This window comes from Maylandia zebra, linkage group LG22 (genome assembly GCF_041146795.1).
Source record: "Maylandia zebra isolate NMK-2024a linkage group LG22, Mzebra_GT3a, whole genome shotgun sequence".
Lineage (NCBI taxonomy): Eukaryota > Metazoa > Chordata > Actinopteri > Cichliformes > Cichlidae > Maylandia > Maylandia zebra.
In genome coordinates, this window is record NC_135187.1 from 27,964,864 (window position 1) to 28,025,811 (window position 60,948).

Consider the following 60,948-nt stretch of genomic DNA (forward strand, 5'->3'; position numbering starts at 1 on the left):
GACTATACCTCATGCTCCATTTTGCAAGACACCTACTTAATGCACTCCTCACGCTCCCTAAAATCAGTAAATAGCAACATAGACGCCACTAATAAACCATCTTATGCGCCCTCTAGAACAGGAGCTAACGCCTGGTATGAAAATGCCAGAACAGCCGCTCGTGATTTAGGAAACAGTAACTGTTATGTCTGTTCAAAGGCTAATCCAGAACAGGTAATAGTAGGATACCCCATATCCGGTTTCCCCCTCACTGAGGGACTAGAGAAAATCGGCGGAGATAATGCTCTCCTTAAAGACGCTTTACAGTTGACTCTGAGCCCTCTCGACTGCTTACTTAGACACACACACACACCAACTAACCCTGAGACTCCATTAGGCGAATTATTGAAGTTATCTAATGACACCGAAGGGACCTGCGCCCCAATGAAACGCCCTAAGAATAGGTTAAAGCCCTCACTGCCCTTAGGACAGATCCCTCTCCATTTTAATACTAGTATGATATGTCTGCGCAGACTAAAGTTAACTGGCCCAGACACACACATAGATTATACAAAGGATAACTATACATTCTTCTCTGACTCCCCAGGTGCACGCTGTAATGAGACATGGCTAGCTGTCTCTGTGGCTGAAGTTGTATCATATCTGGAGGAACACACACACAGTTCAAGTTCGAGCAGAGACTCGATCATTGTTCCCCCAGAGGGTGTCTTAAATGATACTGACTGGGGGGAGTTAGTTAAATCACACATGGTCACGCGCCTAACTAGACCAATCCCACATGCTTATTGGTTGTGCAATAATACTCTTAGATTAGCTTTACCTGTTAATTGGACCGGTACCTGTGGTCTAGTAACCGTTGATGTATGCTGTACTTTCATTCCCAATAATACCGCCCCTAACGGTTCATTCACACAAGCTATGAATAAACTTGAAGCATTGCAGATAGAACTAATTGCCAATACAGGTCACGGTCAGTGGCTACATAAGTGGCTACAGGACACGTTTGGAAGATGGAAGAAACTAATTGTAGCCTTTGTAACCGTTGCAGCATGTTTTTGATGATTATTGTCTGTTGTGTGATACCATGTATACGCTCTCGGAATTTTTGATATTAAGCTTGCTCGAAGGACCAGTTACATTTATGATTTGTTTCACATTTATGATTTATCTTTATATTATGTTATTACATTCTGTCTTTATACTATGTTATCATTACATGATAAAAGGGGAGAACTGTTATGATATTTTGATACCACGGTGAGCATTTACAGGATATTGTTTTATACAGGAAAACTGTTACTCAATAAGGCCGATCTACTAGTTGTTTTTCTCTTTCTCTGTGACCCAAGAATTAATGTGAGACTCACAAGCTGGTACCTCAAGGTCGAAAACACCACAGAGATGAGACCACTTCTTTACTCCCATCCTCCCTTTTCTTTATCTCCTGGAAAAGGCTCGTTAAAGGCTAGGTGGTTTGTTTCAGAATTCACTGATGAAAGAACTCTGTATTCTATGTCTAGGAGTGTATTTTGCTGGGATGATCATAAATTGTAGCTGAACTGATAAACTACACAGGATACTTCTTTGCTCAGAAGGCAGGAAGACGTTTCCTTATTTGGTCTGTACCGGTTTGAACTGGGAAAGCTGACACACGAACCTTTTTTCATCTATATAAACTGCTGTGTATCAAATAAACCTTTGAGTCGATTGGGAAGGCAACCTAAAGCAGTCTCTGTTTTCTTGTTCTCCCAAGCTGCTCCCGAGCTCGTACTAACACGCTGAATGGCATACCTGAGTGTTACTTTAAATAATTAGGAATCTTAGAAGGAAAGGACAGAACTCTGCTTATCGCTCACGCCACGGAGGAAACCCGGGAAGGCAATTTCCTTCAGACTCACTGCATTTATTAACTGCTATCTCATTTGTCTTTGTCTTTATAAGGGATCCATTGAGTTGTCTTATTTGATGGTTTAATAGAATAATCAGGACAGCCAGTGCCGAGGTTGAATAGATGTATAAGACTTTTCAGGCAGAGACCTTTGAATAAACAATCTATTAAATGTATAATGCAGTGCATGTATTATATTACATGTATGAAAATAACATAAACAAGAAGCAAAAGTGACAGAGTCAGTGAGGTCTTTATTGATCAGCCACATGGACACCAACAATATTGCCCCACTCTTACCTCGCTGCCTCTTTGATTTGTATAGCCAGGATTTTTTCCTTTTGTTACACTTCCATTTATATTGAAAACATAATGTGGTTATTTTGTACTAGGTTTTATGTTTTTATGATGTTCTATGTGTCTTATTTTTAGGTCTTATATGTTCTGTCATGTTTGGTAAGTAGATTTACCCTTAAATACTGTAAATTACAGCTGCAATGGTCATTTTTGTAAATAGTTACAAGAAATACAGTGTTTTTTCTGTATTTTAATGTAATTTGTTGTACATAACTTTATTTGCACATAATTTTAAATTTGTACATTTTTTTTTGTTAGCTAAATTTTACATTCTAATTTTTTAATTTGTCAACTTATGAATTTGCACTTAAAATTCTAAAACAAAATTAAATTTGTTTGGTTTTACACTACTCCCATATCAGATTTTAGTTTTTCGGGTGATTTTAGGCCCATACAATGTGTCAAAATAAAATGCTGAAACAAATGACACTCCAGGGTGCTGGTGGAAACTATGCTACTGTTGGGCAAAGATGAAGAAAAAAGGGGGAAGGTGTGTTAGAAGGCAGAGAAAAAAAAAAGGAATCCAAGCAGCGTGGAGGTGAGAATAGGGCCTTTAAATGTAGGGACTATGGTAAAGGAAGAAAGTTAAAGTTAGATATAATGTGTGTGCAGTAGACCAGATAAAAGGGAAGTAAGGCCCGGCATTGGAGTTGGATTTAAGCTGCTTTACCAATACAAAGATAGGAAGTAAAACCAAGTACAGGGTGGGCCATTTATATGGATACATCATAATAAAATGGGAATGGTTGGTGATATTAATGTCCTGTTTGTGGCAAGAAGAGGAAAAACTATTGAAAAAACAAAAGTTGTATCCAAGATGGCCGACTTCTAAATGGCCACCATGGTCACCACCCATCTTGAGGAGTTTGCCCCCTCACATATACTAATGTGCCACAAACAGGACTTTAATATCACCAACCATTCCCATTTTATTACGGTGTATCCATATAAATGGCCCACCCTGTAGAGATAATCTTGAAGGAAGCATATATGAATAGTGTTATAGAAGTGAAGAGAGTATCAGGCAGAGTCGTGAATTTGAAGTAGGAAATCAAAGTGTTACGTTCTTGGCCTAGAAGTAAATTGAATGTAACAAATGTGACCCCCCGGCTCCAACACCATCCAAGAAAGAGCCAAAACTGAGCAATTTCTTAATGCTATGCAAGCATTTTTTCTTGACTCAGAGCGTAAGCAATGCCAAAATAACCAAGAAAAAATCTCTAAAGGTCCCCTATCAAACAAAGTAAACCAAAAAACAATTTGCTTACCTAAACTTCTATTTTGAAAAACAGGAGGAAACTGATTTCAACAGGACTTCTCACTATTACGAGGCTGCTGCAGTGGACAATATATACAGTGAAAAGGCTACAAGTTACCCAATTCACAAATAATAATAATAATATTTTTGTGCCAGACACACAAATCAACTTATACTTACTAACACATTATTCTGCAAAGATTTTCAGAGAATCACACTCAAAGCAATGATCAGAGGTACAGTCTGTTTGTTGGGTGGTGGAGGCCACAGGGGCAATGTGGCTGTTGTCTAGTGGTTACAAACTTGCTGGTTAACCAATTATCCAATCCTGGACCAGGAATGAAGTCAATCCAACCACTCAGCAGGCACTGGTCTCCATCAAGACACGCCCATGCCCACACCTATGAGAGAGAAAAGAGAGAAAAAACCTACAACCGTCATCTGGTGAGAGGAGTCACACACATAAACACACACACATATAACCCACATGACCTTGGGTTATAAGAAAAAGGCATGGTGCTAAATGTTGTCATTGCCTATGCCCTGACATGCCCTAGATTTTGATATCAGAAGTGAAAGAGGAATTGTGGAATAAGCTGGATAAAATAGTAGTGTCCCCAAGGGAGATTTTTCCACAAAAAGGATGGAAATGGCTGTGCTGAACACATAATTTAAGAGGGAGAAATGTATAGTTACATAAGAGTTTAGGAAGGTGCACTACATCTTATGCAGAAGGTGTAATCTCAAAGACAGGAGACTTAAGTAGGTGGCAGGGGGACATGTAGATAGGCAGCTTCAGACGGTAGTCTGATGGTTTTGGACATTAAGAAGATGAAGTGAGTTAAAGCAGAGACATGATCAAATGGTGGAAGTTGAAGAGGAAAAAATGATACATAGAGGAAGCAGGCTTTGGGTGGCAAGAAAGAGTTTCCAGATGGCCATAAAACAGAGAAAAGTGGCAAATGAAAAGGCTTATACTAGCTTTTATATTGATTGATTGATTGACTTGCTAGGCAGACAGATTGAGCTGAAAAGGATGTGCAAAGTGCGGTGGATCTTTTGACTAGACTTTAACACAATTTTGCAGAGTAAGGGGACACCTGAGGAATGAAGAAGACTAATGTTAATTTACAGAACTGTTGTAACTACAGTAGGATAAAGCTGATGAGCCATACTATGAAGTATATCACCCCAAAATCATTTACTGGATTTTAATAATATCTCAAGCCCAAAACTAAACTGTATCTTATCCATTGGATTCATAATTTTCTATTCAGTTTACAACCAAATAATTCATTTATAAAGTCTAACGAGATTCTAGCTTTAGCTTTTAAGGAAAATTCAGTCTAGCTGAATGATGACATGGGTCATGGGTGTTTTTTTGGTGCATGTTGAATTGCATTTATATTTCTTTCACTGCTGAATAGACATAGAGGCTTTGCTCGTTACCTGTTACCATGGTGAATCCTTGTGTCAAAGCTCCATTTTGATGACTTTCTTTCTTTCCTCCATTATCCACATTCACACATACAAATTTTTAGTGAACTAACTACAATTTTCTGGAACAGGAAACTTGGAGTTTATGTTTAAAATTTCTGTCAAACTTGTTGTAGGAGGGGGGAGGGACATTTGGAGCATTTTAAGGAATAATAATCAATAGAAAGAAATGAGAAACAGAAATTAAATTGTGTTTTACTGCAACAATTTGGGAACAAAATAATTTTAATCGGTTATGTATGATGGTACAGATTAGATCACTAAAACTCATCGTTTTACAGTCAGTGTGATAATGATAGAATGATAGTGATAAAAATAAGTGAATTTAAAATATTCACAAAATCTCATGCAGAGAAATGCGAAAGGGAAAAGTAGTCTCCCAGTGCACCTGGGTGTGTGCACCAATAACTAAGGACCATGCATCATCATAATTATGAGTTTTGGTAATATTATAGGCTTGGTTTCCAATGTAATATTTTTGTATGATTCAGTTAGCAGCTCGAGGCTGACACATATATGAGACAGAAAAGTGGGGGAAAATCAGTCTATGAGTCCATCGTGAAGAGACTGATCATTTTAATCTCAAACAAACAGTTTTAAGAGGAATCGGTCATCATGAACGATCTGCTGTTACTTGTTTTTTGTCATTTGGGCCTTGTAATATCTTGTATTATATTTTTGTTGTTGATTTAAACCTTTTTCATGTGTATATTTATTATATATGTTTTAATATTTTTTAAGTGGTGTATCTGATAAGTTTGATACATTTAATAAAATAAAATAAATGGTAGATGCATGTACTGTATTTTTGCACAATAAGGCGCACTTCTAATTCTTTAATTTTCTCAAAAATCGACAGCATGCCTTGAAATCCGGTGCACCTTATGTATGAATTCTGGTTGTGCTTACTGACCTCGAACCGATTTTATGTGGTACACGGCGCTCAAAAATCTGTCTAAAAATGTTTTAGTACAACTTTTCTAAGCTGCAAAGCCGATGGATTGTCGGAGCATTACGGCTGCCATAGTCAGGAGCCTCGCGGAGTGATCTGGGTCCAAAACTCCGTCTGCTTCAGGTCCGAAAGCCAAACAAACACTGTGGCATCACTGAGAGTTAAGAACTGTCTAAATTCTTTCATCTTTAATAAAATGATCAGCATTTATGCTTTACCAGGTTTAACAATTAAGTTTAACATCCAGGCATCCATGAAAATAGAAGTTGTTAAATTTAATAAATTTTAGAATTAATTAATTTAGGTTTTTAGTTAGCAGGAAGTTAGCTTGCTACATTCCACCTAAACATAATATACCATGTTCTGAGTGATTTCTGAAAAAATTGAAACGTACAGCTCTGCTATCCCTTCCAACATAAATGAAGACAGAAAACTAACAGCAGTGACTTTTGTGGGGTTACTGAAGTTCGGGTAGTTGGTATATAATGATGTGCTACGTGATCGCTAGCGACACAGCTATGTTAGCATAACATAAACAGTGAAGCTGGAGGATGAACGCTAACTTTTTTCCCCTTGATAAAAGTTAACGTGAGGGTTCCCGATGGTTAGGGACAAATGCAATCGCATGGCAGGATGTGGAAACTGACCAAACTTCAGTCAGGAGAACAACTGAGATAATCCATCCACAATACAAGGTTAGTTATTAATATACTGCAACAACATGGGAATAGAGCAGCTGCGAGAGAATTCGTCATCAATGGATCAATGGTAAGGAAGTGGAGGAAGTAAGAAGAATGAGTTGAGTAAACTTTGACTTATATGACCATTTTGTTTCTTAATGCGCCTTATAATGCAGTGCGCCTTATGGCCCGAAAAATATGGTATGCAAGTTTTTAATGTAAAACTTACTGCATATATTATTGTTAAACATTAACCAGTGTATTTTTTTTTATTCGGTTTTTGACCTTTGACATAAATATTTCTTGTTGTGCCATCCTCCATGTTTTACATGTTTTTTATTTGTTAGTAGTTTTAATGATTTCCTCTCTGTGCCTTCTGCCACATACATTTTTTATGTCTTTGGGGCAGCTGTGGCTCAGGAGAAAGTGTGAATCATGGGCTGAGGATTGATGGTTTGCTCACCCGGTCTCCATATGTTCTTGGGTAAGATACTGAACTCCAAAGACAGTGCTTCAAAGAGTATAGAACAAACCATTCTATGAAGCTACTATGAAGTACTTAGAGTAGTGAGTAGGATTAGAAAAGTGCCAGTCATACCAGTCTTTTTACAATCTTTCCATCTACTTTAATAAAATTAGAACTCATGGCATCCATTCTTTAAGATACTGTTGATAATTTGAGTGATTCTAAATTAGGAAAGCCTGAACCTAAAACAGAGATTACTCTGACACACCATAGACATTTTACTACAGGCATATCAATAATCTGATTTCATATGTATAGATTTGATGCACCCTGCGTCAGACACGCACAAAAAAGCAACACAGCTGAACTCACTTAAATGTCACAGTGGGGATTCTGTTCAATGACTCATGGAGTTTTAGCACTGGGCTGCAGAAGTGCAGAAACTTCTGAACACAACCATGTTCGAAAAAAATAAATGATAGGGTTAATGGCAATTTAAAGATGTTAGAAGTCTATCATTAAGTTGCAAGTCATCAAAAACAAATGGATTGGAACTATGTGCACTGAAAGATGAAAAAAATGATTAAACAGTCCCCTCTTATTTTACTCTGCAGGATAAACTATGTATGTATATATATATATATATATATATATATATGTGTGTGTGTGTGTGTGTGTGTGTGTGTGTGTGTGTGTGTGTGTGTGTGTGTGTGTGTGTAGATATATTCACCATTGCCATTCATCACCATGATTACTGAGGATTGTGAATTAATGAGGATGTCAGTGAAAGATTTTTTTAATGGACCAAGTGGGCATAATAGCGGTACAAGATATAAATGTCAGTGATGCAAACATCTATTTCTCCCATTTACCATCTTTCTTCAGCCTTGTTTAGGCACCCACCACCCTCATCCCTGGCTGAACCAGCACCTATAGAAAATGGCATTTGAAATGAAATGTTTATTTGCTAGTTGCAGCTTTCCTTATGGTCTCTTCATGGTGTCAATTTTCCTGTGAGATGCCAAGGTACTTGTATCTACTCTTAGTGTCTACAATCTTGGCTTCTGGGAGCACAATCTCCTCAGTTCTGACTACCTTCCCTCTCTTTGTTACCACTCGATACACTTCTCCTGTCTGAATGGCATTTTGCTTTAAGATGTCGTTGCTGTAGATCCTTGTAAATTCTTGCAATCCATGTAAAGGAAGTGAGAAACGATTGCTCCATTCCGTAGTCGGTATCTGTAGCCAGTCTTGTTAATGATCTTGCTGACGGGTTTCAGGCCTATGCAGAACAGCAGTTCGGTTCAAGTCAATTTTATTAAAATAGCACAAAATCACAACACTTGCCTTAAAGCACTTTACACTGTAAAGACCCTACAATGATTTAAAGAAAGCAGAGAAAACCCAACATTTAGATGACCCCATATGAGCAAGTGCTATGGTGACAGTGAGAAGGAAAAATTCCCTTCTGACAGGAAGAAACCTCCGGCAGAGCCAGGCTCAGGTAACGGTGGCCATCTTCCATGAGCAGTTGGGGGTGAGGGGAGGACCACAGAACAAAGACATGCTGTGGCAGAGACCCAAAGATTAATAACAACTAATGATTAAAGCAGAGTGGAGTACAAACAGATGCGCCCTGATTATTCAAGACCTTGCATGTTAAGAGAAGGATTTTCATTTCAATTCTGTATTTAACAGGGAGCCAAAGAAAAGAAGCCTGTATGTGCAAAATATGCTCGCTTTCTAGTCCCTGTTAGTCTTCTAACTGTAGCGTTTTGGATCAACTGAAGGCTTTTCGGGGAGTTTTTAGGACATGCTGATAATGAATTACTCTGGCCTAGAAGTAATAAATGCTGAACTATTTTTCCAGTGTCACTCTGAGACAGGATATTTCTAATTTTAGAGATATTTGAAGAAAAGGCTCCTACATATTTCTTTACTGTACAAACCAAAGGAAATATCCTGGTCAAAAACAAACCTTACAGTATTACTGGAGGCAAGGGTAATGCCATCCATTTATGTATAATGGAAACAGAAATGTTACCAGCACCGAATCTGGTAGAACTTCTGGTAGAAATTCAAGATTTACACAAACAAATTGCAGGCTATTAGATAGATAGATCAAACCACTCAACGCAGTAACTTTTAATACCTATAGCACAGGGGTGCCCAATCCCAGTCCTCGAGATCTACTATCCTGCAGCTTTTAGATGCATCCCTACTCCAACACAGCTGAATCAAATGGTGTGATTACCTCTTCAGCATGCCATCAAGTTTGGCAAAGGCCTGATAACAAGCCATTCAGTTGATTCAGGTGTGTCAGAAGAAGGATGCGTCTAAAAGCTGCAGGACGGTAGCTCTCGAGGACTGGGATTGGGCACCCCTGCTATAGCATAACTCTAATTACTGCAAAAAATATTATGGTCAACAGTACAGAGTGCTGCATTGAGGTCTAGCAGGACAAGCACAGAGATGAGTTCACTCTCAGAGGCCAGAAGTAAATCGTTTGTAAAGTTCACTAATGCCGTTTCTGTATCGAGCTCTGAAACGTTAAAGAAACTCTTCAAATAAACCTTTTCTCTGCAGATGATCAGTTAGCTGTTTTACAACTAAACAATGGCTTGGCCAAGTGTTACCCGTCACTGACAATCCCGTAAACCTAACCAAGTCCAAATCCTGATTTCAAGTGCCTTTCCTTACTTTAATATTGGAGCACATGATAGTATTTCAGTTTAGTCATTGGCTCAGCTTATATTGTCATGACTACAGAAAGCTTTCCTCATCTACAACCAAGGCAGGTCAGCATAACCTGCTGGATCGAAGATTACTTTAATCCATGGAGCTTTCCTGTATGAGGGACTGAAATCTGAAGATAGACCTAATCATTTACAACAGAGTGCATGTGAGCATAATGAAAGGCCTCAGACTGCAGCTTACATTTTTCTGAGCAGCTTATCAGACCAGTACAGTGTTTTACTCTCGCCTGTCTGTGGCTGTTGCTTGATGCTGACAGAGCAACTTGCAAAAACCACAGGGGTGGCTCTAAAGGTGTGGGGCAAAAAGAAGCTCACACTGGCCTGTTAAAAAACACCTGTCAACCTCTTCATTCATTCAAATTTAAGTTCATAATTAACTTTAAGCTTTATGAAAATTAAACCATAGGATGTTATAAAGGTTATCTTCATTATATTCGTGTCATTCTTATCATTTGTAAACAATGAAATTACACACATACAGTAAATGCCTTTGCTGCAGTCTGACACCTATGCATCTCACAATTCACTGTGATTGATGGTTCTATCACTAGTCACATCATCAATAAACACCTGTTTCATAAAAGCATATGTCAAAGAAGGGCTTCAAAGAAGAGTGCTTCAAGAAGCCTTGAGAACAATCACAGAAAACTAATTGAAGAACTTGCTGAGGAGAATTCAGACTGTGCTGCAGTCACACCAAATATTGATTTCTATAACTTGATTAACCTATTTATAATTTTCCAAGCAGAATATAATTAAATTAAGCTTATGGGTAAGTTCAGTATGGAAAATCTGTAATCATCCCTCTGCCTGCTTTCCCGGATGTTCAGCTGCTTTCCTGTTCTTTGCGTGACTGCCGTTTTCTCACACGCTCAGTGTCAATACTGACATCATTACTCTAGTCCAATCATCTTCTCGCCTGCCTTTTTTGAGCCAATCAGCCTCTGAATTATCTTCACCACCATCACGTCTGACACTGTGGTCAGCAGCACAGGAGCACCACAGGGAACTGTGCTGTCCCCTCTTCTCTTCACCCTGTACACCTCTGACTTCTGCTACAACTCTGAATTATGCCATATTCAGAAGTTTGCAGATGACACGGCCATCATGGGGTGTATCTGGGATGATCAGGAAGAGGAGTACAGAAGTCTGGTGAGGAACTTTGTCGCATGGAGTCACACAAACCACCTGCAACTCAACACCTCAAAGACTAAGGAACTGGTTGTGGACTTCGGGAGGTCCAGAGAAGGTCCACTGCCGGTTCAGATAGAGGGGGAGGAGGTGGAGGTGGTCAACAAGTACAAGTACCTCGGGCTGTGGGTGGACAATAAACTGGACTGGTCATGCAACACAGAGCACCTGTATAAAAAAGCCCAAAGCCGACTGTACTTCCTCAGGAGGCTGAGGTCTTTTAACATCTGCAGGAAGCTCCTGAGGATGTTTTACCAGTCGGTGGTTGCTGGAGTACTTTTCTATGCTGTGGTGTGCTGGGGGAGCAGCACAGCAAAGAAGGACTCATGCAGGCTGGAGAAACTGATCAGGAAGGCTGGCTCTGTGGTCGGCATGAAGCTGGACACTGTGGTGACAGTGGCAGAGAAAAGGACATTAAAGAAACTGATGGACATTATGAACAATGCTGGGCATCCTCTGCACACGGCCATAAACAATCAGAAGAGTCTGTTCGGTGACAGGTTGCTTCTCCCCAAGACAAGAACTAACAGACTTAAAAACTCCTTTGTCCCACACGCCATCAGACTGTTTAACTCCTCTCTGGAGGGGAGAGGGAGGGGAGACAGGAAACAGGAGGACAAAGGAGGGGGGAACAACTAAGCTGTAGTGCCTCTTCACCTCACTGTACAATACCTTGTGCAATACTTTTTGTAAATAGTCAACAGTGCAATAGACTCAATACTTGAAATGTGCAATTCACTTGTATTTTTATTTTTTATTCCTATTTATTCTATTTATCCCCTTTGTATATTTTATTTATATTTGTCTCTGTATTTATATATGTGTGTGTGTGTGTGTGTGTGTGTGTGTGTGTGTGTATATATATATATATATATATATATATATATATATAACAATTCTGTAACTGTAACTTCGGTCGTTGCTGTGCTTTTTTTTGGAAGTCGAATTTCCCAGAGGAACCCACCCGAGGGATTAATAAAGTTCTATCTTATCTTATCTTATCTTATCAAAATCTAGAATCCAGTGGTTCCTGTCCTAAATCCTATCACTGCTGAGATCACATTCTGTCTTGACAGGTAATCTTTGTCTAATTGCCATATACGTTAATTCTTCTTCATTTAGAACTAACAACCATTACAGATTTAGAAATAAATACGGTGAAATCATTAGATACTAAATCAAAAGGGAATGTCAAGAAATACCTGCAGAGAATAAGGCAAGTCTTGAGGAGTCAGCTGTACTGGAAGAACAAGACACAGGCAATCAGCACCTACTCCCTGCCAATCATCAGATACCTTGCTGCAATAATAAGCTGACAAAAGGAGGAAATAGAAGCCATTGACATCAAGACAAGAAAGCTCCTTAACATACATAAAGGGGTTTCTCCCCAAATACAGCACGCTGAGACTACATGCTAAGCATAAGGGAGGAGGCCAAGTACCAGTGAGTGTGAGTGTCAGAACAAATATCCATGGGTACATCAGGAAGATGGCCACAACTGGCTGTGTACTTAGTGAATACCCTCGGCAGCAGAAACCCAATAAAGAAGAGGAGCAAGAACAGGAACCATTGTGGACTGCCGGCAGGTACAACTGGGAGATAAAAGAAGTGGCTGATATTGAAAAATCCTCCAATGGCTGGACAAAGTTGGACTGAAAGCACAGAGGCAGTAATCATGGCAGCACAAGAACAAGCGCTAAGCACAAGATGGGGTTTACTAGACCAGATGAGACCCCAGATGCAGGTTGTACAAGATTCAAGTAGAGATGTGAAATTAGGGCTGTGCAGCTTTGACAGCTTGGGAGAAATACTGTTGCCAAGTTATTTTATATTGTCATTGTGAAAGTGATGGGATGTCACCATGGCTGCCACATTCCAATTTTTGTTTTAGAGAATCAAAATCAAAAGTGGTTTATTATTGGGAACATTTGCAGTTGATGTGTTCATCATAGAAGTAGCTTACAATGTCGCTGATGTTTCTTTTTCTAACAGATTGAGTGCACCCTTTGTGGGAATAAGTTCCACTGCACATGTGTTTACTATACCTTACCTTACCATACCATAATTTATTTATAAAGCACTTTCATATAACAAATGGCCGACCAAAGTGCTGTACAGCAGAAATATAAAAAGTACAATAAGAACAACAAATACAATAAATAGATAAATAAATAACAATAAAATAATAGTGTCAGTTACCCAGTGAGTCAAAAGCCAACAAATAAAACTGAGTTTTTACCAGGATTTAAACACCACCACTGAAGTAGGAAGAAGATGTGAAGAGGAAGGTCATTCCAAAGCTTAGAGTACACCTTGCATTCTTAATAGTGGCCTCGAAGTTTCCGCCAAGATTTAGGGACTGAGAGCAACAGCTGCAGCAGATCAGACAAATATACAGGCGCCAGACAATTTAAGGATCTAAAAGCCAGTAAAAGGTGGACAGAACTGGAGTAATATGCTCAAGTTTGAGCCATCCATGACTTAGCATCGCTAAGACAATCAAACAGGAGTCTAATCGAGGAGCTATCCGAGTGATTAAAATGTAGATCAAGCTGGCAATCGTCACCATATAGATGACATGAAATTCCAGAGACACAGCAGGAAATACAATGAAAACAGTTGTGGCCCATGCGATACACCCCATGGCAAAGGGGGACCAAGGATGAGACTGAACCCAACCTAACACAAAAGCTCCTGTTAGAGAGAGATGATTTTATCCACAAAAGGCCAAGCCAGAAATTCCCACACATAGCTGTAGTCAAGAGATCCATGATCCACCGTGTCAAATGCAGCAGTCAGATCCAACAAAACAAGCAATACATGTTTACCACAGTATGTCACTAAAAAAATGTTGTTCATAACCTTTACGAGAGCTGTCGCTGTGCTGTAAAACAGCTTAAGCTGGACGGAAGAGCTTCTGAAAATTGAAACTTAGTCCATCAGCTGAGTGTGAACTATTTTTTTCCTCAGAACGCAGAATTTATGGTGTTATACAAAACACAAGGATTATGTGAATTAACAGCAATGAGTCGACTGTTCTTGGCAGTCTTTTGTGGCAGTGTTTGTGAAACATCCATTGAGGATTTCTTTTGCTGTTCCTGTGTGTAAACCAATGCCAGCTGTATGCCACATAAAATCTTTTTCTATTTTATTGTATATTTTTTGTTGTTGTTTTTTCTTCTTCTACTGCATTCATTTTAATGTCTCTTATGGTAACATCTTGAATAAAAAAGTCCTTATCAAACAAATTTTTAAGGTATGCAAGATTCCATCGAGCTGATGGGTGGTGTCTTGGGAAAATCTCAGCTTGTGATTTATGTTACAGAAACAGAGATATGAGACTAAGCAGAAGGCTTAGATGTGATAATATAGATTTTTTCCCCCAAGGTCCTTAAACTTGTCAAACTAACATACTGGTAGATAAAGGCAACCATTATGTGAAAATGATAAATCTGGAGATGCAACATCTGGAAAACAGAAAGTTGAATATGTGAATAAAATTAACAAGGTAATGTAAAAAGACAGATAACTGATACACTGTCTATTTATTTAAGCTATTTCAACTAGAAATAGTTGCAATAAAGTGTCCTTTCACTTTACTGAGTGGCTTTGGTGTACTTGTTAGATGACAATTGATAAATATACACTAATTACAGTGGGGCAAAAAAGTATTTAGTCAGCCACCGATTGTGCAAGTTCCCCCACTTAAAATGATGACAGAGGTCAGTAATTTGCACCAGAGGTACACTTCAACTGTGAGAGACAGAATGTGAAAAAAAAAATCCATGAATCCACATGGTAGGATTTGTAAAGAATTTATTCGTAAATCAGGGTGGAAAATAAGTATTTGGTCAATAACAAAAATACAACTCAATACTTTGTAACATAACCTTTGTTGGCAATAACAGAGGTCAAACGTTTACTATAGGTCTTTACCAGGTTTGCACACACAGTAGCTGGTATTTTGGCCCATTCCTCCATGCAGATCTTCTCGAGAGCAGTGATGTTTTGGGGCTGTCGCCGAGCAACACGGACTTTCAACTCCCGCCACAGATTTTCTATGGGGTTGAGGTCTGGAGACTGGCGAGGCCACTCCAGGACTTTCAAATGCTTCTTACGGAGCCACTCCTTTGTTGCCCGGGCGGTGTGTTTTGGATCATTGTCATGTTGGAAGACCCAGCCTCGTTTCATCTTCAAAGTTCTCACTGATGGAAGGAGGTTTTGGCTCAAAATCTCACGATACATGGCCCCATTCATTCTGTCCTTAACACGGATCAGTCGTCCTGTCCCCTTGGCAGAAAAACAGCCCCATAGCATGATGTTTCCACCCCCATGCTTCACAGTAGGTATGGTGTTCTTGGGATGCAACTCAGTATTCTTCTTCCTCCAAACACGACGAGTTGAGTTTATACCAAAAAGCTCTACTTTGGTTTCATCTGACCACATGACATTCTCCCAATCCTCTGCTGTATCATCCATGTGCTCTCTGGCAAACTTCAGACGGGCCTGGACATGCACTGGCTTCAGCAGCGGAACACGTCTGGCACTGCGGGATTTGATTCCCTGCCGTTGTAGTGTGTTACTGATGGTGACCTTTGTTACTTTGGTCCCAGCTCTCTGCAGGTCATTCACCAGGTCCGCCCGTGTGGTTCTGGGATCTTTGCTCACCGTTCTCATGATCATTTTGACCCCACGGGATGAGATCTTGCGTGGAGCCCCAGATCGAGGGAGATTATCAGTGGTCTTGTATGTCTTCCATTTTCTGATGATTGCTCCCACAGTTGATTTTTTCACACCAAGCTGCTTGCCTATTGTAGATTCACTCTTCCCAGTCTGGTGCAGGTCTACAATACTTTTCCTGGTGTCCTTCGAAAGCTCTTTGGTCTTGGCCATGGCGGAGTTTGGAGTCTGACTGTTTGAGGCTGTGGACAGGTGTCTTTTATACAGATGATGAGTTCAAACAGGTGCCATTCATACAGGTAACGAGTGGGGGACAGAAAAGCTTCTTACAGAAGACGTTACAGGTCTGTGAGAGCCAGAGATTTTCCTTGTTTGAGGTGACCAAATACTTATTTTCCACCCTAATTTACGAATAAATTCTTTACAAATCCTACCATGTGAATTCATCGATTTTTTTTTCACATTCTGTCTCTCACAGTTGAAGTGTACCTCTGGTGCAAATTACTGACCTCTGTCATCATTTTAAGTGGGGGAACTTGCACAATCGGTGGCTGACTAAATACTTTTTTGCCCCACTGTATGTATAACTGTATAACCTGCAGTGGCCTTTTCTCTGAGAGTAAATAAACAGACTGGTTCCTATATAGCACTTATCTACTCTATCTCAGCACTCAAAGTGCTTTACACAACTTGCCTCATTCACACAAGCACTTTTTTTTGATACGCTTTTATATATGGACTGTATCTAACATTCATGCTCCGATCGATGCATCAGAGAGCAACTTGGGCTTAGTATCTTGCTACCACCAGCCTTCCAATCAGTAGGTGACCTGCTCTACCCCCTCAGCTACAGCCCCCCCAGAGCTTGGGCTGTAGCTGAGGGAAGTGGCCTTCACAGAGTGATTACGGAGTGTTGCGCTACAGCTATTGAAGGTAAAACTGGCGCTACACAGCTCAGGTGGCAGACTTATTGAGAATTTTTAATACTGTTTGGTGTACGTGTGTGTGGATTTAGCATTTTTGGTTTTGGAATAAATGTTAGTGTTTTTATTTAATATGACTGTTAGGCACTTGGTCTTGGGCTGGGTGTCCATAGTGCTGAAAGATTTTTGACAGAAACACCTGGTGGTGGGTCCCCTCTTCCACATTTCCTTTATAGTTCAGCACTCTGGGTTGTGAAGCTGATGTGTAATGTATTTTTTATTCCGCTTCGTTAGGGCCCTAAAATACTGTTAAGTCCATCCCAGCCTCTCTCACTTTTCATTTGTTGATATTGATTTCAAAACACCATTAGGTCACAGACATTGCATTACTGTATTTATTTCCATTAAAAGTATTTTTCATCACTGAAATGACCCTTCTTGGTGTATTGGCATATTTTCAAACTTATGTAGCCTTTAATTTACTTTGCAGGCTGCCTCAGCCTGTAGGTGGATCAAAGTGCGGGACTTGAGACAACACTTAAACTTAACAGAAATCTCTTTAAAACATTTTACTATGAAACCCAGGTAACTCTGGAGCCAGAAACTTACTAATGTACATGTCAAGGGCATGCCACAAAACTTACAGGGAACACAACTATGTGGGGATGTTTGACGACTACATGTCAAAGAACAAAGAAAATCAAGGATTTAAATACACACGAGTTAATAAGGATGAAGGGAGATACTTGGGAATACCGCTAAACTAATGACACAAGGCTAAACAACTGAACAGAATGCATATCAGACGATGACACAGCAGCAACAGATACAGAGACGGAGACTAGACAACACACAGGGAAGGCAGGGAAACACAAGGTTGGCTAAGAAAAATAACAAGAGAAAAAAACCCAAATACCCCAAGCAGAACATGAACTGGACATAGACATTTAATAAAACTCGAGGACTAGATTACCATTAAAAACCTACCAGCAGCACATAACCAAAACATAATTACAACAACACTGAAAAATCTGTTAAAAAATCTTTTAAGCAAGAACAAAGAACAAAAAAACTTCATACCCAGGAACCACGACAGTTTAAATATGCCTTAGTATTCAATCAATACATTTCCTGGGGATGAGATTCACTACAGCAAAAAAAAAAGACAAAAAAAAGACAAAAACAGAAAAGAAATAAGATACTCGGAGCGTCAGATTTGAAAGACAGACCAGGAATTTGTTGATTTTGTAGTGAATGAAGAAAAATAAATATAATAAAATATATAATGTGTTCTTCCAACATGAACCGGGGCGTGGCTCAGGGTCAGGTTAACGAGTCAGCACAGAGGGCTGACATCATGGGTGTCCCCTATCATCAAGTAGATAGCCATCAAGCTCTCCTGTATTTATAACTGGATACATTTTAAGATTGTTTTAAGAATGGAAAGAAAATATAATATATTGAATTTACATTTGCAAATCTGTTGCTCAAGCTACACTCCTGATACATTTGATCATCATGCACTAGGCCAGGCCAATTGGCTTCAACATTTGTGATTAAATCTGCTGCATAACAAACAATTTTAGCAGTACAGACAATAAGAGAAATTAGATGCATATTTAATGTCATGTATTTTTTAATATATTGTCTCTCACACTGTATGTTGCAAGTTAATTGTGCTTTTCACACCGACTGGCTTAAAAAGGATGGACACACCATGTCCAACCAGGCTCAACAGTCTGAGCACTCTGCCTTCTATTGTAGTTTTGGAAGCGCCATCAGGATAATAGGGTACTTTGAGGCAGCCTTTTTGAGATACAATAGGGATAGATCATTCAGGATTTTGGATGAGGGGAGAGGGCTTTGAAATTAAATTCTGGGGGGCAATATAGAGTAGCCAATATATTAAAGTTGTGATCTTTTTTTTCCCTCACTCTCATCTCGTTATACCACACCCATCAGTTTTACACTTTTTAGTGGAAAACTATGAATTCTTCACATATCTTTAGTCTTGTATAGCACCAATTTAAAACTCACTTTTACACTACATTGAGGGACAAGGTATGTGAGGTAGTGAATCTTCGATATCTCAAGTGAAAATTTCACAGTGTACACAGCCTTATATTAGCTTACAGAATTGCTACTACGCTGTTGACTTTGAGGTTTTATATTGATAAAATAAATATTACTGTTGGTAAAATGAGTCATTTATCACTCTTCCTAATTCAAAGGAAACTATTATACATCTCTAAACATAACCATTACAAATGTAAATGATGATCTAGTTGAGTTAGAGTGTATATTGTAGAGAAAAGATCCTTTATGTCCTCATGGACACACTTTTTAAAAAGGTCCCAGTTTATTATGTTATTATTTAAATAATAATTACTTATTTTAGCTGCCTAATATATTTCTCTCAAAACACAGTTACAGTGGTAATCTTAAATAAACAGGATTGTTCATCAAGTTCAGGAGTCTTTATTCTGACAGTAGAATGGCAGAAGGCTATCCTGCATGTCAGAATACTCTTTTGAATACTTAGGTCAGGGATTTGAGCCGTCCCCTTGCTTGTTAAAGCGGTCAGCCCTTGGCTAATCACCAGGGAGGTGTCTCTGTTGTTGTGGGTAATTGATGAGTGGCTGCTACAGAAGGAAAAAGTCATCATTAAATTGAAACTCTTCAGCTCTTTCACTAGAGTATTCTTTGGCTGGGGTGACTGTCAGTCTCCATGGCAACTGCAAGCTGCTGACATGTATTTGCAAAGTTGGGTGTTTAATTTCCTGCTGGCGGTGAGCAGCACACTCTGGGACTCAGAAGAGCCTTGGGTCACCTCTTGCGTGTTTATCCATGCACCCGTGGAAATGCACTTTGCCACGACTGACCAAAGAGAAGCACTCTTAGCTGTTAACCTCAATCATGTTCATGCAAGATGGATTGTTCCATTATGAAACAAATCAGTTTAAAGGAAATATTATGCCCTCTCTTTTCCTCATTACCAGGAAACCAAAACAAAAAACAAACAAACAAAAAAACCCCCAAAAGCTCACAAAGTTCACTGAAAGCTTTATTTTGTTTTCTTCACTTTTGCCTACAATTGAAGTTACGCTAGAAACACATTAGCTGCACGATAAATGTTTTAAACAACATTTGCACCAAAAAGCCAAGAAATATGTTAACACTGCAAAAGAAGCAGTATAGTGTTAAATATGATTAGCCTTGCATTTGATATTGCAGTCAGTGGTTATCAACAGATTAGCATATAACACATATCTACATCTATTAAATTCACAAAGGCTGCTTTAATATTCTGTTTACAGTGTTAAGCTGTAGTGTATCAATGTCAAAAGTGTCAAAGTAGCTAACAATACTGATACAATGTAAATGACAGGCGTGCAAAAAATTTATAGAACCTGACAGAAGAGTAAGAAATGAATCAGATGAACTGTTCTGAACAATAAATCAGTAATAGCATTTACTAATATTTCACATCTTACAAGGCTCCCTATTGATTATCTTCTGTATCAGGAGTGAACTGCTAATGCATTTAATTATGAGTTATTATTAATCTCTGGCTCTCTTCCACAGCGCATCTTTTATCCTGTCTTCCTCTCATCTCCCTCTCCCTCATCCTGCTTCTGCCAGAGGTTTCTTCCTGGTAAAAGGGAGTTTTTCTTTCCCACTGTTGCCAAATGCTTGCTCAAACGACGTTGTTTATTGTTTGTACAATATAAAGTGCCTTTAGGCTACTGTTGTTGTGATTTGGTGAATTGAACTGATCATTGCAATTTAACCAGTTAAGCTGGAATTATTAAATTGCCCATGATAAATTACTATGACAACATAGATCGTACTACCGAAAGTCACAGAAGTAACCGTGAAGCTTAAAAACTTTAGATTGCTGCATAGCCGTGATCATCATAGTGTATTTATGTATATATGTCTGTATCTCCTTAACACGGTGCCAATCTGAGCGAATCTTTGCATGGACTTTATCACACATATTGTGATCACTAACAGCAATATAATTTTACAAAAGATTGAAGATTAAATGGTGATTTAGATTGCATGTATTATGTTAATTTCATATTCCAACAGTGAAAGCACACTGCGTCACATTCTCAGTTTGCTTTAGTTTCATGTGTCACAACACTGTATGCAACTTAATGATTACTAAAATTTGTATTTGCAAGGGAATTTTGTTCGAGAATCAAACTTTAAAAAAAAAAATGTTGGAGATGTGGAAATATCCATATGTAATGGGCATTTCCACGCAGTTTCCGTATAATACCAAAGTAAACCAATGGATCAAAGACAGTGCACTGAACATAAAAGTCTGACAAGTCTGTTTTCTGTGGTTAAAGTTCTGAAAGTTGATTAATCAATGTAAAAATACTCTTAGTGTAGTCTTTTTTGCTGAATTTAATCAGTAGCCCAGCAGGTTATATGAGAATAACTTAGAGGCAGGGATCGCTTACCCTTTTGTCATCTTTGAAATTACATCTTTGGCCACACAGCTTTTCTGTATTAAAATTTACATTTGGGAATACCAAATTCCACATACCAAAGAAGCTGTGTACCCAACCCTATTTCATCTAACACAGGACACACTTCTGTGTAATTCCTCTCTGGAGAATTTAGGCTTCCTTTTGACTATTAACAGGATATTGTTTCAGTGCCTTCCATTACAAAAAAGACTCATAATTTTCTGGAATCATAGCCCGGCACGACCTATCATGTTCAAGTTTTGGAGTCCTGAAGCTCCAGGAGGCGTGGTTTAGGACAGAAATGTTTCTTTTTGTGCCAAAATAAGGATTTAATGTTTCTGACTTAATCTTCCAAAAATAAAAGTAGTATTTATTCTGAAAGGCAACAAATAATAAATATTGCTTTGCACCTAAAATAGACTAAGTTGATTGGTTTACAGGGCTAATGGCAAAGAGATTAATGGGTTAGCAAACCGTGTGGAGCTTGAGGTCAGTGTTTTCTGTGTTACAATGTTCCTATTATTCACAGCATATTGCTAGTGTTATATAGCTATACGATTCCAGCTGTAGCAATATGGTTTATATTTGTAACTTCTTGTATATATGCAGCTAAAACCCCTGAATGAAACCCTGCTGTTCCTCTTTTTTTGCACATATTCTTCTTGTTTGTTATTTATTCCTGTTGTGTCACTACTTATATGTCCTGCACAGTTGATGTGGAGCACCCACAGTGCCATTGTACATGTACAATGACAATTCTATTCTATTCAAGATACAAACTGTGTCGTATTGTCAGTTGGTGATGCAAAAACTCTACAAAGGTTTTTATCCTTGGCTCTAATCTGCTGCTGTTTTATTTGACTTTTACACTGCTGGAGTTGTAGCTACTAAAACACAGATTAGAACATTAAAAAGAGCTTTTGTTATAACTAAGATGACCTATTAAATCAACAAAAGTAAATACTGTGAACTAAACCAAAGTAATTTCCATGTCTACTTATAGTAGGCTATGGAACAGTAACATTTAATGTTCAGATGTATCGATTTTAAAGAGCTCTAATGTGCAGTTGTGACATTAGAAATTACCTGCAGTGTAAACATAATTAACAAATACGCTACTACTCTTGAGCTAAACCCCAATATTTTTAATAATTTTAATAATTTTCAGCTGCATTAGAACTTGAGTTATATTTGGACTTGGGTTGCATTGTGCTGTTATATTTTGTATACTAATTAAGGAGTTTTATCACCATTTTATCATCATTATTTAATAATGTCTCTTACTGGAGTAAGTTGGGACTTTGTGCAGAAAAACAGTCACATGTTCTGTGATGGCCCTTTCACATAGAAAGCGCCATGCACTGCAGTGACTGTTGGTTGAGCGAATGACCCCAAATTTGCTCAGTAGACACAGGTCTCTGCGAATACCACGTCATTTTTTGCGACTACTATATGCTCCCAGTCTCTGTCATTCCACAATTCTACTGGTATGCCCTTGACACGCCCCTTTTTATGAGAGTGTGCACAGACCCTGAAGGTTGGCTTATCAAAGAAAGTTGATAGCCGCTTTTGTGATAGCCGGTATTTTAAGCTTTTAAAGGTATTTTTTCAGGCCAGCTAAGACAAAAAAAGCCTGGCTCTATGCCTTCATGGTTTATCAAAGTGGTCAGATGTTCAGCTCAACTGCCTGAGCACCATCTCCCTGGTAAAGCTTTAAGCCTCCACATCAATTGAAGCAATATTAGATGACTAGAATGGACAAATAAAGATGGTGGTAGTATATTACTTATTTTTCAGGTTTGGACTCACACAGAGAAAATACAATTCCTTTTGTAGCTCTCTGTATCGAGCTATGGAAAGTATCTGAGTGTAAAAGAATGACAAAGCCTCATAAGCAGGGCTAATCCTGGTTGTACAGTGTAAATCATGCACATACATTTTACTTATTCATACCCTGAATTCACATGATTCATGCTTTGCTTTTTGTAGTAATTGCTAATTTAGTCAAAAAAGAAATTTACACACTCTTGTCATCCTTTGGGATAGCTACGTCTGTACATTCCAGCCAGATATCGTTTGATTTTGCAAAGATAACAGCAGCTCAGATGTATTCTGCACACCTGACAGATTTGGCACTTAGAGCTAAGCAGAGCAGGTATATACACCACATTACACTTTATATCACACATTATCACTGTAAGAAAACATACACTACAAAAAGTATCAATATCCTGCTGCAAACAGATTTTTTGTTTGTATGTTTGTTTTTCTCTTCTGACCATATCTCTGTGGGGAAGTCCACAGCCAGTCCAAAGGGAAATTGCTGAATCTGTAAACGGAACACAAACTCATATCCAAACAAACTGTAAACACTTATTTTGCTTCTCTTTCTTTTTTGCTTTTTTTTCTTAAATATTTTAGAGCCACATAGATCAAAAGCAAGGTGATGAAATATCAAGAATTATCAAATGTCAATATAAGCAAAGCGTAAAGGAAAAATACAGAACCACAGACGTACCTTGTGGTCATTTTATCTGTGACTGAAGCCAAATGTGTTGTAATGTAAAAGCTAAACATTATGTACAAATTTACATTTTTGATTCATTTTCTACCATCTTTTCATTCACAGTCTGCTCCGATGTGTTTTTACTGCTACATTAACCTCATTTAGTCAACTATGCATTTCAGCACTCACCAGTGTGACCGTGACTGTCTCGGAAATATTTCCACATGAGAGCAAATTCATATAAACTCAGATTATTATCTCTAACACAACTCTTTGTGTATGCAAAGCTGAAATGATCATTACCTTCACACTGACAGAGTTTGATTCATGTCGAGTCCCGTCATAGCACATAAATCACCACGAATGATTTAGCTCTGGCTAATGCCATCTTACTTGTCTTAAATGTGCTACAGATATTCAGTGTAACAGTTTTCTAATTTAAAAATGATCAATAATCTTAATAACCCTTGGAGCAGTTAGTTTGACATCAGGATGGAAGTCTAGAAAATGAGATAAAGCCAGTCTCAGTCAGAACAATAGACCAATACAATGAGTGAAGTGTTGTGGCTGCCGACAGTGTTCTTCCACTGGCAGGTTTATCCTCCTTTAGTGATTCTGCTCAGAGGCTTTCTGTGCGCTTGACACCACTACAGAAAGTCAAGTAGGTAAGCAGAGAAGAAGCCCATGGAAATCCAAACACAAGTGGTTTGATGCTATTCTGTCTTTTTCTAAGCACAAACCCCATAGAGTGGGCTCCATTCTGATTCTACATCTGTTATGACAGACCTTTTTCAAATCCACTGAGTCCAAAATTGTCTTTCAGCACACACCACGTGTCTCTTTTTAAAACAAAGAAAAATACAAAAAAATACCCAAAGGGTGGTTGAATCACACGGAATACCAAACAAGAATTCCCTGCTTCTCCATGTAGAGAGTTGCTGCCATTGTGCAACAAACTACACTGTAATTCATCATCCAGCTGTCGGTGGGCAAGAGTTGTGTGATTCTCCTCTGTAAGGCTCACTTATTATGAGATGATGTTAAATGTACAAATGGAAAGAATTAATCTCCAAAATTCTTACTTTTCAGTTTTTTAATCCACATCAGATGTCTCTGATGAAATGGCAAAGTCGGATTTGAAAAGGCCATTGTTTTAAACTTTTGGCTTTTTGTACATCAGTCATTCTCTGCTCGATTATAGTACCAAGATAAATGCCATATGAATGACATTTTTTGAGACAGACTCCTTCAGGGATTTCTTTGCCCTTTTTGCGTCATCAGAAAGTTCAGCTTTCGATCCCTAAATTATGAACTGTTTCATTATCTTGATAAAACATTTTAGGCCATCAATATCATTCTACTCTCAGTGCCTCTGTAAGGCATCACTTTGAGGGGGGACAGTAAGAACTTTAATAGAAAGTGGAACTTGTTTTCCATTACCTTTAATTATTCATTTGAATGTCTCGTTTGACAGCCAAATTAGAGAGAATAAAACAAGATTTGCCTATGTCAACTCTTCCTTTGAAAATATCTCTTAAAACTCTGTTGTGGAGATCTGGGTGACTTCTGATTGGAGATCTTGCTGGATCCTCCTTGAACGAGAGCAATGGGGGACCCGGTCCATGCCTAGTCATGCCGGCTTCTTTCCTGCTTCTGTTGGAGCACAGATGGACACTGGCTCCCTGGTGGTGTTGTGGCCTCTGGTCAGACTGTTTTGCTCCACACGGGTCCGACAGGGGAGGCAGAAATCCCTGAAGCATCGCTTGAAATTTTCATCCAAAAATGCATAGAGGACAGGATTGAGGCTACTGTTGGTATACCCCAAAGCGATGCACAGATGCCAGCTAGCTATCACAAAGGGATTCCTGCTGTCAATTTCTATCATGGTCTTCACAATGATGAATATGTGAATGGGGGTCCAGCAGATGATAAAGGCCGCCACCACCACCAGGACCATGCGGGTAATGCGGCGCATGTTGCGGTCTTTCTCCTTGGAGCCTGAGAGCAGACGAACACTCCTCAGACGCAGGATCATCAGACCATAGCATATGGTGATGACCATCACAGGCCCCACAAAAGCAAAGATGAAGACGCAGATCTTTGTCACCGTGTCCCAATACCAGTCAGGCTCAGGAAACTTTAACATGCAAGTGGTTTTACCTGAAAAAAAAAAGAACAGTTACATTTTGATGGCGTTAGACAAAATAGGGCTGATGTTAATTAACATCTGTGAAAGATCAGAGCAAAAACCACAGGATTCAAATCCAAAAAACTGCAGTGAAGGCTGTGGTACAAGATCAAGAACCTTTCGTGTGTAGTGCAGACTTTTAAATTCAGACAGTCTGTCATGGAAGGTTTCATAATGTTGCACTCAACTGTTCACACAATAAGAGATAAAAAGTCCCCTAAAGTGCTGAAGAAGAGAGAATAAAGCAAAAGCTAATAACTTTTCAAAAGTTATAGAAGCAATTACACATGTAGTGACATGTAATTTACGTGTAACTTTAGGCACACACTTATAGAAAATAAGGTTAGGTAAACTTACAGCTGGATTTTACTTGTGTGGGCAACTCAAACTTTAATATCATCCCAGTACAGACCTGCATCACTGAATTTATACACACATTTTATGCATGTGCACCCAGTTATTTTTATAGTTTGTCTTTTCAACCATCACAATGAATACACTACTGTACAATCCCTTCACTCTTTATATTTTAATTTTTTGAAAGATTAGTCACTACTTGCACATTTCACGTTTCCTTGCTGTTAGGCTGATCACTGCACTTTTGCATCCCCGGAGAGGGAACAGGACTGAACATATCGATCGACTGACTGATTGAGTTGAACTCTCTGTTCTCTCAGCCTCATGTTCACATTCTGCAGCATCTTCCTCTTTTTGTTCTTTTAACCCGTTTTTGTCTGAACAGAATAGAACATTGCACACACGAGGGAGACTGTGGCCAAAAACTCCTTATGTTTCTGCTCCACTGTTCAACAGTTTTTCAGTTTCTCCCTGGAGCAGGATGGAAAATAATCTGAAAGGGAGTTTAGTTGTAGTCTTGCAATCAGCGACCCTGCAAAGAGCCCCCATCTTTGAGAAATCTAATAGGTTATATCTGAAAACATTGACTGATAATAACATATTGTTTTTAGCTGTAAGAGGGTGGCAGACTTTCGCAATCTTTTCAAAGTTTTCTGGCATGGTAGTCTTCAGTTGATCTTTGTCAAGAGCAGTGTATAGAATAGGTTTTAAGTCAGGATCAACCAAATTTAAGCCTAGACTCAACTATTTCCAGTTTTATTCATTGGCATGCATGTCTGATTTGCAGCAACACTGAATCAAAATAAAAACAAAGGGGAATTTAAATTATATTAAATTATGAAAATCAATAAAGCTGTACCGTCAACACCTTCACGGTCAAGCAGTCTAATTATGTATTAACAAAGTGAAAAGAGGTCTTCAAAAAAGCAAAGAAAGGTATTTCTTTGAAAATGAGAGCAATGCTCACGTTGCTAGGTTTTTTGTGAAGATTCAACTACTTTTAAATGATCTCGCCACTCGCGACGCTGACCATGGTAAACACAAACTGTACATCCAATGGCAGCGGTAGACATTTCCTCCTAATCAGACAAAATCTCCCAATCAACTCCTCACTGCTGTGTACGCTCAGCTGCTTGCAAAGCGTCTGCTCAATTTAAACCCTTTAAATGACACGAGACGCCGTCTTCAGCGTTAGAAGCTGTACAGGAATGTCCAAGTGAAACGAAGGCTTAAGCTGAAATGGCACAACTTTGTTACAGCTGGTGCATTTGTTACAATGTTTGTCTTTGTGCAGCACTAATAGCTATGTGTTGACTGTCTGCTGCGTGGTTTGAAGGATCAGCAGTGACTTTATATGACTTTAACACACAACAAGGTGAGCCTTGAGCTGCTAACTCTGTAGCTACAGACTGCGAGAAACCCAATAACACATACAGGAGCCTAAATAAAATAAGATGTGAACCCAAGGATAAAGTCTGGATTTGCTGTAACTCTGTTTCACCCCTCTGAGTCTTTCACAGAAACATCAGCTAGGGTGCAGAGATACAGCAGTTTCTCCAAACTGTCTGATAAAAAGATCACCTCATTATCACTCTATTGCACATCATAGTGGGACATACCTCATAATGGCCAACAGCTATACTCTAACAATACAACTGATTAAGCTGTAATTTTATGTACTGATTTTCAGGCAGCTCGTTGCAAGACTGAGTGTTAGATGAGAGAGGAAGCGTCTCCTCCACCCACATTTTGTATTGACTTTATAGGGCTATAAAATGTATTATGCTTCATCCCTAATTGTCCTTACTTTTTGGCACTGAGGACAATCTTTGGCAAAGCAGAGACTGATCTTCAGAGAATTCACAGACATTATCATATTGTCTATAAGCCATCAAGAGCGAACTGAACAAATACCAAATTAGCTTCAGACAGAAAAGAAAAATTCCAATTAATACTAGTATAATCAATTTAGCTGATTCTGTGGGAGAATAAACTGTTTTGGTGGTAATTATTAGATATTACAAAATCACAAGTTAGAATCATTAATGATATTTTCTATGCTTTTCTTGCTTTAGTTTGGGTTAGCAAGGTGCATATTTGGAGTAGCTCATTCACTCTATGTAAATGTAACTTCCTCATATGGAAAGTGGAAGTGTTTTATTTTTCAGTGCCAATTCTTAATGCTTGGTCAGGACCAGTGCTCTTCACTTTATATAAAATGGGCTCTGAACACCTCAGGAACACACTATTCGGTCTATAATTGATGAATCCTGCTTCAGGGCCCAAACTACTCTGCATTTAATAAGGCTGTTGTGTTTTTAACATGTTTTAATGATTTGTATCTTGTTCTATTTAATCTCAACAAGCCCCTAAAAACAGGCAGTGATCACTGTCGGCCTCTCTCGGTGTTTATTGTCACTGTTCATTTTAACGCTCAGTTTTTAAAATCTTACGATGTAACTACGGCCCAGCCCATGCAGCAGTATATTAATGACTAACCTCGTATTGTGGATGGATTATCTCAGTTGTTCTCCCACCCTCACGTTAACATTTATTGAGTGGAAAAAAGTTAGCATTCATCCTCCACCTTCACTGTTTATATTAAGCTAACATAGCTGTGTCGCTAGCGATCACGTAGCACATCGTTATATATCAGCTAGCCAAACTAAAGTAACCCTACAAACGCCACTGCTGTTTACTTTCCTGTCTTCATTTATGTCGGAAGTGATAGCAGAGCTGTACGTCTTAATTTGTTTTAGAAATTTCTCAGTCAGGACGGGCTATATTATATTTAGATGGAAATTAGTGACCTAACTCCTTGCTAACTTCTAACTCCGTTAAGTTTAATAAATTCCGTTTTCATGGATGTCTGGATGCTAAACTTAATTGTTACATCTGGTAGAGCAGCCACAATGATTATTTTATTACAGATGAAAGAATTTAAACAGTTTTTAACTCTCAGTGATGCCGCAGTGATCGTTTGGCTTATGGACCTGCAGCGGAGTTTGGGCCCAGACACGGCTAATGACGTCACACTTAAAACACCTTAAACTACCTTAAACTTATCACTTCAATGCATCCTGTCAGACACAACTTCTCAGCTGTCACTGCTAAATGTCTGTTAGATTACTTTTTAAAATTTTAATTGCCTTGGGCAGCAGATATGTGATTTTTGGAACACACTGTGAAGTCTCTAGTAGGATTACACAACTGAGGATTACACACTTTGCTAAATAAAGGGCACACTACCTCCTATACCGGCAACTATATTTCGGCAATAGTATTTCAGCGATACATAGTTGTTTTTTTTCTACATTATGTTCCTTCAAAGATGTGCTAAAGGTTATCAGAGAAGGCTGTGACTTCATTACCAAATACATTTATTTGGAAAAATGAGTAATCCTCATGCAATCTTGTACTTACTTTGTGGCACCAAACAAAAGAAGACATCTGGAAAAGCAGTTCAAAAGGACCTACCCTCAACTACAGAATCTGTCTCCTGGAACATATTACCTTAGGTTTCATTAGACAGTTTTTGTATCAAGTAGTGTAGATGCTTCAGAGGCTCTTCTCCTTGCTCTTAGAATACACAATGGACAGTTCAGAGTATTGATTCAGAATCAGTTGCCGCTATTGTTGCATTTCCTTGTGTACAGTTTCATTTCCAACTAAAGGACCACAAGGTTTGCCTGATAGATGCAAATTATTCAAATGAATGCAGAATTACCTTTGTTCTCCACTACGACAACCAGCACTCAGTAACCATACATATTCAGCCTTATTTTTGAAACAATATAAATTAATTCAGAAATCATCTTAAAATATTACCAAGAGGTAAAGAACATGGACTTGCAGTCTTACCATTGTCTGCCACTTTGGTCACAGCCATGATCATGACAGGCACACCAATTGCCGAGGACAGGACCCAGATGAGTATGTTGATCAACTTGGCCTTGACAGGCGTCCGAAACTCCAGCGCCCTGACTGGGTGGCACACGGCGATGTAGCGATCTACACTCATCATTGTGAGGGTGAAGATACTTGTGAACATGTTGTAGTAGTCGATGGCAATAATGAGCTTGCAGAGGACATCCCCAAATGGCCAGGTGTTCATGAGGTATTTGGCGCTCTGGAAGGGCAGCGTGCTGGTGGCCAAGGCATCGGCAAGAGCTAGATTGAAGATGTAGATATTTGTGGCAGTGTTCATCTTGGTGTATCTGGTTGTGGTCACAAAGTAGACAGAAGGTGTAGTAAAAGTTAAAAAGAAACTGATATTTTTTAACGATTTTTTTCCCCAGTCAAAAACAGGTTATTTCAGATCATCTCACAGTTGCCTCCCTGGTCCAGTCTACTTGCAGCTGCTGTTGAACTGAAAATCATATAGTTATTTGGGTATAATTTATTAGCTTGTTGGAGAGAGAAATAGTGTATGTAGAGAATAGATGACATAAAGGCCCATGAATTGAGATTTGAATAGAAAAAAAATTGTCATTTGTGTTACTGGTGCATTTTTGTCCTTTCTTAATAATAATAATAATAATAATAATAATAATAATAATAATAATAATAATAATAATAATAATAATTATAATGTATACTTTATTCATCCTCGTGGGGAAATTACTTTCTCTGCATTTGACCCATTCACTCAGTGAAGCAGTGGGCAGCCACTAAGCAGGCGCCCAGGGAGCAGTGTGTAGGGACGGTACCTTGCTCAGGGGTACCTCAGGGTAGCCGTTCAGTGGATTTGAACATCCAAACTTCCGATCATGGGGCGACCATTCTACCAACTGAGCTTCATCAGGGAAAACGGATATTTCAATTATTCTGTTACCTACTTTAGATCCATTTTACCTCTAGTCATTTTCATAAAGTTATTATAGAAATAATTAGATATAATTCCATGTTGGAATTGATTACAAACAAAGGCTTAGTTTAATTTATGACTGCACTGCCTTGCTAATTTCCAGATTACCAAATCCCAAAAATAAACTACAAGTTAATTGCTTTTCTCCTCAGATCCAAAGTTAAAATACAGTGGGGCAAAAAAGTATTTAGTCAGCCACCGATTGTGCAAGTTCCCCCACCTAAAATGATGACAGAGGTCAGTAATTTGCACCAGAGGTACACTTCAACTGTGAGAGACAGAATATGAAAGAAAAATCCATGAATTCACATGGTAGGATTTGTAAAGAATTTATTCGTAAATTAGGGTGGAAAATAAGTATTTGGTCACCTCAAACAAGGAAAATCTCTGGCCCTCACAGACCTGTAACGTCTCCTGTAAGAAGCTTTTCTGTCCCCCACTCGTTACCTGTATGAATGGCACCTGTTTGAACTCATCATCTGTATAAAAGACACCTGTCCACAGCCTCAAACAGTCAGACTCCAAACTCCGCCATGGCCAAGACCAAAGAGCTTTTGAAGGACACCAGGAAAAGTATTGTAGACCTGCACCAGACTGGGAAGAGTGAATCTACAATAGGCAAGCAGCTTGGTGTGAAAAAATCAACTGTGGGAGCAATCATCAGAAAATGGAAGACATACAAGACCACTGATAATCTCCCTCGATCTGGGGCTCCACGCAAGATCTCATCCCGTGGGGTCAAAATGATCATGAGAACGGTGAGCAAAGATCCCAGAACCACACGGGGGGACCTGGTGAATGACCTGCAGAGAGCTGGGACCAAAGTAACAAAGGTCACCATCAGTAACACACTACAACGGCAGGGAATCAAATCCCGCAGTGCCAGACGTGTTCCGCTGCTGAAGCCAGTGCATGTCCAGGCCCGTCTGAAGTTTGCCAGAGAGCACATGGATGATACAGCAGAGGATTGGGAGAATGTCATGTGGTCAGATGAAACCAAAGTATAACTTTTTGGTATAAACTCAACTCGTCGTGTTTGGAGGAAGAAGAATACTGAGTTGCATCCCAAGAACACCATACCTACTGTGAAGCATGGGGGTGGAAACATCATGCTATGGGGCTGTTTTTCTGCCAAGGGGACAGGACGACTGATCCGTGTTAAGGACAGAATGAATGGGGCCATGTATCGTGAGATTTTGAGCCAAAACCTCCTTCCATCAGTGAGAACTTTGAAGATGAAACGAGGCTGGGTCTTCCAACATGACAATGATCCAAAACACACCGCCCGGGCAACAAAGGAGTGGCTCCGTAAGAAGCATTTGAAAGTCCTGGAGTGGCCTAGCCAGTCTCCAGACCTCAACCCCATAGAAAATCTGTGGCGGGAGTTGAAAGTCCGTGTTGCTCGGCGACAGCCCCAAAACATCACTGCTCTCGAGAAGATCTGCATGGAGGAATGGGCCAAAATACCAGCTACTGTGTGTGCAAACCTGGTAAAGACCTATAGTAAACGTTTGACCTCTGTTATTGCCAACAAAGGTTATGTTACAAAGTATTGAGTTGTATTTTTGTTATTGACCAAATACTTATTTTCCACCCTGATTTACGAATAAATTCTTTACAAATCCTACCATGTGGATTCATGGATTTTTCTTTCACATTCTGTCTCTCACAGTTGAAGTGTACCTCTGGTGCAAATTACTGACCTCTGTCATCATTTTAGGTGGGGGAACTTGCACAATCGGTGGCTGACTAAATACTTTTTTGCCCCACTGTAAGAACTGAAACCAAGGATTCAAAGCCAACACTAGAACAGCAACTCATTCAAACTCCATAAACCCAAAACAGTCACTGCAACTCAAACACAACAAGTAACAAGTGTCTGGAATATTAATGACATTTAATTAGGGGTCAAAACCTCATCATTAACAATAATTAAAGGCTAGGAGCGTAATTAATAATAATAATAATTAATAAGTTATTATTTCAGATCTCATAGAAACTCAAAGGTTTTGGGATTAAAATCCAGGACGGTGACAGTTTTATTAACCCAAATTCACACTGGCGTGCTCATAGTACAAAAGAGATTCAAGTCACATGCTTCATTTGTAGCTCATTTCCAGCATATTTTCTTTGTAGTCTATAATTTTAACAAGAAAAAAATGTTGCTTCCCCCCCCCATTTCTATCTTTAACTTTTTAACATTGGAGATATTGACATTTCATTATAGCAGAAAAAGATAACAATATTATTGTAAAGCCTAAACCATGCTCAAGCAGAACATCAGCTAGTGGAAGCCAACCTCATTTGTACCTGTCCATGATTCTATAGTGGAATCACTGTGGCTTTTTATTTGTGTTGATATGTAAAAAATGTAAAAATAAATGTATGAGAGGCTAAGCCATAAAAGGTTAACTAGAGACAATGCATCTCAGGACATGTTAAAGTCGTTTAAGTACTTTCTGCAGGGAGTAATTATTGTATTACTTTTTCAAAAGCTTATAGGTAATATGTAACAGATTACTTAATACAGATTACTTAATACACTGTTATTTCTGCATGAGGGTTCCCCTCATGCAGAAATAATTGTGTAGGAAATGCAGATCAATAGTGCAACATATACTGTGGATACATTTAATGTGGGTTTCACTATTTGCACTATTTACAAGCTCCTACAGCTTGTAAATAGACTGCAAACTGCTGTTGTGACCCATTGTAGAGCCAAAGCAGTAGATAGGTCATCATACTCTCAAATGTTTTAGTGAGTCTTTTTTCAAGCCACAACATGTAGTGAGAGCTCAATAAATTAGAGGGGTTTGTATCCAATAACTCAATCACAGTCGTTTATATTTTAAAATCTAATTCTATTGAATCAATAGATCTTTTTTCTGTGTCCTTTTAGATACACTAACAACCATGACTGAATCACTTTGATACAAAAAAAAATCTACTTTAATGCCGGCATTTCATTTTTTTTTCATTAACTGGATCTAGATTATTATGAGATAAATCATAATTAGGCCATGTCATTTTTTTAAGTTGTAGAACAGTTGCAGCGTGTCATATTAGGTCAGGCCTTAAGAGTTAAATCATCTTTGGGAGTTTTTCCACTACAAGTATATTAATGAAAGAACTCTGTAGTCTGATAGAAAAGATTTCTTAAAGTAATAAATTAGTCTAAAGCGAATGTCGGCTTAATCAGGAATTTATAATTACAAATGCTGTCAAAACGTCTCAACAGCTGCTCTATTATTCACTCTCAGCATCAGCTTTAGTCTCTAAATGACATCAATGTTTCATTTCAATCTGTTTCTTTTTTTCAGCTGAAGGTAAAACTGACACAGACCATTAACAAATTAGTAATTATTTATAAGAGCAATGGGCTTTATCATAATTCATAAAAGGAAAACTACTGGTGTAATTAATTAGAGGCTGCATTTAAATCTTGTGTTCCATGTCAAAGAAGCTGCTAGTTTTTTTGTTCCATGCAAGTGGCTATCTTATCTTTTACACCTCTTACTAATTATGGAGGGAAAATTGCCATCAAATATGAAATGTTAATCATTCAGGAGGCTATGCAGAGACTGAATAACTAGCAGTAGCACACAGAAGATTTTGCAGAAATTACCTACAGTAATTCAGTGCAGCAACACAGAAAAGTCAAACTTATGATAGAGTTAGTTTTGAATTTCAAAAGGACAATGGTGGAATGGAAAGGCCAGAAATATAATGCATCCAAATGACTTTGCACACATCAGAGACATATTGAACACTGTGGGAGTGCCTGAAAAAACAGTTAGCTGTGAGGTACCACCAGTTAGAGCTACAGCATTCTTCTTCCCTGAATGTCTAATCATTCTGCAAACTTTCTAAAATGATATAACTGCACCTTGTCATCTATTTTTTTTTCCTGCTGCACCAATTTAATTCTCCTTCCTCATTCCTGCCTTTATCATCCCTCTTTCTGTTTCTTTTTCTTTTTCTTTGGCCATGAAGAGTCAACCAAACACTTATCCGTAGACTTTGCCAATTGCTCTCAGAAGAACTGAAGAAGCTTCTCGGATGAGAAGTGATACATCTTCAAGGAACCTTAAAGAAGTACAGACGCTTGTACTTGCAACTTGTAGGGGATTCTCAGTGATATAACACCCACTCTGATATGACATAATAGTGGAAATAGTGGAAATGACACGGTAGTAGGATTGTTCAAATTTGAGTATATAAATCAGCTTTTGGCTGTAGACTATTTCGCTGACATTTTAGTCCCTCAAACCATGTAATACAACAAGCCTCATTCACTCGTTCATACAAGCAGCTCATCTATACTTAAGTGCTTTTTATCTAGCATTCACACACACATTCCTACTCCGATGGATGCGGTCAGAGAACAACTTGGGGTTAGTTGACCCAAGGATATTTGGCATGCAGACTAGAGCAACCAGGGATTGAAACACCTGGTCAGAACAACCTTCTGATTAAGAGATGCCCTGCTGTAGCTCCTGAGGTATAGCCACTGCCAAGCTGTGTCAGATCCATGCTAGTATGCACTAGCTTGGCTGGATTGTAAGAAATCAAAAAACAAAATGTCACGAAGAAGGGAAAAGCGCCTGCATGGAAGGCTCTGTTTTAGTATTATTGCTTTGGTCTGGACTGCACAGTATGCATGCTCTCAGCAGGCAACAAGCAAAAGACACATTGACATTCAACATAAATTTTACACCAGACACTGACAGGTTGTTATGCAGAAGTATTTTTCTGATAGGCACTAATACAAGTGGTCCTGAGGTTCAGTCACAGTCAGCTTTCAGCATATAAAGGTGACAGGCGGAAAATCTTGTTCCTGTAGTTTAATCACATTTTTGTTTGTTTGCTTGTTTTGGGTTAAAACCACGGGCATCATGCTAAGTGGCTGTCACAGGTATCCAATCATTTCCTCTTCAACAGTAATGAAACACAGAATGAAAAAAGAAGTCTCAGAGCAGTGGGCTGCAGCGGGGGTCCCTGACCTTCACTTCTAAGCAAACGATGATGCACACTGAGAGTGTCTTAGTAATGCTATCCATCCTGTTTCCTGGGCTCTGAAGGTAATTTCTGCTTGTTCACCTTGTCAGCACACCAGTGATCCCAACAAGTGATCCCTTAGCTTACCTAGATCCCTTAATCAAATATTGACAGCTCAGAATTATATAAATCCCAACAAACCAGGAAGGATGTAGAAACACAGAGTCAGACACTGATAAAAATTAAATATCTTTTTTTTTGGATCATGAAGAATCCATTGCACACAGCCTTATACTTTTAACCATTAAAGAAAGACATGTTATGAAATAATTATCATGATTTCTTGGGCTTCTAATTTCTTTTTTTCACTTTTTTAAGATCTTTATACCATTTTTGCCTGCATATATCATTTTTTTTCTCATGCTTAGAAATGTATGATGATGACATCCCTACAAGCATGTACCTGTACAGGTGCCTATACTATGACTCAGTTTCAACATACCCTGGATATATTTACTTAATCTGCCTTCATTTATCTTAATATCAGCAATCAGGCTAAGTGGCATATGAAGGTTGTAATTAAGTTGAAAAGTCAACCTAGGGATTCCCAATCTGGGTACAAGCGTATTCATATGAAATTGGTGGGACTGGCAGCATCTGAACAGTCACAAGCATGGGTAGGTCTGCTTGCAGCAGAGCGAGCGATTTCACGAAGGCACGGTGTGTTGCTATTTGATTTCTTTTAGCCTATTTCACAGGTGCTGTTCAAGTAATTTTTTATTCAACAGCTTTGGCAATAATCAGGCCTTGGTGTGGGTAGTGAAATTGAGCTCAGCTTTAATAAAAGATGTGGTTAATCACATTTAATTCATGATTTAACAAGGTGGAAGGACAATTACTTTTTATTACTTTAGGGCCAAGTTGATTCGGATAGTTTTCTTTTTAAAAAAAATAAATAAAACCCTTAAAAACTTTGTGTTTACTTTGTATTTACTACTTGTTTCTGCACTGTATTGTGATGCATAGAACACTAAAATTGTAGTTGTGGCCAGCTAACAGAAAAATAAGAAAAAAAGAAAATTAAGGAGTACAGTACTATTTTCTATATTCCTTACTGATGTACATCAGGGGATGACAAAGACTTACTAGCCAGTAAAAAACTGTGGAGCCTTGTACTATCTGTGTACTGATATCCTGGCAATCTTCCAGGGATGTTGACACTACAGGGAGTGCAGAATTATTAGGCAAATGAGTAGTTTGTCCACATCATCCTCTTCATGCATGTTGTCTTACTCCAAGCTATATAGGCTCGAAAGCCTACTACCAATTAAGCATATTAGGTGATGTGCATCGCTGTAATGAGAAGGGGTGTGGTCTAATGACATCAACACCCTATATCAGGTGTGCATAATTATTAGGCAACGTCCTTTCCTTTGGCAAAATGGGTCAAAAGAAGGACTTGACAGGCTCAGAAAAGTCAAAAATAGTGAGATATCTTGCAGAGGGATGCAGCAGTCTCAAAACTGCAAAGCTTCTGAAGCGTGATCATCGAACAATCAAGCGTTTCATTCAAAATAGTCAACAGGGTCGCAAGAAGCGTGTGGAAAAACCAAGGCGCAAAATAACTGCCCATGAACTGAGAAAAGTCAAGCGTGCAGCTGCCAAGATGCCACTTGCCACCAGTTTGGCCATATTTCAGAGCTGCAACATCACTGGAGTGCCCAAAAGCACAAGGTGTGCAATACTCAGAGACATGGCCAAGGTAAGAAAGGCTGAAAGACGACCACCACTGAACAAGACACACAAGCTGAAACGTCAAGACTGGGCCAAGAAATATCTCAATACTGGTTTTTCTAAGGTTTTATGGACTGATGAAATGAGAGTGAGTCTTGATGGGCCAGATGGATGGGCCCGTGGCTGGATTGGTAAAGGGCAGAGAGCTCCAGTCCGACTCAGACGCCAGCAAGGTGGAGGTGGAGTACTGGTTTGGGCTGGTATCATTAAAGATGAGCTTGTGGGGCCTTTTCGGGTTGAGGATGGAGTCAAGCTCAACTCCCAGTCCTACTGCTAGTTTGTGGAAGACACCTTCTTCAAGCAGTGGTACAGGAAGAAGTCTGCATCCTTCAAGAAAAACATGATTTTCATGCAGGACAATGCTCCATCACACGCGTCCAAGTACTCCACAGCGTGGCTGGCAAGAAAGGGTATAAAAGAAGAAAAACTAATGACATGGCCACCTTGTTCACCTGATCTGAACCCCATTGAGAACCTGTGGTCCATCATCAAATGTGAGATTTACAAGGAGGGAAAACAGTACACCTCTCTGAACAGTGTCTGGGAGGCTGTGGTTGCTGCTGCACGCAATGTTGATGGTGAACAGATCAAAACACTGACAGAATCCATGGATGGCAGGCTTTTGAGAGTCCTTGCAAAGAAAGGTGGCTATATTGGTCGCTGATTTGTTTTTGTTTTGTTTTTGAATGTCAGAAATGTATATTTGTGAATGTGGAGATGTTATATTGGTTTCACTGGTAAAAATAAATAATTGTAATGGGTATATATTTGTTTTTTGTTAAGTTGCCTAATAATTATGCACAGTAATAGTCACCTGCACACACAGAAATCCCCCTAAAATAGCTAAAACTAAAAACCAACTAAAAACTACTTCCAAAAACATTCAGCTTTGATATTAATGAGTTTTTTGGGTTCATTGAGAACATGGTTGTTGTTCAATAATACAATTATTCCTCAAAAATACAACTTGCCTAATAATTCTGCACTCCCTGTATTTTGTGGAGGACTGGTTGTTTAGTACATCCCATACCTCTTTAATTTGGAACAGAACCTGCTCCAGTGCTGGTTAGGCCTGCAGCATAAGTCACAATGGCAGTGCACCTTGGTACGATGTGAACCACCTTCACATCGTACCAAGGTACAACCTAAATCATATGAATGATGTCAACTGAAAGCACAACAGAACTAAGAAATTATAGTACCATAATTTCTTAGTTAATTTGCTTAAATTAAACTAAGAAATTATGCTTAAACTAAATGCTTAATTTAAGCATTTAATTAAATTAAATGCTAAAATTAAATTAAGCATTTAATTTAATTACAAGAAATGCTTGTAATTAAATTACAAGAAATGCTTAGAAAATTCTTAAAGGAAAACATAAGATTGTTTATTACCATTTGCGTTATAGCACACTGTTGTCACTGTTTGTGTTCTACCACAGGGTAAAAGTAAATATTCTGCATACACCTACTTTTTTATTTAGTATTGAGGATGCCCACTTCTTGAGCCCCTCTGGTTTGCATTGTTCAGCAGTGCAGTAGTGCACTCAGGAAAAGCTTTTTTGTTTTAGGCCAACTAGTGGGCTGCCTAAGGAGTCACCAGCTCAAGGGTTACCACAGAGATGGAATAAATATTAAGCAATTAATTTTATCTGCTCTTCAAAGTCTGCTGCTTGTGCTTGCTGCACCCTGCACACTGTTATAAAAACTTTCATTTCCAGTGCGCTCCATTGCCAGATGGAAGCAGTGCACAACCGGTATGTGGGCTACTCTTGCCAGTCCATCAGCCAGTCGCAGAGAAGAGCAAAGTCAAAGCACCCAAAGAGCTGAAGTATTTTCTTTGAGGTGTTTTTTACACTTCTCCCATTCCTGGTGCTCTCAGCCTTTATTCTGACCCACTTGTCAACCAGTCAACATTAACACTGATGCTTGTCATTTGGTTCTGCTGACCCACAGTCAGGATATTTAATAAAGACTGCGTGGGAGCCCATATGGGCAGTGTTGGGGAGTAACGGAATACATGTACCACCGTTACGTATTTAAAATACAAAATATGAGTAACTGTATTCCGTTACAGTTACCGTTTAAAAAGGTGGTATTTAGAATACAGTTACTTTGTTGAAATAAATGGATTACACGGCGGTACTTCCCTGTTTCATATTGTGGCGGATCAGGACTGTTTGGGTTTTGCTTGACAGCTACGTTCTGTTGTTCCAGGCGGCAGCGTTACGGTTGCCATGGTTACAGGGTGATGCTCTCTCTCTGCGTGTTTCCTGGGTGAGAGAGCGCCTTTTTGTTGTTGTTGTGCTAAGCTAATAGGCAGAATGCTACAGGTATAGCTCTAAAGAATGTAGCATCATAGGCAGTGTAGTCCGTGTTGCACGGAGAATGGACTGCCATACTCGTTATGTGTCTGTGAGTGAGGGAGGGGAGAAAAAGGAAAAGTACGAGTTGTCATCGAGCAAAAACGGGAGCTGGAAGCATGTAAATATAATAATAACCACTGCAGCCAAGAAGAGTGCCTGACGAGCCCAGTTGTAAGTAAGCTATTAAGACTCGACTGTACACTGTGTTCGTGTTTTCCTCCGAAACAATAAGTTCCGTTGGAGCAGTCTTTCAACGCCTCTCTCTGTCTCTCGCAAGTAAAGTTGACCCACACAACAAAGTAAAGCTATTTTTCAGCTACAAGCCCGACACGGAACCCGCCGTATTAGTCAGAGGTCCCTTTACTACGGGTTCGGAGCCGCGAACCTTCAGTAACAGTAATAAATCACACAGCAATAGTACATTCACGTAGTTGTAAACAGCATGATAATATATTAAGTAATCCAAAGTATTCAGAATATGTTACTCTCATTGAGTAACGTAATGGAATACGTTACAGAATACATTTTGGGGCATGTATTCTGTAATGGAATACATTTTAAAACTAACCTTCCCAACACTGCATATGGGGCAGGTGAAAACCCCCTCTGTCCACAACACAAATCATGTACATGGAGACACATCTGTGTGATGATAAATTAAGAATTTGAGAATCATATATGAGTAAGCAGACTAATGAAAATATTAGAAGATTAGGATAACGTTACCCACGCTGCTATAAAATAATGATGCAGATAATACTGAAAGCCTGGGAGGATGAACAAGAATTGCGAAAAAGGAAAGATCATATTACTGATGTTCTGAGGAGCACATCCATTTTTGATACTGACAGCTTATGAACTAGAAATGTAGATATTTCCCCTAAAGTAAATGCAAAAGACACAGTTTATGTTCTTAAATTGCTGGGGGAGAAAAGAGCTGTGGAGGAGGTTAATAAAAAAAATTGAGAGCATGAGGGTGGGAATGGATGTTTGTATCTGTGTGTGCCTGTATGTCTGTGTCTATATGTCAGCTTGGGTATCAGGCGCCACCTCTCTGGGGACATCTCAGGCCCTCCAAGGTTTGGAGGCCTATCTCCCCCTACCACCACTTCCCCTGCCAGTGGTGGACTCCCTCAGACATCGGTGCGTTGGTGGTTCTTTGTGTCTGGGGATGGGCGTCCAGGTACACACCGGCTCACTCCTTGGTGGCCGCTTATCGGGGCCTGGAGCCTGGGGCTCGCTCGGGCCACTTCGGAGGTGGGGTGCCCCCGGCCTCTCGGCCTGGGGCTCGGTCACTCAGGCGCAGCTGGCTGCCGGCGGAGCTCACGGGCTGCTGAGTGAGCCCTCATCTGGGACTCTCCTCAGCTCTTTCTGGGACAGTGGCGCGGCTGCCCCTCTGTTGGTCTTCCTTGGTCTCTTGTGTTCTGGGGGCCTCTGGATGTCTGGAGTTTTGATCTCCTCCATACCCGCTTCATGCCCTGGAGGACGGGGCTGTGGCCCCCCCACACCCTCTAGCAGATCATTACATGAAGGAACCTTTTAAAAAAAACAAGCGCGTCCATGCTCACAGGTGTACACACGGGTGATCACACCCACAAACTACACCCTTTTTGGCTCCTACCTCAAAGCACACTGTGTTCTGTTGATCTTATGTGCTGCACAATAATGTTTAATATTTAGTATTTACTGTCATATTCCCATATATCATTGTGATGTTGTTTATTCTATTACTCTTGTTCTCTTCTGCTTGTTTTCTTTTTTCTTTCTCAGCAGGTGACCCAGGTGATCGATATATGCATTTTTTCTTCTCTTTTTTTTTCTGCCCGTTCTGTTGGTTTTTGTCTTTTGCCCTTCTCCCCCGTCCCTCTTCTCAGCTGTTTCTTTCCCTCTTTCTTTCTCCCCTTCTTTCCCCCAGTCAAGTCTGTCCCGTATTCAGCAAGTGAAAATAAAATAAACAATAAAAGGTGAATCAAATGGACCATTATGGCAAGGCTGGGATGGTCAATTTGGTAAAGTAAATCAGTTGGGCATCTTTCTTTGCCTTTAGACAACAATTCTGATGGCAAAAGAGCCAAACGAGACAGGCAAAAAAAAAATAAAAAAATTTGTCATTCCAGGAAATGATGTTTGCTGTCTACTGAGTTCTACTCGCTTTCCTGTGAGATTATTTAAAAAAAACACTAAAGGTTTATTTTAAATTTACCTAAAGCGGAGTCTGTGAGATTTCTGAAAGCAAGTAAATTGCAACCCACAGATGTGGTTTTCATTATATCGGAGCGACAAGACCTATCAGAACCAAACCTTAACTCTCTGTCTGCACTTTTCTTCACCTCAGACAGGTGAGGCTTTACATACTGTGAGAGTTTTATAGTGAAAGGATCTGATACTCAGTAGCTGTCCAAAAGTTGAGATTTGAGCTCCATCACAGCTCAGACCTCAAACTTGGGACTAGTGCTGTCAGCGTTAATCTCGTTAAAATGACGAAACGCCATAAGCGCATTAACGCGGCAAATCTTTGTTAGCAAGGTAGCGTGCATGGGGCTGGATGGCGCTAACGTGTTAAAGAGCTAACCGCGCTAACGAGCTAACCGCGCTAACACGTTGACCCCGTGCAGGCCCGCGCACGCCAACTCGCTAACGGAGATTTGTGTTAATGCAGTTATGTCATTTTAACGAGATTAACACTGGTAGCACTACTTGGGACATTTTTATTTTATTGTTATTAAAGCTTTAATTATTCATCTATATATTATTGTATCGTCATTTTGTCCAAGTACAAAAACATGAAATATGGCACCCAGTTGTATAGTAACAATCAAACCATATGTGCCGCAAGTTGCTGAGAAGATTATTATTAAAACACCAAGGGTTAAACATTATTTTATGAACAACACAAACTCTGGATTTGGGCTCATAATTATTAAAGAAGTAATAAAATGATTATGCTTGTATGTTCCTCATTAGGCACCCGTTCATGTCAGAGTGAATGAATAGTGGCATTGTAAAGCGCTTTGGGTGCCTTGAAAAGTGCTATATAAATCCAATCCATTATTATTATTATTCAATCTTATGGCCCAAAATAACTGCTCGTGTATTTATGCTTGGATAGATACAAATAATGAGTAATTGGTAATCCATTTATCTAACATACTAGTTAAGTTTATTATGATGCAAGAAAATATGGTCTATTACAGCTAAACATCTCTGCTTCTGTCTCATCTTTAAGGTTTTTAAAATTTTGTCCTTAAAGATAAATCTTGGAATTAAAAGCTTACTTTTTTTTTTTTTTTACATAATTTCTATATGTAAAAGGGAAAAGGGACCATGTGTTTAAGGCAGCCATTACAAGACTGGTACACTGTTCTTTCAATGATCCTGGGTTTTACCTCAGGATTTTCTCTTTGGGACCTTTCATTTCTGTCTGCTCTGTTTCACATTTTAAGTTTGATCTAATACTATGCTTTGCCTTGGTTGCGCTCTCTTTCATATTTAGTATTTCAAGTTTTATCTGGCAGTGATAATGTGTGCTTTGTTCGCTGTTCTTACTATCATGATTACCTGGTTTATTTTCTTGACTTTCGTTGGCTTGTATTAGTTCCCTTATTTCAGTTATCAGCCCTTCCCTGTGTTCCCTGTTCCTTGTCAAGTCATCATTGTCCCTGTTTGCGATTCCATAATTTGGCATAGTTTGGTACTTCCTGTTTTATTTTATCTTCATCCTGTGTTTGCTTCTCGTGTCTAGTCTCCCTTGATTGTTGTCAGCTGTTTTCCCACCTGCTGCCCATCCTCTCGTTATCCTATGCATGTGTATATTGTTTCTGTCTCCCACTGTGCTTTGTTGAGTCATACTGTTTGGTCCTGCTGTGTATTCTCTTTTGGTTTGCTTTCAGTTTCCCTCTGTCATCTGGATTTGCTGGCTCACCTGAATAAGGGCTCATTTTCATTTATTCCAATCTGTTTTTCTAGTCTGCATTTTGGCTCCAAACTCCACACACATCATGACAATTATTAGCACAGGCTGGTGCGGCAATGCTGTGCTGATCCTCAGCTACTACCAATGGACCTAAAGTGTGCAAAGAAAATCTCCTCCACACTACTACATGACCATCAGCAGTTTGAAGTGCTTCTTGATACACTGAGCTACAGAGATTTAAGATTTGCATTTAGATAGTTCCTTATCTTTCATCTCAGTGCAGCTTAAAGTTACAATACATTTTGTGACTACATCAGTCCTTTCAGTTTTGACACAAAAGTCAGCTTCGACTCTCCCCTGAAGGGTACACATGGACACAAACACAAGCGCACACTGACATCAATCCCTGCTGTGTGAGATGCAAGACAAGCCATGGGATGCAGTCGCCATGTTGACTCAGCCCAGGAAATGAACAGACTGACTGCCATCTCTCAGACACACACAGTCATGTTCCTACTGGCAACGAGCTACAATATTTCCAAGCAAATTTCAAACCCCAGTAATTAACTTTAAATTTTGTCATTCCACAATATTCCCATTACAGAACATCCAAAACATAAATTGTAAATGTTTTCAAAACCTACTGTCTCAGTAGAGATTGAACAATAATCCACAAGAAGAAGCTCAGTAAGAGTCTATTTTCACACAAACTGAGCCCAGCTTCCATTACCTGCATATCGATCTGATTTCAAATTTAGCCCACTTGACAGTATATTGCATGAGCACTGAACTGGTTCTTATCTAAACAGTGCAGCAGCAAGAAGGTGGAAAACCTGTGGAAGATAAAAGGATCCTGCCCTGTGTAACTGAATGGACTATCGCTTGAAGCGTGTGTTTGCGTCTGCGTCATGCTCTCCATCAGAAAACAGGCTGTCAGGTCATGTCAGACCGGTGTGACATCCACAATGACGCTAGCATCCAGGGAGACTCTGCTATAAATGTGGAGCATGTTTGCGTGTGTGTGTTTCTATCGAAGGACCTAAGTGGAGGCACAAATTCAAAATTCATTATATTAAAAAAAAAATAGATGGATGCTTTCAAATGGGCTTTTGGTTTATTATTATCAAAGCTGACACGTGGCAGTAAATAAACTAGTTCTAGTTATTGATTTATTCATCCATGCATGCAGGTCACCCCTCGGCAAAACACCCCCAGTACTGTTTGCCATTCTGTTCAGCCTGCATCGATCTCACCCCATGTATGGCAGAAAATTCTCAAATATTTCATTGCAATACTGCTACAGAAGGAACAGAGGCTACTGTTTACTTATTCATAAGAGGTTCTCACAGCCCCTGACACAACCCCAAAGGAAGTTGTGTCTCTTTCTAGTCTGGGACCAGGGACTTTCAGGTATTATGCTGAAACGTCACACGAAATGCTGTAGTAACACTGTACTGCACCACCAAGTCACTTTAACAGTGATGACAATATAACTGTTGAACTTGGCTGTAACTTTCTGCATGGATCATGAAAACAATGCATTCCTCCGAAACAGTCACTGTGCCCATCTTCAATTATCACAGCATTGAGTGTAATGGACACACTGGTTCACCATGTGGATCTCACCCCTTGCATCTTCTTAACCGTGAAATAGACACGCATGCTTAAGTTGTATTACCAGTAGGGGGAGATAATGTAATTAAAGCCAACACTTGGCTAGTGACCAAGGAAGGTATAAAGTACATTGCAGACTCCTTCTATGCCAGAAACAATGAAGCTTCTTGGCTAATATGTATTTACATGTAAATGTGTTCGGAATGTCTCTTTAACCATATTCATGTTGTCTTGTAATAAAATATCGCCCTCTGCTGGTACTGCAACTTAAACCAGCATGTCCAATAAACACTGCTGTGATATTTGGTTGTTCCATCAGAGTTCATCACTATTAAATAAATAAATATCAATTAAGCTCTTTTTCATTTATCTGAGATGGCAAAAAGAAAATCATTATACAGTATTATAAATTAAAAGTGGAATTCTGAATTTATAGCTAGTATTATTAGTATTTTGAGGCGAAAACTTAGAATTTTTGAGAAAAGACAATAAAATGACATTAACATTAACATGACATTAAAAACCTTTCATATAGTCGAACTGCCCTGCAACAAATTGTCCAGGAAGTATCCCACCTCTCACTCTGTGGTAGCTGGGATAGGCTCCAGCCCCCTGCAACCCTCAATTGGATAATCGGAAGAGGATGGATGGATGTTATCAAATTAGAGTTCCTCAAATGTTTACTTCAATTCTGCATTGTCCTGATTCCTGGGTCCACACCTTTGCAATTTTGGATATAAAAATACACAGTTTTCAGCTATATAAACGCACTGGCCCTACATTCGGAAAATACAGCAAAATATATACAACACAAAATCTACTCCAATACACCTTCGATAATAATAAAACAGTACTGTCGGTTATAACAGTTTTTACTCTCTAAATCGCTCCATTACTGTTGTTCTATAAAACAGATGGGATTCAAGCCTAACATTATGGAGAAATCCTACTTTTTCTAAATTTCTGAATTTTTTAGGAAAATTCTCCTGTGGCTTAACATCCGGTTATTATTTGTAGTACAGGTGGCATTAAGGCAGTGTGTGCAGTTATTCTTAACACAGTCAGCAGTCTTAAATCAATCAGGATGTTAGCCTCTTACGAACAGAATTCCTGAAAGAAAAATTAAAGGACATAACTGCCATATTATTAATGCTGTATTTTTTTTAATTAAAATGTTGGTTGAATTGCAGCCAATTTATGTCAAATGGAAATTATACAAAATGTATTTGTTCCACAAAACAATGAGGAAAAGCACGCATTGATTGTCTATCAAGTAGAAGTGCACAAAGATGATATTTTGACCAGGGACGATCAGGCTGCAATCTGCCCTCCAGTGGATGGACTTACACAAGGTCCCTTTACTGTTTTCTTCAAGATTGTTTAACCGTATTTTGTGGATCTTTTTTGGGTTTTTTTTTTTTGAAAATGTAAGAAGAGTGAGATAAATTTAGAAGTCGTGGGTTCTTTACTGGAACATCGTGTTGATAAAAACAGTGCTTTAAAATGCAGCTTTAAAAAAGAAAAAAGGAAAATGTAATCTGTCAAATATTATAGTTCTGGAGACTCCCCTGCTTTTTTGCTATTCATGCCTCCAGTTTTTGCAAACACGAAGGCACTACAAAACAAATTCACCTAAAGCATTTTGTTATTTCGTGTATTAATGAGCTCATAAATCCATAGTACAGCTATTACAGAATGCCAAACTTTTCATTTGAAGGCAACTCTAAGATTTTGTTAATAAGATCATTACTTTCAGAGCTTACAGATGTTCCACAGGAGATGATACATTCTCACTGGGTTACTGTGCTCGAGCTTCCCGTCTCATGGAGGTGTGGGTGCTGTCTGAAATATGTGACGTCATTGTAAAGTAAATCGCTTCACAGTGTGACTCACTGACTTTGCTGACTCCTCAGACATCCCCTTTTTGTCTCCCTCCTTCCTCCCTTGCTCCCCTTTGTGTTTAGGTGGCTTATTTTTCCCAATCTTTTCACGCCAACACCTGAATGGAAATACCTCAGAGCTCTGAATATGGATCAGTTTTGATTGCCACAGCATACATTCCAGATTTTCTGTTATTTCTCTGTTTGGATTCCCCCTGCTGCTGTCTTCTACTGTTCCCTCCATAGGCTGAAATATGACCAGCAGCTAGGATATAGCTAGGATATAGATAGATATATAACTGCATTATTTTTTGCTGATCTTGTCACATTTTTACAGCTGCTTTACCCCAAAGCTGGTGCCTCCTAAATTAATTTTACCTGCTTCTTCAATTTTCCAGCCAAGAGTCGTGATTAATACTTTGGCTGATATTGGGGATAAAGAGAATATCTGAGATTAGGAGGTATAAATGAGGATAAGAAGCAAGCAATATAAGCTCTTTTTTCTTGTCTATTTATTTGTTTATATTTTTTCCTCATCATGCAGGTTAGGGCTGGGAGGCTTTTCAGGGAAATAAGTGCGTACAGGGTTTATTTCTTTTTTTTTTAGAGTCAGACCTTGGACTGACAATAATGCTGTCAACACCCACTAATGGAATGATAATAATAATAATAATAATAATAATAATAATAATAATTATTATTATTATTATTATTATTATTATTATTATTATTATTATTATTATTATTATTCATTCGAATGAATGTGAGTGCGAATGGTTCTCTGTCCCTGTGTGTTGGCCCTGCGACAGACTGGCGACCTGTCCAGGGTGTACCCTGCCTCTCACCCTATGACAGCTGGGATAGGCTCCAGCGCCCCCCGGGACCCTGAAAAGGATAAGCGGAAGCGAATGGATGGATGGATGGATTATTATTATTATTATTATTATTATTATTACAATAATAATCTTAAAACTAGGGCATATAACCTACAGTTATATAAAGAGACCAAATGCTGTCTCCGTCGGTCCTTCTATCTGCAGGATTTCCATTTCTACTCTGCTCCATCACACTCAGTGAAGAGGAGCGTGCAGCTGAAGGTCCACAGATCAGTTTGAGCTCATGAAGACTATTTGAGTAGCCCTCTCTCCCTGAGGCAAGGCTGAGTCAGTCATAACAACCATCTTTAGTATGAAACTGGTGCATGTTGTTGCTTCATGCAGAAATAATAAAAGACCAATCTCATGGTTTATGCAGGGAATCTTAAATCACTTGTTTGGCATGCGCATATTTCACCTACAAATGCAGGTGCAGTGCAAGTACACACTTGTGGCTCAACACAGACACAGACACTAAAAAAGTGCAGGAAAGGAGCAATCGATGGGTAATTAGCAAGCAACTTTCCGGTATATACATCACGTGTATCCTACAAGGGTCTGATTGGGATTTTTTTGTTAATTCGTGTGCATTTCCTCAGAAAACATAAATTTTATTTGTATTTAGAAAAGCTCTTGAGATAACTGAAGAAAACTTAAAGCAACACATTTGAATTGAATTGAATTTGATTTGAAATCAGCGCGTATTTGGGGCCTGAAACCCCCAAATGAAGCTTTGCATTAGGCATAAAGTGGGTTTTGTTGCTCTCATCAACAGCCACAAACTCATTAAAGTAACTGTGCTAATAAAGCATGATAGTGTTTACCTGACCACTCCGTACATGACAAGGACGTTGCCGAGAAGTCCCACCACGCAAATAACGGAGTAGAGCGCCGTGATGGATATGGCTATGATTATACCCCCGGCGCTCCTCGCCGGATTCTGCTGCTCGGTGTAGTTCTGCAGCCTGTCGCTCATTAAGTCGCTCTCATCAGCCGGGAGGGTGACATTGAAGGGGATGACGGAGTAAAGGTCGGACAGGGAGAGCTGAGCTCCGGGGACCGTGTAAGGCTCCATGCTGCAGTGCTGCCCACTCTGTCCTCGGTGATGAAAACTTAACCGCGCAACAGTGAGAAGAAAGGCAAAGATTTAAACTGACACAGGAGGAAAAAGAACTAGTCAGACTGGAGGGAAGAAGTGGAAAAGGCGAGCAGGAGAGTTTCCAAAAAACGTGCAGATTAGAGCCTCTGAGTAAGAGTTTTCTATCCAAACGGACGAAGAGTAAGTGCCCCCCCGGAAGCGGGCAGCTGCATCTGTGCGCTCTAGCTGTGTGTACACCTCTTATACTCTCGGAGACCCCCACCTCACAGCCCGGCAGCTCTCTAATACCCGTGCGTCGACGTCAAACCTGCTCATTTATATGAAATCACACTGGAATAAACGGGAATGCAAGGTTTGGGGTTTCCTTCTTTTAAACAGAAATAAAACCTTAAAGTTGCGCAGAAAAGGAAACAGATTCAATCAAATTCCACTTATCTCGAGTAAACTGGGAACAGGGCACGTTAATGATACTGAAACTGCCTTTTAACCGCACTTTCAGTAAAGCCATTATAGAAGACATAAACACACGCTAAAGTTAGCAAGGTTGATGTGTCCACCTACAGGTATGGCGTTATTTTTGTGCCACTATTTTGAGCGCACGTTAAAAAAAAATTTGAGCGCACGTAAAAAAACAAAAATAACGCCATAAAAGCCAGGGTGGGAACTGTCCTTGTCCTGATGTTTGCTGCTCTGCTGAGGCAGCGGGAGGAATAAATTATGCCTTCGGAAACATGGTACAGATAAAAATTAGAGATCAACTTTCAAATTCCCTGCTTTTTACATTGTAAAATGATACTAAAATTAAAAAGAGGCATCCATCCATTCACTGGGCTAACCAAGTGACTCAAACCCAACATGAAGGTCCTGGGTTTGAATCCCTGCGTCTGTGTGAGTTCTCTTTGGCCAATCTGACTTCTACTTACAGTCCAGAGAGATGCGTGGGTTACATTAGTTGGTGATTCTAAATTGACTGCAGGTGTGAAAGGTTGCCTATTGGCCTTGTGATAGATGCGTGACCTGCCCCTGGTGTACCCTGCCTATTGCTCCCTGACAGCTGTGATTGGCTCTCGCCCTCCCACAAGGTTTTTTCTTAAACCTTGATTTATCCAGAACAACTCTTGAAATTGTCTGTAAATACACTAGTTGTATTTATGCATACCAGTTTAAGACAATTTAAAATAGGCTTGAATTTACTATGCAGTTGATTATGGTGGTGGTTATAGGTTTACTTTGTCATACTGTTTTAAATGTAAATTTACTGGGTTTCCTACTATGCGTCTTCATTTATAACCTCTGTTTAGCTGACACTTTTTTGTCAGTTGAAATGACAGTATGAATGTACGCCCATCTGTCATAGCTTATTTCTTTCATGAAACACCAAAGTAAAGGGGGCCAAATGCCCCTCTGTCAGAGTTGGTTGCCTGTCCAGTCCTTATGCACTGGCGCTGACCCTAGTTTGGCCACTGCAGAGTGGATTTTCAGTCCAAATTCTTCCAGGTGGTGAGATACTTTATGCCAAGAAAAAGATTTGCCCCGTTCAGGAGAGAACTGGCAAGAAATTCAAACTAGAGTGTTCTCAATTACATGACATGTAATGTCTTAGATACTCTAACAATTATCCTCCTACAACTACTTCTCATATTTTCAGATTCTAAGAAATTAAAATGCATCCCTCTGACTGAATCATTTTAAACGGGAATAAATAGTGACTTTAATATTTAGAAAAAAAAATTCTAATTTTGATCTTGAGTGCCGTGTGTCTGGTTGGCAAACTGGAACCAAATGCAGAACCAAGAGACACTCAGAGAAATGTTTACAGTCTTTATTGATTTTGTTACTATGGAGCAAAGGTAAACACTGGGAATGTCAGGAGAAAGCCCTCCAGGTCCAGAAAAGGCAGGAAATACACACGACAAAGAGAAGAGTGTTTGAGCCAGTACAAAGAGCTTTTGGTGACAGAGATTAGTGTGGAGGTATGAACGCGCAGAGCTTACTTGCATTTCTATGAATGGTCCTCAGAGGGGTGAAGTGACAGCAGGGCTGCCTGTAACTCCTGACTTAGTGTTTCTGTCTGGCCGTTGGACTGAGGGTGGTATCATGAGCTGAAGCTTGCCTTGGTCTCCCAAAGCCATACAGAAAGTTTTCCAAACTTGTAAGACCACAATTGGACACAATATCTACAGCTGGAATGTCAGACTCATCTTACATTATGGGGCGATCGTGGCTCAAGAGTTGGGAGTTCGCCTTGTAATCGGAAGGTTGCCGGTTCGAGCCCCGGCTTGGACAGTCTCGGTCGTTGTGTCCTTGGGCAAGACACGTCACCCGTTGCCTACTGGTGGTGGTCAGAGGGCCCGGTGGCGCCAGTGTCCGGCAGCCTCGCCTCTGTCAGTGCGCCCCAGGGTGGCTGTGGCTACAATGTAGCTTGCCATCACCAGTGTGTGAATGGGTGGATGACTGGATATGTAAAGCGCTTTGGGGTCCTTAGGGACTAGTAAAGCACTATATAAATACAGGCCATTTACATCGCAGGCCACACACAATCCATTTAGCCTCTTTTCCACTAGTACCTGCTCAACTTGGCTCAGCTTTTTAGGGTTTTCCATAGAGATGGACCGATCCAATATTATGTATCGGTATCGGTCCGATACTGATCTAAATTACTGGATCGGATATCGGAGAGAAATAAAAAATGTAATCCAATCCAAAGTATCACAGAATCACCTCACAAAACGCGCTACTTGGCGAAACTCAGCTCGGCACATCGGAGCAGTATGTGTCACGTGATAGAGCGGCTGTTGTCTGCGAGACCTGTCGGCGGTCTGTTGGAGCATTTGGAGCCTCGCTGCATGCTTCCTAACCACGGCATTTCATCTCGGCAAAAACTATCCCAGAGAAGTAAAGCAAGTGTGTAAGTTCATCCCTGAATGTTTGCATAGTATTTCCACGTTAAGCTTAACAACTGATATATTGAGCCACAGCTGGACTGGCCATCGGAGTTCCATATTGAGGTGGAAAGGAAGCGATTTGTCCTGTACTTCAGCTAGAATTAAAAAATAGACACAAAGCTGGCGTTATTCTGTCTTTGCTGCGCAGCTGCATCTACTTCTCTCATTCTCTCCCCCTTCCTCTCCTGTTATTACTTCAAACATGAAACTGATCAATGATCAGCTGATTGGCTTTTCTGTCGCAAGTCCCGTCTTTCTTGTTTGTTTATCGCTCACTTTGCGCTAGAAAGAGGAGACCAGCGGATAAACAACAGCAGCACGTTTAAGCATGATCAGCTGTTGTTAGAATGTATTTAATATTACTTTCTAGTATCAGCTGAGGTTTGCTGGAGGCATAGCTGTAAAAGCTGCTGGTCATGATATCCGTTTGGATATGTGGTGAGAGGGAAACATGAAGATGGAACCAGGAGATGTTCTTACTAAACGTCCTTACTAGAGCTGAGCAGGTGATGGATAAACAGGTTTACCTTTTAGGTGACATTAATGAGTTGAAGGGAAGTTATGAACTGTTTCTGAGAGACAAATAACACCAGGATCCTTTTTTATGTAGCTGACAGCTGGTAACTGTGCAGGGGTGGGTCTAGCAAAGTTTTGTCAGGGGCCAGGTAGGCAATTAACAGGGAGAGGGGGGCACAAAGAAATATTTTTCTTTGTTATGCCATTTAAAAACTTTGAATAAATATTTATCTGAATCTTACAACAAAAGTGGTCATCTGATTAAATGTATAGAAATCCATAGTACCTTTTTCCTTTGGGAAGGTACCATCTGTGCAGTCTGCAATTCTGTTGAAGAAAGATGTTGAATCTATTTAATTAGTGTAGAAAAATAATTGATTTCTGTGCATTTGTTTTACATTTGCATGGTTCCCTAATATTTTTGCTGGGAGTTGGCAACCCTATTAGTTAGGTAGGTAAGTACACGGCTGGCCTGGGAACGCCTCGGTGTTCCCCTGGATAAGCTGGAGGAGGTGGCTGGGGAGAGGGAGGTCTGGGCCTCTTTGCTAAGGCTGCTGCACCCGCGACCCGGTCTCAGATGAAGATGGATGAATGGATGTTATATGTTTAAAAGTAACCTAGTCAGTTTTGAAGCTCTAAAGAATGTAGCATCATAGGCAGTGTAGTCCGTGCTGCAGGGAGAATGGACTGCCATACACGTTATGTGTCTGTGAGCGAGGGAGGGAGAAAAAGGAAAGGTACGAGCTGTCATCGAGCAAAAACGGGATCTGGAAGCATGTAAATATAATAATAACCACTGCAGCCAAGAAGAGTGCCTGACGAGCCCAGTTGTAAGTAAGCTATTAAGACTCGACTGTACACCGTGTTCGTGTTTTCCTCTGAAAAACAATAAGTTCCGTTGGAGCAGCCTTTCAACGCCTCTCTTTGTCTCTCGCAAGCAAAGTTGACCCACACAACAAAGTAAAGCTATTTTTTGGCTACGAGCCTGACACAGAACCCACCGTATTAGTCAGAGGTCCCTTTACTACGGTTCGGAGCCACGGACCTTCAGTAACAGTAATAAATCACACAGCAATAGTACATTCACATAGTTGTAAACAGCATGATAATATATTAAGTAATCCAAAGTATTCAGAATACGATACTCTCATTGAGTAACGTAACGGAATACGGTACAGACTACATTTTGGGGCATGTATTCTGTAATCTGTAATGGAATACATTTTAAAACTAACCTTCCCAACACTGATTATATGGCACATAAAAGTGAGTAGAACTCCCAATACAACTGTGCAACAGCCAACATGTGCAGTGGGACATATTGATCATTTTTGATGTTCATTAAAAAAACCCATGATGGATGCACAGGAGTGTAGTTATTGATTCAAAAATAAATGACTGTTGGATTGTATTAGATGGATCTAGGATTCAAGCAGAACTGAAAATGCCATTTAACTTGGAATTAAAAGCTTCCCTGTTGGGTACTCATGTTCCACTTACATTCAGCATTACCCACCAAAAACACTGTGTTTATTGACCTTTTGTCAAACCAAGATCGATGTATCCTGGAGAGATAGTCTGAAAATGTGCAATTATCTCCGCTGTTAAACTATGTTGTCTATCGCCCTCCTTCAGTCTTGATGAATGCTGGCATAAACCCATTAGATCTGATTGAGCTATGTTTCATCATGCTAACATGCAAAGGTAGAATACAATACTGTAGGTATATGTACAAGTCTGTTTACATCTTTATTCATGTATCTGGCAGTAAGTGAGCTGGTAAATTGAATAACAAATCCAAATGATCTACATCATGCAATTATAGTTGTGTTATTGATGTCTCCAGGCAAGAAGTTAAGATATTTTGAAATACTCCAGCAAAATGAATCTGTGAATCCAGTTTCATTTATGCCTTCTAAAGGAAGGAAACTATAGGTAATAGACATGGTATATGCCGCACTTTTCCCTTGTAAAATTGATCTAAACTTTGCACTCTGAGTTCTGCAGTTATGAACAGCAGCAGCACAATTAATAATCAAGGTAGTGTATCATATTCAGTGTTTTTCTGTATGTTGTGTTCAAGTCTTGCAAGTTCTGCTCTGCTTTAACTACTCAGTGATACGTAGCCAATCATCTTACAAAAGTAGGTAGCTGCTGTCTGAGCACTTTGATGCTCTTCTGACAGCAATTTCACGTCCCGTTTCCTGGCAACATGACTTCCATAACTAAATGGTATATGGACCACTTATTATATACTGCTTTTCTACTCTAACTGAGTATAACATGTGATAGGTTTGTAGCTTAAACCTATTCGCTGGAACGTTCAAGACAATTCAACTACACAGCAAAAGCATTGAACACCAAGTAGGCAAAGTTCTTTGTGTTAACCATATATGAGGGAGAGAACCACGACAAGCGCCGTTCCTTCGCTTGACCCCACTCGCCCTCATCCGCTCCCCCGTAACACTGATCTTTTATTGAGGTTACATGAATATACATAGGTTCATTAACATATGACGTCTACATACAAACAAAGAGTACCTTGCCTGTGCGTTGTGTAAGTATCTGTGTGTGTGTGTGTGTGTCAGAACGTGAACCTGTGAATGGTAAATGGCCTGTATTTATATAGCGCTTTACTAGTCCCTAAGGACCCCAAAGCGCTTTACATATCCAGTCATCCACCCATTCACACACACATTCATACACTGGTGATGGCAAGCTACATTGTAGCCACAGCCACCCTGAGGCGCACTGACAGAGGCGAGGCTGCCGGACACTGGCGCCACCGGGCCCTCTGACCACCACCAGTAGGCAATGGGTGAAGTGTCGTGCCCAAGGACACAACGACTGAGACTGTCCGAGCCGGGGCTCGAACCGGCAACCTTCCGATTACAAGGCGAACTCTCAACTCTTGAGCCACGATCGCCCCGTCCCCTGTGAAGACCCCCCCCAAAGCTGGTGCCAGGAGTCTAGCAGTCCATCTAAACAAAAGGCTCTTATACTTAACCAGATATAGAGTACACAGCAAAATCTCCAGTGTTAAATTAACACTAGAGAGTGTCTATATGGGTCCACACCTCTGAGTGTTAAATACAACACTGTTGAGTGTTAAATTAACACTTTTGACAGTGGAGGAGTTCAAGTATCTCGGGGTCTTGTTCGCGAGTGATGGGAGAAGGGAGCCGGAGATCGACAGATGGATTGGGGCTGCAGCTGCAGTAATGCGGACGCTGCACCGGTCCATCGTGGTGAAGAGGGAGCTGAGTGTAAAAGCGAAGCTCTCAATTTACCGGTCGATCTACGTCCCTACCCTCACCTATGGCCACGAGCTGTGGGTAGTGACCGAAAGAACGAGATCGCGGATACAAGCGGCAGAAATGAGCTTCCTCCGAAGGGTGGCTGGCCTCTCCCTTAGAGATAGGGTGAGAAGTTCGGCCATCCGGGAGGGGCTCAGAGTAGAGCAGCTGCTGCTCCACATCGAAAGGAGCCAGCTGAGGTGGTTCGGGCATCTGACAAGGATGCCCCCTGGGCGCCTCCTGGGTGAGGTGTTCCAGGCATGTCCCACCGGGAGGAGGCCCCGGGGCAGACCCAGGACACGCTGGAGAGATTATATCTCTCGGCTGGCCTGGGAACGCTTCGGTGTTCCCTTGGATAAGCTGGAGGAGGTGGCTGGGGAGAGGGAGGTCTGGGCCTCTTTGCTTAGGCTGCTGCCCCCGCGACCCGGTCTCGGATAAAGCGGATGAAGATGGATGGATGGATGGATGGACAGTGTTATATGTTTAAAAGTAACCTAGTCAGTTTTGAAGATTAACAAAGACTAACACTGAGCAGTGCTGATTGTTTAACACTGGAAAATAACTCAAAATGTTAGAAATATTCCAGTGTTAGAAAATCAGCACTGCTCAGTGTTAGTCTTTGTTAATCTTCAAAACTGACTAGGTTACTTTTAAACATATAACACTGTCAAAAGTGTTAATTTAACACTCAACAGTGTTGTATTTAACACTCAGAGGTGTGGACCCATATAGACACTCTCTAGTGTTAATTTAACACTGGAGATTTTGCTGTGTACTCTTTAAAATACCAGAATAGGGAGGATGGTGTAGGTTTAAATTTATTAGATTGATCAGTGTTGCTGAACTATAAAATGTTTTGGGTGGAGTGTCTTTTTTGCATACAGGTATAACAGAATAGCTTCAGTCTCTTGTTTTTTAAAACTTGAGTATAAACTTATACAAAATGCAGCAAGATGCACAGCAAATCCAGCATGTCCAAATTAACACTGTCGGATTTGATTTCAACACTATTAAAGTGTCTATATGGGTCCACACCAGAGAGTGTTAATTTAACTCTTTTTGGAGAGTTGGTACGTTAACTCTGATTTAGTGTTAAACACCAAATCTGTCTGGAGTTGATAATTTAACACATTGTGTTAAGAGTTTATATATAAACTCTCAAAGAGTATTTTAGTTTAACTACGTAAGAGTTATCTTCTAATTCATTCTAAAAAGTGGGAATTTTACTGTTCTGAACTTCTAGAAATTTCTTTTGGAAATAAACATTTACTAAAAAGATGCAATGGTTTTTGAAAAACATTTATTCTGAACTGTGCACCACAATTTTAAAACATTTTCTGAAAGATGTAACAGTGTACATGTTCTCACTTTCATTAGAATTTTGTTTATCAAAAGGTCTGACATGGTAAATGCAAATAACAGCGTTCTCATCACTTATTTCTTCAATACAATATGCATGTCCTTCATTCATCCCTTTGTGGAACTTCAACGCACTTCTGCTCTCCCCCATATTCCATCTTCACAAGCATATCCTGTGCGGAGATTGAATAAAAATTAGTTGACACTAATTAATGGCACAAATAATCCAGTAAACAATTGCAGCACAGAAAAAAAAAAAAGGAATCCTCTTTGAGCCATTACTTGTGTAAAGTATTTTCCCAAAAGACAAAGACACAGGCAACAGGTAATACTGAACTAAATGTAAAACCTCAACCTTTTTCATTTTTACCTAAACCGTGTGCGCAAAACTCTGGAGGGATCTATGCTAACGTAGAATCCAGTCAGGACGTCAGCTACTGCTGTTTGCTCGTTTTTTTTGTTTTTTTTTATGGGCGATCATTTTCAGGCTTCAAGTAGCACCATTATACCAACATTTCACATTCTAGACATTGTTTTAGGTGTATTTGACAAAAAATGTGACTGAAAATTCACATGCAAGCTTTTTTTCAAGGCTGTGGTATTTGCCTGCAAATAATACCTTTCAGCTAGCTAAAACAGAATATTATGCTATCACCGAGCAACATGGCTAATGCCTTTCACACAGCTTTGTCTCAACTCCAAAGAGCCACAGAAGTAAAAGCTCATAATAATAATTGAAACAATCTTTGAAAAAATGACTTACCAAGCATGGCAAACAACTCAAATATGTAGAGCAAAATGTTCTGAAACGGCTTCACTTCAGCTTCGATTGGAGCCGTGCTGGGGGCGGAGTCTGTGAATTTACTCTGTTGGTGTCATAGCCCCTGTAGGAGTTCAGAGTTAAGAGGTCAAGAGTTAATGTTTCCATTGTAACACCTCCAGATTTGACAGAGAAACACTCATTTTTAACACTCGATTTTAACTACTATCATTTTACACCTCAGAGTTACATTAAAAGAATGTGACTCTGCTTAGAGTAAAATTAACTCTACTTTTGCAAGAAGACTATTAACACCAAAACATTTAACACTTTTGAATTTGCTGTGTGTTTATAAAAAAAAGTTTTATTGATTACAAAATACGCTATATCGGATTCATATCGGTATCGGCAGATATCCAAATTTATGATATCGGAATCGGTATCGGACATTAAAAAGTGGTATCGTGCCATCTCTAGTTTTCCATTTAGTAGTAGTACCTGGTACTTAGTAGATTTTTTAGCTCCTGTTTGGCCAGGGTTCTCGTGACTCATCGAGTTAGTCATGAAATCAACTCATTCACAAAAATCACAACCAACACGTTTGAAACCCGACAATGGGGAAAATGACTACTCACAAACCAACACCATGGTTCTGGATTCTGACAAAAAGCCCTAGACTGAGCAGTGGGTACACGATTGCCATGACGTACTCCATTGTTGTGTTATTTTTGTGTCACATGCAAATGATGTCACAGACTTTCAGATGCATTGCTATAAAGATCCCATCGACACTGAGGTGGTATCTGAATTGTAATGGAAAATGATTGAAACCGAGTAGAGCAGAGTTGAGCCAAATAGGTACAAGTGGAAAAGAGACATTTGATCTTTTGTGGGCCGGACCAAGAAAACTCCCTTTTCTGTGACTTTTCTTTGTCTGTGCAGAAAATTAACTGGACATTTAATCAATGAAATATCTTAATATAAGAAAAAAAATATCACAATTTCAATAGTGTGTCTCAGTTTTGCTACGTCATACAAAAATGAATGTCTAGTAAATATAATCTGTCAGCATGACTGAAGAAGCTAACAAGTTTCTTACAACATAGTGCCTGAAACGAAGCAGACGTATTGGTTACGGTGAAGGGCATGACTAGATATTCGAAGTTTTCCGGAGGCATGTTAAACACAGTTTTCCATTCGTTACCCTCATGGATGTGGATGAGGGGAAATGCATTAGGTTATGGAGGTCTATTTTAGTGAAAATAATTCCAACTGCGAAAGAGTCTTTGATATATTTTTCCATGTCCACCCTCTTAGGACAAGAGAAGTTAAATATTTTTTTGGTGGGTAGTGGAGCACCTAGGAGAAGGTCAATAGTCAATCGTATGAACAGTGTCTTGGGAATGAGAGTGGTTTGCCTTTATTGAAAACTTGTTGTATATCTGTATTGTTGTATTCCTGGGAAAATTAATGTGAGACCAGGAATGTAGGAGTTTGTAGACTCAGAGCTAGCTGGGGAGGTAGGCTTTGTGGATTTGAAACAGTTCGACAAACAAATTGGTCTCTTGGGCACAATTAAAGGGCGGTGAAAGGTTTTCTTAAATTCCTCAATAAGCAAATCATAAGAGCAGGTGGAGATTGGAGTACATTGGAAAAAGGTGTCTGCCTAAGCTAGGGCCTTAAGTCATAGATAACCTACGACATAGGAAAGTTTAGCTGCTTCAGTAAAACTGAGGTTTTTGAAGGTGAGGCAGGTGCTTATGTACCTGCAGGAGCCTCAGTGGGGGTGGGGGGTAGGGGGGGGGGGGGTGGAGTTGGAACCAGGGAACCTGAGGAGGAAGTGGAAAATACCTCAGCATGAATTGCTTCAATTAATTCAATAAGCCAACCAAAGTGCTGGTTAGTGATTACATGTTAAGCTCTCCGGAAATGTGTAGCCACAGACTGATCTTTAATTATGGCCGCTTGTTTAGAGATGGCAATCTTAATTGGATATGCTTAGAATGCAAATACATCCTTGGCCAGATACATAGATCTGGAAAGAAAAGTGGGGAGAAAGAGAAGGGCAAAGACACAGCAAGTCAGAGGGACGCTGGTCAGACTTGAACTTGAACCATGCCTCTGCATTCCAGCCATCTGACATATGGCTGCCTGCTCACCCACTGAGCTCAATTGAAGCCTGCCATTTACTTCTTTTATACATGCACATCTTTTACAACTTTGTACCATACTAAATTTAAACACTAAGACTAAAAGCTTTATTTGTGGGAAATTGTCATTGAGTATTTTAGTTTTTGACTAGGCTTAATCAGTGAGTAGGATGGACGTTAAATGTACACTGATCATTGGGTGATGTTCATCTACCACTAAAAGTTTCTGTTTAACATGATGTTGCCATAACATAGGACATGGTAAGATGGAAGTTTTGAAGTTTTGAAATTCTTAACTCTACGTTTCAAAGAAATCGAAAAATGCGAAAAATG

At 39.6% G+C, this 60,948-nt stretch overlaps 1 protein-coding gene and 1 long non-coding RNA gene across 2 annotated transcripts in view; one reads left to right on the top strand and one right to left on the bottom strand.

The window, feature by feature from the left end:
- LOC143414531 (uncharacterized) overlaps nucleotides 1-1,725 on the top strand; it is a 6,641-nt gene extending 4,916 nt beyond the window's left edge. The window contains exon 2 of the long non-coding RNA XR_013095157.1: nucleotides 1-1,725. This exon is cut by the window's left edge and continues 676 nt beyond it. This is a non-coding gene — a long non-coding RNA (uncharacterized LOC143414531).
- A 20,859-nt stretch (nucleotides 1,726-22,584) lies between these two features.
- On the bottom strand, nucleotides 22,585-49,785 carry oprd1a (opioid receptor, delta 1a). The gene is made up of 3 exons (XM_012922775.3): nucleotides 49,315-49,785; nucleotides 30,045-30,400; nucleotides 22,585-25,798 (listed from the first exon to the last, which is right to left on the bottom strand). Exons 1-3 carry the CDS (start codon nucleotides 49,563-49,565, stop codon nucleotides 25,269-25,271), a joined length of 1,137 nt encoding a protein of 378 aa, XP_012778229.1. The 5' UTR covers nucleotides 49,566-49,785; the 3' UTR covers nucleotides 22,585-25,268.
- Between the last annotated feature and the right edge of the window lie 11,163 nt (nucleotides 49,786-60,948).

Coding starts and splice junctions, on each gene's coding strand:
- oprd1a (XM_012922775.3), bottom strand. CDS start 49,565: ATGGAGCCTTACACGGTCCCCGGAGCTCAGCTCTCCCTGTCCGACCTT. Junction 30,401..49,314: donor GTCATGTACGGAGTGGTCAG/GTAAACACTATC, acceptor GACCACAACCAG/ATACACCAAGATGAACACTG. Junction 25,799..30,044: donor GACCAAAGTGGCAGACAATG/GTAAGACTGCAA, acceptor TTTTTTTTTCAG/GTAAAACCACTTGCATGTTA.